This window comes from Mustelus asterias, chromosome 1 (genome assembly GCF_964213995.1).
Source record: "Mustelus asterias chromosome 1, sMusAst1.hap1.1, whole genome shotgun sequence".
Taxonomy (NCBI): Eukaryota; Metazoa; Chordata; class Chondrichthyes; order Carcharhiniformes; family Triakidae; genus Mustelus; species Mustelus asterias.
In genome coordinates, this window is record NC_135801.1 from 92,186,969 (window position 1) to 92,244,473 (window position 57,505).

The 57,505-nt window shown below is 43.9% G+C and overlaps 1 protein-coding gene across 1 annotated transcript; it reads left to right on the plus strand.

The window, feature by feature from the left end:
- The first annotated feature begins 12,085 nt into the window (after nt 1-12,085).
- LOC144496992 (histone H2B 1.2-like) lies at nt 12,086-46,870 on the plus strand. Its single transcript, XM_078217708.1, has 2 exons — nt 12,086-12,101; nt 46,520-46,870. Exon 2 carries the CDS (start codon nt 46,532-46,534, stop codon nt 46,868-46,870), a length of 339 nt encoding a protein of 112 aa, XP_078073834.1. The 5' UTR covers nt 12,086-12,101; nt 46,520-46,531.
- Nucleotides 46,871-57,505: the final 10,635 nt, after the last annotated feature.

A 57,505-nucleotide genomic window follows, 5' to 3' on the forward strand; every position in this document is an offset into this window, starting at 1 on the left:
TTTGAACAGTAAAGGAATTAAGGGTTATGGTGAATGGGCAGGTAAGTGGAGCTGAGTCCACGAAAAGATCAGCTCGAGGGGCCAGATGGCCTACTCCTGCTCCTAATTCTTATGTTCTTATGTAAGGGTGAAGTGACACATTTTGGTAAGAAGATAGATGAGGCATAATATAAACTAAATGGTACATTTTTAAAGAGGATACAGAACAAAGAGACCTGGAGGCGTACATACACCAATCTTTGAAGATGACACCACAAATTGAGAAGGCTGTTAAAAGGGGAGGCAGGATACTTGGCATTATACTTCATTTTACACTATTTCGAAAGCCATTTAAATTATGTTAAAGGTTGATAGAGCACCAGTTAGGCCTCAGCTGAAGGACTGTGCCCTGCACAGCACACTATCGGAACGATGTCAAGGCATTGGAGAGGCTGCAGATTTATTTCAATTGTATCAGAGATGAGGGATTTCAATTCTGTGGAGAGACCAGAGAAGCATAAAATAAATTTATCAGTCAAAATAAATCCCCAGGAGATTGACTAAATTAAGGGCAACTGGTCAAACAGCACATTCTTCCCGGAATGGTCAGAACAGCTGCTTCTTACATGCATTAAAGCTAGACTTTTGTCAGAGTTTACTGCATTTCTTACTCACCTAATAATGAACAACAAAAAAAACCAACAGGCTCTTGAGACAACGAGATGGTTAGAATATTTGAATGTCAGAGGAATTAACTCCTTAAGACTTAAGTCATTTTGTAGAGATTTGGTTATATTGATGGGACCACTCTCAGTACTTCAATGAACACTCTTGCTTGCAAAGGCAGATGTAATGAACACATTATATGATAATGATAGTGATTCCTAGCCAGCCTTCCCGGGAAGCACCTGCCCGCAATATTCCTCAGTTAATTCAGCAGTTATATCATTACCGACTGATGCATTTAATAGTTGTAAAATAAACACTTAGCCGGCATGAAAGACACATGAGATAATTTGGGCTCTCGGCCACAAGTGGTCTTTGTAATTTAATACAGCAACACACCGAGAAGGGCCACCACCAGAAAGGTTTATTTCACATCATCACTTGCCTGTAAAAGCAAACGGAGATGTGTTCAAACGGCCCAAGCTGGACGCAGTTTGCTAACCCATAATAGTAAACAAAGCCTCACTCTAGAGAAACAAGATTAACTTTGAAGAGATGGAGAAAAGAAATTACATTAACCAGCTGCTTCCACAAGCGTATCTGGATAGGATGTAGGATTTCAGTCATCAGTACTGATGCATAGTTACTTGATAAATTGGCCATATTAGCTGCAATAGGATCCTGCTGGCAAAACAAGATTGATGGATAGACAAATCAAATACACGACCAAGTACTGGAGCGTTCAATAACTTGCAGGTTATTCAAAAACATATTAATTCTTTTTTACGAGTTGCAATTAGTAAGGAATTATCGGGGGATTTCAAGATTGGAACTTCATCATAGATTAATATTGCACAGAAGGAGGCCATTTGACCCATTGGGAGCGGTTTTCAGCCCACATTGGACATCAGCGGGAACAGCAGCACGGAAGCAAAATATGGTGAGAATTGGGAAATGCGATTCTCGCCGGCGAGAAAGGGGTCTGGCAGCTGGTGCACAGGCATCCCTTCCCATGTCTTCCTGGCTGGTCTTGTGGTGATATTACCACTGAGGGATTGCTCTTCTAGACTGGCAGCTGAATAGTGGGTGGGAGCATTCACAGGGTAAGGAATGGGAGTGACCTTGAGTTAGGGTCCTGCGAGACACCAGGCTGCATGGGCAGAGCGGGGGACTTTGGCAAGGATGGTACGCAGCCTCATGAAAGCTAAATATCATCACGCAGGGAGGAGGATGATGCAGTCAGAGTGAACCCCCACACTTAGGCAACACTGTGAAGCCTGAGGTTATGAGCTGTCTGGAAGTTCAAGGCCACTGGTTATGGAGGCCTAGCTGTCAGGCATTGTGTATGGATGGCTGGCTGTTCCAGTTGGAGGCTAATTTAATCTGCAGCCAATGAGAGCTGGAGGAAGGAGGGTGCCCTTTAAAGATGAAGTCATCTGAAAATTGTAGTCTTCACTGGGGAGGAGTGGTACAGGGTGGGGGATGGGGAGCAGAATAAGGGGTCCAGAAAAACAGAAGCTCCAAGTCCCATGATTTCTCTCTCTGGTCCTGAACAGACTATAGGAACTTGGATGTCATATTTGTCTTTGAGATGAACATCTGACCCTCTATCTATGCCATCACAAAGACTAGCAATTTGTACCTCCATAATGTTGTCCAATTCTGCTATTGCCTCAGTTAATCTCCTCTTGACTTTCATCTGTGCCTTTGTTACCTCTAGACTTAAATATTCTGAAGTCCTCCTGGTCGACCTTCACATTTTACCCAATGTAAATTTGCGATTTGCTGCCAAAACACTTTTATCTGTATCCTACTCGCACCAAGCCATATTCATCTATCACCCCTGTGATTGTCTTTCTGCATTGACTCCCAGTTAAACAATGTCTTGATTTTAAAATTCTTAACCTTGCTTTTAAATCCCTCCGTGGCTTTTTCTCTCTCCGTGCCTGTAATCATCTCCAGCCACAACTCTCCGAGATGTTTTGTGCTCCTCTATTTCTAGCGTCTTAAACATTCTAATTTTAATTGTTCCACTATTAATGACCATGGATGGAATTTTACATCTCTCCACCAACAGATTGGAAGGCAGAGGGTGCTAGTAAAATGCAGTGTGTAAACTGCATATTGCTTATCTACTCTCCCAATGGGTGGAATTCTTTGGCCGTGCTCGCCCCAAAACCGGAGAATCCTGCCCAAGTTAAATGGACCTTTGCGTGGTCTGTCCCTGTCTGATGTGATTCCTGTGGCGGCGGGATGGGAGAATTCCCCCCAGCATGCCTCTCATTTTACATTGGTGATGGAGGCATCTGGGTGGCTTGCCAACTGTTCAACCTATAAAGCGCCTTAAGTGCCTCACCCTCGAACCCCATCCCTCCATTGGCAATTTACCCATTGCCCTGCCACCTGAAAAATCCAGCCCAATGTCTTTAACTGAGGCACAAAGTTCCATATATCCATCCCTAAAACTTTTCATTTCTCTACTTCAATATCTTCTTTTAAGACACTTCTTCAAATCTAACTCTTTGACCAAGCTTTTTGCCCACATATGGCTCTGTGTCAAATTTTGTGTCATAACATACCTGAAAAGCAACTTAGGACAATTCATTCATTAAAGATACAATTACAAATGGTAGTTGCTGCTGATGCTTTGACTTCTCCGATGTCTTTTTCTCCTTTATTTACTCATTATTTTGCTCTTTGATTTTACATTACCTCACAAATGATCTTTTATACCAGCTATCCCATTATATATCACAGTTTTCAGATTATTCAATTCATCAGCTCCTTCCTTGTGTTTTCCTTCTCTTCTTTTCCCTCTTTTTTTCTAACCTTGCAAAAAATGAACAGTTTTCATTTAGTTTTCAGTTCTGGTAAAGTGTATATCCCCAAAGCTTGTCTTCCTGTCTTTATAGATGCCGACTGACCTGTTGTATATTCACAATATTTCCCATTATTGTATTAGAAAAATCTGTCATTATGTTGAACATGTAGGTTCCACAGGCTCTATCCAATGTGTTCTTCATTATGGACTGTGCCCAATAGATTAATCTCCCAAGGAAAGCTTCGGCAGCCCCTATCCCATAAGTGAAACTCCAGAATGTCTATCTAACCTTACATCCTGTGTATCCTTCTAGGAATAACAGAATACAGGACAGGAAAAGATTCTGCGGTCTGAGTCAGTTGGCTTCCTTACATTTTCTTGACATTTCCTTAATGCCACTCACTCAGCAACTATTGTCTTCCATGTAGCATTTGATAATTGATTAGCTCTGTGCTCAACTGTTCTTATACTTCAAACATGTTTCTAATTATGTAAGCATCCAGTTACTTTTAAAGTGTGAATCCACACAGCATTAATTCAATGAGGACCCATTCAGCATATTCACAACCCTGTGGGAAAATATTTGTTTAAAAATCTCAAGCCCTCAATTAGACTTGTGAATTTTGGAGTTATTCTGATTTTACAATGTAAAGGTAAATCATCTGCAATTGTCCATTTCATTCTATTCCTTTCAGCATTTAAAAAACACTTCAATTATGGGCCCGATTTTACCAAAACTCCGCGCCTGTTTTCGGGCGCGAAATCACGGTAAAGTTGGGCTTTGGGACTATACCGCGATCTGCACCCGATTCCGAGCAGATCGCAACTTTACCATGCATTACTTTAGCATGCATTTAAATCGACTTAATGAACCGCACGCCCAACTCCACCGCCAAATCCCACTTTACCGTCTTCTGGTCCGTTCCACATCCGCGCTGTAAGCGACCTGCAAAATCAAAGTCTGAAGTCGTCGCTGCAGCTTCCGAAGAGCGGGATCAGAGCCTGCAACGGCTCTCTGACCCACGTCATCCTCTGGTCGGGAGGGGGGGGGGGGGGGGGGGGGGATGGTGGGAGGAGGGGGGGTGGGACCCAGATCATCCTCTGGTTGGGGGGGGGGTCCGCTGCCAGTCTGCAGCCGATCGGCAGGGAGGGAGGGGGCAGGGGGGTCCGCTGCCACTCTGCGGGCGATCCCTCCTCCCCACCGGAGGAATGAATCCCTCCTGCCAGAGTGGACGTGCGGCCATGCCATCCCACAAAACCTTCAGAATGAAGCGATTCCTCGCTAAGAAGGTGAAGCAGAACCGACCGATTCCACAGTGGATCCGCATGAAAAATGGCTACAAGATCAGTACAACTCCAAGAGGAGACACTGGAGAAGGACCAAGCTGGCCTGTAAAGGGATACACCATCACTGGTACACCACCAGCCACAGCCATCTCTCCCGCTCTCTTGCCCCTGCAGGGAAGAGTAATTTGTGGCTGGTAGTGTACCAGTGATGGTGTATCCCTTTCCAGGCCCAGCTTGGTCCTTCTCCAGTGTCTACTCTTGGAGCTGTACTGCTCTTGTAGCCGGTTTTCATGCGGATCCACTGTGGAGTTGGCCGGTTCTGCTTCATCTTCTTAGCGAGGAATCGCTTCATCCTGAAGTTTTGTGGGATGGCATGGCCGCACGTCCACTCTGGCAGGAGGGATTTGTTCCTCCGGTGGGGAGGAGGGATCGCCCGCAGAATGGCAGCGGACCCCCCTGTCCCCTCCCTCCCCACCAATCGGCTGCAAACTGGCAGCGGACCCCCCTCCCCCCCGACCAGAGGATGATCGTCAGAGAGCCGCTCTCTCTGCTTTCTGCTTTTTTTTTCTTTCGCGCCCCAGCGCGCTCTGTCAGATTTTTTTCAAACTGCACATGCGCAGTTCAGAGCTCCGATCGGTCCGCCAGTGCTAAGCCCCGCACACAGCGCGAATCGGACCGGAGCCGGCAAAACGCATATGGGCGCGCTGGAAAGAGGATTCCATGCGCGGATCTATTTGACGCCCGGATTCGGCACTTAGACTCAAAATGGTAAAATCAGGCCCTATGTCTCCTTTCAATCTGCTAAATAAAAAAGAATCATTTCTTTGTATCTTGCTTCACAAGTAAATCTTCGAATCAGCCTCACTTCTCTTTCTTGATCTCCTTCTAACTGATCAAAAATATTCAAAGTTTAAAAAGTGCGATATTGTGCTTAATTAAGGTGAGCTGGGCTGTATTTAGTGATGGACATTTTCAATAAAATATCTTTGTCCATTGTTTCACCGAGACACTCAATCTATTGAAAATAAGTGGGAGAATTCTTAATTTAAACAAGAGCCAAATAATTTAATATAAAATGCTAATTGCTAATAACGGGATTTTCAATCAAATATTCCAAATGTGGCCAAACCACTGACCCATACGAAGTTATTGTAAGCTGTTTCGATGTGCTCCTGTCATACATTCTAAAAGTTGCTGATTTTAAGTTGGCAGATGTTTACTTGAAGGCTGCTGGTAGATTTATCAGAAGTGTGGAAAATTGGGTAATCCTGGGACTTGATGGGCAGGGGCAGAGGAAAAGTGTCTCTGGGTTAATGGTAGTATTCTTGTCCCTGAGACAGAAGGTGAAGGGTTTAAATCCCCGTTCAGCCCTGTAAGTGGAAACTGAAATGCAGGATCTGAAGCCTGAATTTTCACAATGCTGGGGAGGGTCTCCAGCTTAGCCAAAATGGCACCGGAGCTCCTGTTCTACATGTCCTGTCCCTGAACCCTGCACCCTGCGCACCAGGAGGGGTTTTGTAAGGGAATAGGGGCAGGTTGTTGTTAGCACATCCATGATTCAGGGAAGCAGCTGCCTTCAAACAGGTCCAATTTTCATTAGTGGGATGTCCAAAACATGTATCATCTTAAACATAATGCGCAGATTTATTGTTGCTATTTTTATTGAAATTGTAAAGATGCACCAATAGGAAATTTACGGTTTGCTATAAAAGAAAAATTATTTCTCGCGTTTTATAATTTTACAGAGCTTTTGCAGAAATTATTTGTAGACAGCAATGCAGATGTGACTAAGGAATAAAACATTGAGAGTCAAACCAAAATGCTATCAGTCTCTGCATAGATAATTATTGAGCACAATCTTGCAACACTAAGTGATGCGAACAACACTTACCTTTACAATAGGCTAAATTGAACAGGAACTTCAGACATCCACATGCACACAGCAAAACATGGAGATCAGAAAGGTGTCAGATATACCTCCTCATGCATAAGGTGAAATTTTACAGCCTCCCTAATAGACTCAGTATTGAAATGGATGCAATGGTGTGAACTTTCTTACTTTCCTACTAGTTTTGCACTAAAACTCTGATAAAGTTAGTGCTGGTACATTCAGTAATAGTGATTTTTGGATGCCCTCTTACAGCAACCCATCCACCAACTTAAACATTCATTCACTTCACCATCAATACACAGTGGCAGCAATGTCTACTGTATACATGATGCACTGCAGCAACTCACCAAGCCTCCTTTGATAGCACCTTCAAATCGTGTGATCCGTACCACCAAGAAGACCAAAGGACAGTAAGTGCAAGGAATACCATCACCAGTAAACTCCCCTTCAAGTCATATATCATCCTGACTTGGAACTATATTGCTATTCCTTCACTGTTGATGCGTCAAAATCCTGGAACTCCCTCTCTAAAAGCATTGTGGGTGTACCTACACCACATGGACTGCTCTGGTTCAGGAAAGTGGCTCACCACCACCTTCTGAAGGGCAATTAGGTATGGACAACAAATGCTGGCCTGGACAGTGACACACACATCCCATGAACAAATAAAAAAGCTTGACTCATGGATTCAGTCCCCTGTGCCTCTTTTTAAACTGACTATTTTCCAAGGAGCCTGTTGAATTGAAGGCACAGAATATTATTATAATATTAATATGACCAAGCTGTGAGCTGAGTTGGTCATCTGGCTCACCTTCCACCTCTGGCAATACTGAAAGTGGATCAGTTTGAGGTAGTGCTGGTCCCATTTCCAGATCTTTTGTATTTTAACCCCTGACATAACTCCAACCCTCCCACTTTAGGAAGTTAAGGTTCAACCATGCATGTGTCTGGCAAGGATTGCGTTGATGAGCTTTGCTGTTTCTTGCCCTCTAATGGATGTGGCAGATATCCTTCACTGGATCAGACGGCAGGTTAGAGAAATCCAGCATACATGAAAACTTAAGATAAAAGCAAAATACAGTGGACGCTGGAATCTGAAACAAAAACAGAAAATGCTGGAAAATCTCAGCAGATTTGACAGCATCTGTGGGGAGAGAATAGAGCCAACGTTTCGAGTCTAGATGACCCGATGTCAGAGCTCTGACGAAGGATCATCTAGACTCGAAACGTTGGCTCTATTCTCTCTCCACAGATGCTGTCAGACCCGCTGCGATTTTCCAGCATTTTCTGTTTTTGTGTGATACATGAAAACTTTGTGTGTATCTGTCAGTGAGGTAAGTGGAGAGCGCTGTTCCTTTGCAGCTGATTGCAAAATCCAATTTCAAGCATAAATCTGTGGTCAAAGTTATATTGTCAAGAGGAAATGTAACATAAATGGAAGATGGGGACATAACTGCCAGGTGGAGTTTCTGGGGGCACAAAATAACAAAAAGTATTGTCCGTTAAAAATAACTAAATGACTAAATTTCTTGGTTGTCAGGCTTTGATTATACATGCATAACTTGTGGCTCAGTAGAAATTCCTCACTGCCTTCTCATGCAAATAAAACTCTGATCGAACCCACTGCAAAGCAAATTCAGATTGAAGAAAAAAAGGGTTGAATTGGTGCAATACATTAGACATTGGCCTTTTATTTCAGAATCTGAGTTTAAATCAGTCAACGCAGATGGAATGAGGTTTTCTTTGGGGGGATCTTAGGCAAAATGAATTTGGTTTATCATAGCCCAATTTGCAAAGTGTCATGAGCCCACGGCAAAGAACTGTGCCTAACTTGGCACTAAATCGTTAATTTCATGAAGAGAAGGGATGTGGAAAAAATGGGTGCAGTCAGAGAATGGGACTGTGAGCACAGATTTATACAGATTCCTAATTGTGACTGAGTGGACCAAGATTTTTAACAAAGAGTTAAATTCATGTCCCTTATGTCTGGCGAGGAATGAGTTACCTTGTATTAATATCCCTCTCAGATGCGCAGAAATAGTAATAAACAAATAGAAACTCTACAGTGCAGAAGGAGGCCATTCGGCCCATCGAGTCTGCACTGACAACAATCCCACCCAGGCCCTATCCTCGCTTTGTTACACTGCTAATCCCTCTAGCCTATCACGTCCCGGGACACTCAGGGTTAATTTAGCATGTCCAATCAACCTAACTTGTACATCTTTAGATTGTGGGAGGAAACCGGAGCACCCGGAGGAAACCCATGCAGACACGGGGAGAATGTGCAAACTCCACACAGACAGTGACCCAAGTTGGAAATCGAAGCCAGGTCCCTGGCACTGTGAGGCAGCAGTGCTGACCATCGTGCCTCCCCAGCTTCCAGCCTCACAATACAAACTGCACGATATATGGTAAATCAATCATTCCCAATTTTACTCCACTCTTGGCAGATATCCATAATATTATTGAGGTGCAGCCTGAAGACTATATTCTAAAAGACTCTTGAGAATGAATGTTACATCAAACTTTTAAATAGAGATTACCTTTTATTTATTATTCAATCAAGACAGTATTTCTTATCCCACAGAATGTGGAGCACAGGGCGATGGGGGACTGAGTGTTTTGCAAACAGAATGCTTAAGTCAGAAATTTTGTGAAAACGGGTTTTCTCTGGTAAATATTTCTTCAAGCTGAAATTTAGTTTAACATTTAGAATTTACATAGAACTTTAGAACTGTAAAAACCTGCAGACTAGCTGAGATACCTAGATAACAAAGATTGCCTGTCAGTGGCAGTTAACTGTCAATCAGATGAAAGTGGCTGCCTGAATAGGTGTTAATTATTGTAGCAGGAAGCTGACAGAGAAATTATAATTTGGGCGTGAGTCATAAATTCTCTAATTAAGTAGACAGAGTGATTGTAAAAAAAAAAGCTAAATTTGGTGCAAATAAGAATTCAGTGCAGAAGAGGCAGGAGGTGCTCCTTTTTATTCTTTGTGTTTTACTGTCAGCAACTGTGTAGAGTTTTTCCTTTGTCTCTAAGCTAAGAAACTGAAATGTTCTATTAGTTTACTTTGCTAAATTGTTGGCTTATTAACTAAATAAATAAGATTATACTGAAAAATAACTGAAGGAGGAGGCGTCGCAAATATCTCCATCTTCAATGATAGGGGAAACCCACAAGACAAAGACAAAGCTGAAGCATTTGCAGCCATTTTCAGCTCAGAAGTGCCAAGTGGATGATCCATCTCGTCTTCCTCCTGAGGTCCCCAGCACCACAGATGCCAGACTTCAACCTATCTGACTGACTCCACATGATATCAAGCACACTTGCCATAGCATGATGACCACGTTAGATACCCATCTGGTAAGAAATCTCACAACACCAGGTTAAAGTCCAACAGGTTTATTTGGAATCACGAGCTTTCAGAGCACCACTCATCTGATGAAGGAGCAGCACTCCGAAAGCTCGTGATTCCAAATAAACCTATTGGACTTTAACCTGGTGTTGTGAGACTTCCTACTGTGCCCACCCCAGTCCAACGCCGACATCTCCACTTCATCTGTCTATGCGCACTTATGCAGAAAACAATTGCCCCAAGACTTTGTTCCTGGTACACCATCTCTTTGGATGATTGTGTGAATTGTAAAATTTATTCTGGCAGGTCAGGGTATCCAATTTTACTTTTCCATTTAAAGTAAGTGCCAGGAGCAGTCCTGTTGTTTTGGAGCAATACTGTCATTCCTCTTGTAGATTTTCAGGCAGGTTTTCCTTAAGAATTCTTTTCTCCCCACCACCTAAATATTCTTATTCAATTTTTTCCCCTTTTTTCCTCTTCTCCTTAAAATTCTGACACCAATAGACATTTTATAAATAAAATATAGACAGTTGGTTTTAGTTCTCATTGGCATTGCTGAGAATTCGAATTAAGCTTAAAAATGAGAAGTTAAATGGAAAGGATGAGTATCCGGCTGAGGGGGAATGAGTACAGTTCTGATCTCCAACACTTGAAAAAACGTCTTGGATTAAAATGGTACAACTCTGCATCCACCACATTGGCAGTAAATGCAACCAACCAAGAAAAGGCTTAATTCTCCAAAGGCTATGGGCCCTCACAACATACCAATAATAGAAGACCTGAAGACCTGTGCTCCAAAGCTAACTGCTGCCCTAGCCAAGTTGTTCCAACACACTTTAGCAAGAGTTGGAAGGGGTCCTTGCCAATGCTATCAAGTGACACTTACTCAGCAATAAGCGGATCACAGTATGTGTTCCACCAGGGCTAATCAGCGCCTGATATCATTATAGCCTTGGTCCAAAAATAGACAGAAGAGCTGAACTCAAAGCAGCCTTTGACTATGTGTAGTATCAAGGAGTCCTAGCAAAACAAAGGTCAATGGGGATGAGAGGGAAACTCTCCACTGGCTGGAGTCATGCATAGTGCAAAGGAACATGATTGCAGTTGTTGACGGCCAATTATTTCAGTCCCAGGACATCATTGCAGGAGTTCCTCAGGGATAGTGACCTAGACCCAACCATCTTCAGCTACTGCATAAGGTCAGAAGTGGGGATGTTTGCAGATGATGTCACAAATTTTCAACACCATTCGTAACTCCTCAGATACTGAAGCAGTTTGTGTCCATATTCAACAAGACCTGAACAACATTCAGGCTTTGGCTGATAAGTGACAAGTAACATTCACACCACACAAGTGCCAGGCAATGGCCATCTCCAAGAACAGGGAATCCAACTATTTGCCCTCGTGAATCCCCTGCCATAAACAACTGGTGGTTACCATTGACCAAGAACTGAACTGGATTAGTCATATAAATACTATGGCTACAAGAGCAGGTCAAAGTTTGGGAATTCTGCAGTGAGAAACTCATCTTCTGACTCTCCAAAGCTTGCCCAATATTTATAAAGCATGAGTCGGGGGTGTGATGGAATACTCTCCTTTTGCCTGGATGAGCGCAGCTCTAACAACACTCAAGATTATTGACACCAGTTGGAGAAAAGCAATCTGTTTTATCAGCATCCCATCGACCACTTTAAACATTCAGTCCCTCCACCACTGACACCAGTGTGTACCATCTACAAGATGCACTACAGCAACCAAGGCTCCTTCAATAGCACTTTCCAAACCTATGGCCTCTACTACTTAGAAAGACAAGGCCAGCAGATGCACCACCAACTTCAAGTTCCCCTCCAAGCCACTCACCATCCTGACTTGGAAATATATCATAATTTCTCCAGTGTGGTTGGGTCGAACTCCTGGAACTCTCTCCCTAACAGCACTGTGAATGTACCTATATCACATGGATTGCAGCATTTTAAGAAAGTGGTGCACCCCGACTATCTCAAAGCAATTAGGGATGGGCAATAAATGTTGGCCTCATCAGTGACGTCCACATCCCGTGAATAGATAAATATATAACATGACAGGGCAGGTCATGTCTGGTAAGTGCAATATGTGGGAGATTGTGTAATGCAATATGATCACTGACCACTATATCTGTGGCAGTTTGTTACAGCTTGAGCAACTTTGGCTCAGGCCTTTTGAGCTGGATGTTCTGGGATTCATTGGCTATGGACTCAACGCATGGTACTTGGTTAATAGACAGGCTGTAGTCATAATCTGATGTCTGATGAACACCTGTTTATTTCTACTACTTCTGAACAGGTTACAGAGTAGACATGTTGCTCCTAGAATGGTGTTCCCACCTCTCTCTCTCAGAGAGAGAAAGAAAGAGTCGTAACACATGACCGAATGATGTCAGTGATGCATATGATGCTATGAGACATGCATTGGCCATGATGGACTGGGAAACATTACTAAAAGGAAAGACAGTGGATAATGGCAGAGATTTAAAGTATAAATAAGTGAACTCCAGAAGTAGTTTATTCCTGTTTGGCGCAAGAGTGGCAATGGAATTGTGGCCAAACCAAGGCTTGCAGGGGAAATTAGAGATAATATCAGATTCAAGGATGAAGCACACAAATTGGCAAGAAAAAGCACTGGTCCACGTTTCTGGAGACCAGCTGTGATTCTCACCGGTGAGAACATCTCCCAGCAAGGCCACAAAGGCAAGTGAGCCTGGATGATAGTGTCCTGGGCTCACTAATTACATGCAAAATAGATTTAAATTTCATTTAAGTAATTTATTCAGCCTCGCACTGGAAATGGGCATGAGGCCAACCTCGCTGTATATCTGGTGCCGGTAAGATGGCGAGAGGCGAGAAATCAAGCATGAACCTGATTTCTTGGTTCTCACATGATCTTACCGGCTCATCCCGCCCATCAGCCGGTGGGGTGTAATGGTAGGATCGCCCCTGTTATCTCTATTCTCTCTCCACAGATCCTGTCAGACCTGCTGAGATTTTCCAGCATCTGCTGTTTATGTTTCAGATTCCAGCGTCCGCAATATTTTGCTTTAATTTAAGTTATTTGCACAGTTTGGCCTAGAAAGCAAACACTTTACATTAAGCAGACCCGTTGTAATTGTTCAATTGTCAGTGACAGGAGAGTGTGACTGTGAGTCCAGCAGGTATAGTGGAGTTTCAGACCCTCACTTTAAACTATAGGTGTGAGGTACTGGCTGCTTGTGTGAATGAGAAGGAGGGCTGCAGGATTGATTGGCAAACTGACCATGGCACCAAGGTGCAGGATGCCATTCAGGTGTGAGGATGTGGAACAGAATGCGATGGTGATAGGGATATCAATATAGTATGAGTGGTAGATACAGTTCTCTGCAGTTGCAATCAGGAGCTCCAAAGGTTGTGTTGCCTGTATGGTTCCAATGTTGAAGATGGGCTGGATCCAGTTGTTATGGTCCATGTCGGAAGCAATGACATAGGTAGAAGTAAGAATGCTATTCTGCAAAGATAGTCATCATAGATTGTTGCATCAGACAGGCAACAACTGACATGAAATCAAGCAGGTTAGTGAAATAAATGTGTGGCTCAAAGGATGGTGTGAGATTCAGGAGGCAGCTGTTTCGTTGGGAAAAGCACCACATAAAATGGGAAATCATATCAGGAGTGCTGTGGCTTTAAACTAAAAGAGGGGGGAATGGAGTGTAATAAATCCTTGAAGGCAGAAGTCCCTTCACCAAAATCTATCACCTAACCAGCATGTCTTTCGGATTGTGGGAGGAAACTGCAGCACCCGGAGGAAACCCCCACGCAGACACGGGGAGAACATGAAGACTTCACACAGACAGTGACCCAAGCCGGGAATCAAACCCTGGTCCCTGGCGCTGTGGGGCAGCAGTGCTAACCACTGTGCCACCGTGCCGCTCTGTAAAGTACACACCTTGGTAAATAAAGAGCATTGTCAAACTAGTCATAAATAAACATTAGTTGGGGGGGGTGGTGGAAAATAATCTTTCAGGTCCATAAAAAGCAACAGGCTGACAGTGTGAATCTTAATCTGAGAGCTCAAAATCAATCTGAGATTCATGCTCAGACCTCATGAACCTTTTTAAATCTACAGCAGTTGTATATTGTATATTACCACTAATAGTGATTTTAAGGTAACTCCCAAGCTGAGGGTTGGAATGGGTTTATGGGTGGAGCAGTTTAGGAAGACTAAGGAGCCTAAGGAGCCTAAGGAGTTAAAAAAGTACTCCAGCTGCTTTGGCATCCAGTACCGAGGCTCTATTCACTTCACACCAACTTGTACATATGCATTAGGCCACCCACATGTGTAAGGACCTGACGCTGTTGTGGTTGACCATCCGGGATCACCTGCAAAGCTGCCTTTACTGCTGAAGTAGTGGCTGTAATGCAGATACAGATCAGACATGGGGCATTGGGCCCCAAGCTAGGTTCCTTCTGTTCATGTTTATCACCTGGAAAATAAATGCAACAACAATCAATTTCTCTCCAAGTTTTCTACATATTTATTAGTTTATGGAATCAATTTACTAAAGAATAATCTAAATATTCCAAGCTGAGAATTGTCTTTGTTTTGCCAAGAAAAGAAAAAAACAGTAAAAATGTTCCTCTAGCTCGTGCCAAGTTTATTGATTTCAGGTTGGTTAATGGAAGGACCACCATAATTGGTTTCAGCACTACTTGCCTGGGATAAAGATAATCCAAGTTTGCAGCTTCTAATTGCTGCCCAGTGACTCCTGTTGGAAAATGGACATTTATCATAAAAGAATTATATAATCCCTACAGTGCAGAAGATGTGGAGATGCTGGTGTTGGATTGGGGTGGACAAGGTGAGAGGTCACACGACACCACGTTTATTTGATTTCAAATAACCTCACATTCCTATCTGAATGGCCAGCACGCACACACACTCTCACCCTTGTGCCATCTCATGTGCCTCACAGTCACGCTCCACCTTCCCTGTTCTCCATACAAGCCATTTATAACATTCATAACTCTCTGCTTTCAAACCTTGCAAGAGAAGAGAGAACACAACCTCAGGAACGGGTGGCACGGTAGCACAGTGGTTAGCACTGCTGCTTCACAGCTCCAGGGACCTGGGTTCGATTCCCGGCTTGGGTCACTGTCTGTGTGGAGTTTGCACATTCTCCTCGTGTCTGCGTGGGTTTCCTCCGGGTGCTCCGGTTTCCTCCCACAGTCCAAAGATGTGCGGGTTAGGTTGATTGGCCATGCTAAAAAAAATTGCCCTTAGTGTCCTGAGATGTGTAGGTTAGAGGGATTAGTGGGTAAATATGTAGGGATATGGGGGTAGGGCCTGGGTGGTTTTGTGGTCGGTGCAGACTCGATGGGCCGAATGGCCTCTTTCTGTACTGTAGGGTTTCTATTTCTAGGAAGAGACCCAGACCTGTGGTGTTTTTGGGACAGGCACCTATAGAGTCACTGACAATGTGTGCCCACCTGGTCTGCTGGCAAGGAGCTCTGGTTCCAGGAGGCTGCATATATTAGTGATAACCTTCTGTGAAAACCTGAGCTGCCTGCATTTTACCTGTCAAGAAAGTGGATTCTCTTCCTATAGACTCTGATGAACGGTCATCTAGCCTCAAAAATTTGGCTCTATTCTCTCTCTAAAGATGCTGTCAGACCTGCTGAGATTTTCCAGCATTTTCTGTTTTTGTTTCAGATTCCAGCATCTGCAATATTTTGCTTTAATCTTTGTGAAAAGGTTATTTAAATATAATAGATTTCAATTCCGAAAGTTGTGCAATAAAAGTGTCTACCACACTGGAAATGGTGCTTGGGGTGGCGTACTACTTTCAGGAGGTAGGGACACCAAGGCCTAAATTAAACAGAAAAAAGACTCATTCACCTCAGAAAATGTAGGGGCATCTTGCTAAAGGTAATCCAACTCTCTCAGTGAGGCAGTTCAGGGGAAGCTGATGGGATTCCTGATTGATACGAAAAAAACCCAGGTTTGCTCCCAAAGTTACTCAATGAGATGGGGCAGGCACCTATGACCGCTTTCCCCACAACCCTCCTTCCACCCCCCACCCCCGCCACTTCGGAGTCCAAGCTGGAAGAGAATGAGCCAGCGCAGAAACCTGGCAGATCCAGTTTCCACTGTCATCACGCTACACAGAAATTCTTTACTCTTGCCTTCATTGCTTTTTCATTTGCTTTCAACAACTCACATCTTTTTAATATTCAAAGGAAAAGCTGGGCAAAATTCCATGTTCTTTAAAAAATAGTCTTTGTACCTTTTAATCAACTTCATCAATGTATGGCCCTTCAAAATGTCTGCAGGAAATTTGAAATATAAACCAGATTATTTTAACATCATCATGTTTTCTCCTGTCACAGTTATGATTATTGTCTAAGGGGGGAAGAACAAAGTTTGGAAATTACTCTTGCCAATTTTATCATTTAAACCTGATGCACTTATTGCAAATTTCTCTCTCTTGTTTCTAACAGTTTTTAACCAATTTAAAATACATTGGCTAGGCATTTTTCTTAAAACAGCAGAGAAAGAATTGACATAAGTGCACAGTGTTTGTACAATAACATCACTGACAGTGATTGCCAGCCTTAAAACCCCAAATTTGACACCAATATTGTTATTCTAATTATAGTTTTTCAACTATGAAAAATGCACCTGCTGAATGTGCAGAACATTGCATGTGTGACTTTTAATGCGGCTTTTATTTAAGCCTTGCTGTTGAGTGAGTGGAAGAAAAACCTTCTTAACAAATTGTACGCTTTTTAAATTATCTACAACACTAAGCTGTTGCCTGGCAGTGAATACTGACCAAGATCACTCGCTTAGAGCGTGAAATGCCAAGCCATTTGTTAAAAAAAATGGTGGATAACCAAATGGCATTTGTTAAACACTCAGGGAATTTGAAAGGAACTTCTTACATAGTTTAATTGTTTCCAGAATGTTAGTTCAAAAATTCGTAAGGTTGTACATCACACGCAAAGTGGGTGACTGCCAAACCTCCACTGCAAGAATTGGCACCAGTGCTAACAATGTCTATTTCACCACTGGTTGGACCAAATTAGTCCACAAGCAAGTACAGTCTGTCTTAAGCACTAACGTACTGTGATATGACAAATCCAAAGAAATAGATGAAACACAGGGAGAATAGACATTTTAGATTTCTAGTCATCAGGACATGCTTGGTTAGTTTACCTGTTTGTAAGTCAATTGCAAAACTAATTCCAGCTGTTCAGTCCAAACATATTTTTATTGAATTAAAAGAAAGCTCAGCACTTACAATTCTAAATGTTCACTGAAAGCTCTCAGCTGCCTGAGCAGATTTATTTTCCCTTGGACTATTTTGCTTCAAACAAGTTTCAAATAAATCAGAGAGAAAATGTTCTGTTAATGTTCTAACTTCAACTTTATTGACCCCCTTACAGTATATCCTTGTAAGCGGACTAGATGATGGAACAGATATTGTCCCCACCTCTCTGAAGTTTTGTGGAGCTAAAGTTGGTGAAGGTGCATCATGTGTTTTGAGGATTGAAAATAATGTTGTAGAATTTTCAGCAAGTTTGCTGGAAGTACAAGGTCAATTCCATCATGCTAAAAACCCTCCTTCAAATTGGCAGCCTGAATGTTTTCAAAATTTAAATAACTCACGTAGCATAAAGTATTCTTCAATACTGCAGCCTAAATTTCACTAAAATCACCATTACTAAAAGCTTCCCAGTCAAGATTAGAAACCATTGAAATATTTTGAGAATATATTTCAAATAATTTTGCACAATAATAATTCTACTGGATGAATTTAACTTTAAATTGGGCGGCATGGTGGCACAGTGGTGAGCACTGCTGCCTCACAGCGCCAGGGACCTGGGTTCGATTGCTGGCTTGGTTCACTGTCCATGTGGAATTTGCGCGTTCGCCCCGTGTCTGCGTGGGTTTCCTCCGGGTGCTTCGGTTTCCTCCCACAGTCCAAAGACATGCGAGTTAGGTGAATTGGCCGTGCTAAATTACCCCTTGGTGTCAGGGGGACGAGCTAGGGTAAATGCTTGGGGTTATGGGGATAGGGCCTGGGTGGGATTGTGTTGGTACAGACTTGAAGGGCTGAATAGCCTTCTTCTGCACTGTCGGGATTCTATGATTCTACTCTAAATATTGGTGCGGTTTTGTAATCTGAGTTGATGTCCTAAAGAAACCAACTTGAAACTTCAAAACACATTAGATACAGGTAGAAAAAGTTACATTTTGCATATATGAGTAGATACAGCAGCCTTTTGGGTGGCACAGGATCTCACAAATAACAGTGAGATGAAAGTTAATCTGCCTTTAATGGAGGAATATTGGCTAAAATACTGGAAGAACTTCGTGCTCATTTTAAGTAACATTATGAGCAACTTATCCACCAGAACATGCAGACAGGTTTAGAGCTCAACTCCCCATTCACAGGATGGAATGGAAATCTTGATAACTATCTAGCCTGTGATTTAACTTTGCTTCAAGAGATTGGAATCCAATATTCTAACCCAACATGGCAGTCAGTCCACCACAGAAGGTACCTTCTGATCATCATGCAACAGAACATCACTCTGTCTTATGTGATAAATAACCTGAGATGCATACATAATAGAAGAAGCTTTTGAATGATTCAGTGATCTAACAAACAGAAATGTTCAGGAATGGCAGCATATGTCACAGCTGCTAATTAAAATCCAACTTGTGAAAATACTGCCAAAACTTAATTAAGATTCTGTATTTATTTGCTGACAACATAAGCAGTTGTTTTAACGAAATGCAGGAGGAAAGGCTTGTTTATATTACTGAACAGCCTTTCCAGTGATTTATTTGGACAATAATGTCTGGATGCACACACATAAGAATTGACTCAGGGATAGCAGTATTGCATTGTTCACGTATTCTCAGCAAACCGTTCACAGGCTTTGTTTAAAAATTACGGTACTTTCAGCAACACTTTATGCTGATTTTAAAATAGTTGCAAGTTGGTGGTTTCTTGGTGGACTTCAGATTCAGATTCATATATAGTCAGACCTGTTCCATATTCAACTTAATGCTATGATAATTGAAGTATTTTACAGAAGTCTCGATTATGACAAGATTGACAAAACTTCTAAATGTAAAGTTAGATTGAATGTGTTCGATTGCTGACTTGATTTGATTTGATTTATTATTGTCACATGTATTAGCATACAGTGAAAAGTATTGTTTCTTGCACGCTATACAGGCAAAGCATATTGTTCAAAGAGAAGGAAAGAAAAGGATGCAGAATGTAGTGTTACAGTCATAGCCAGGGTGTAGAAAACGATGAACTTATTACGAGGTAGGTCCATTCAAAAGTCTGATGGCAGCAGGGAAGAAGCTGTTCTTGAGTCAGTTGGTACGTGACCTCAGACTTCTGTATCTTTTTCCCGATGGAAGAAGATGGGAGAGAGAATGTCCGCGGTGCATGGGGTACTTGATTATACTGGCTGCTTTTCCGAGGCAGTGGGAAGTGTAGACAGAGTCAATGGATGGGAGGCTGGTTTGCGTGATGGACAGGGCTTCGCTCATGACCCTTTGTAGTTTCTCGCGGTCTTGGGCAGAGCAGGAGCCACACCAAGCTGTGATACAATCAGAAAGAATGCTTTCTATGGTGCACCTGTAAAGGTTGGTGAGAGTCAAAGCGGACTTGCCAAATTTCCTTAGCCTCTCGAGAAAGTAGAGGCATTGGTGGGCTTTCTTGACTATAGCATCGGCATGGATGGACCAGGACAGGTTGTTGGTGATCTGGACACCTAAAAACTTGAAGTTCTCGACCATTTCCACTTTGCCCCCATTGATGTAGACAAGGGCATGTCCTCCACTGCGCTTCCTGAAGTCGATGACTATCTCCTTCGTTTTTCTGACATTTATGGAGAGATCATTTTCGTCACACCAGTTCAACAGATTCGGTATCTCTTTTCTGTACTCCATCTCATCATTGGAGATCTGACCCGTACTGTGGTGTCATCAACAAACTTGAAAGTCAAATTGGAGGGGAATTTGGCCACAAAGTCATTAGTGTATAAGGAGTAGTAAGGAGTGAGGATGCAGTCTTGTGGGGCACCGGTGTTGAGGATGATCGTGGAGGAGGTGTTGTTGCCTATCCTTACTGATCATGGTCTGTGGATCAGGAAGTCTAGGATCCAGTCGCAGAGAAAGGAGCCGAGCCCCAGACCACGGAGTTTGGAGATGAGTTTTGTAGGAATAATGGTGTTGAAGGCTGAGCTATAATCAATAAATAGGAGTCTGCCATAAGTGTCTTTGTTATCTAGGTGTTCCAGGGTTGAGTGCAGGGCCAGGGAGGTGGCGTCCGCGGTGGACCTGTTGCAGCGATAGGCGAACTGTAGTGGATCCAGGCAATCTGGGAGGCCAGAAATGATTCATGCCATGACTAACCTTTCGAAGCGCTTCATAATGATGGATGTCAGAATCATCGGACGATAGTCATTAAGGCACGCTGCCTGGCTTTTTTTTGGTATTGGGATGATGATTGTCTGCTTGAAGCAGATAAGGGCTTCAGATTGGAGTAAAGAGAGGTTAAAGACGTCTGCGCATACCCCTGCCAACTGGTCCACGCAGGATCTGAGTGCTCGTCCGGGTACCCCATCCGGGCCAGTCGCTTTCCGTGGATTGACCTTCGAGAAGGCTGATCTGACGTCTGCAATGGCGACCTCGGATACCGGTTCAGCCGAGGCTTCCAGAGTGGAGGGCATGCTCTATCTGACCTCTTGCTCAAAACGGGCATAGAATGCGTTGAGCTCATCGAGGAGGGGTGCATTGGTGCCAGTGATTCTACATGCTTTCATCTTGTAGCCTGTTATGTCTTGAAGACCTTGCAATAGTCAGCGGGAGTCTGTGTGGCTAGCCTGGGACTCTAGCTTGGTCCGGCACTGTCTTTTTGCATCCTTGATGGATCTCCGTAGATGTGCTGATGTGAGAGGATGTGGTGAAGAATGATGAGGCTATCCATGAAAGGCTTACTCAGCAAGGATTATGTTAATTTTGAGAACTACTATCACTTTATATTGTATAATTGCATTCTGAAGTGTTATACAAAGTTCCTAGTCCTGTGGAAAATGTTGTTTCTTGTTTGGCGAAGTTTTTTTCCCCAGATGGCTCTACAATATACTTCTAAGCCCCCTTGCAAATATATCAGCTGTGACTCAGGTGGTAATACGCATGCTTCTGTGTCAGAAGATGGTTGTTTCACCTTTAGGCACATAATGTTGGCTGACACTTCAATACAGTGCGGCACTGCTGCAGGTGCTGTTTTTCAGGTGAGACACTAAACCAAGGTCCGGTTTGCCATTTGAGGTAAAGTTTATTTATTAGTCACGAGTAGGCTTACATTAACACTGCAGTGAAGTTTCTGTGAAAATTCTCCAGTTGCCACACTCCGGCGCCAGTTCGGGTACACTGAGGAAGAATTTAGCATGGCCAATGCACCTAACCAGTATGTCTTTTAGACTGTGGGAGGAAACCAGAGCACTGGAGGAAACCCACATAGATACACGGAGAACATGCAGACTCCACATAGACAGTGACCTAAGCCAGGAATTGAACCTGGGTCCATGGTAATGTGAGGTAGCAGTGCTAACCATTGTGCCACTGTGCCGCCTTTACAGTGGATCTACAAAGATCCCATGGCACTTCCTGAAGTGCCGTGGCCAATATTTATCCCCCGACAAACCCCTAATACAAATGAACTTTGCTGCATGTGGTTGTATGCAAATTGGCTGCTGTGTTCCTGACAATACCAGAGTGAATACATTTCAAGATTCTACAAAATGTTCAAAATCACTTCCTTGGTGCAAAGTGTTTCATGGTGTCTAAGTTGTGAAAGGCTCTGCACAAATCCATGATTTTCTTGATGGCCTTTTTGTGACAAACTGGCTGCAATACATTTTGTGGTATTTTGTATGAGCCACGGGTACAAATCCATTTTTCAAACTTGTGTGTGAGCACTCCAGCTGCTTAGCGCAGCCCTGGTGAAATTATACAGCTCATTCTTTTGTGCTTTAGTCAAAATTGCGATCATAAGAAGTGAATCAGGAGTCGGCCATTAGGCCCTTGAGCCTGCTCCGCCATTCAATAAGGTCATGGCTGATCTGATTGTGGCCTTAACTCTGGCTTCCTGCCTGTCTCCCATAACCTTTGACCCCAATTTTGATCAAAAATCAGTCTAACTCAGCCTTAAATATTCATGATCTCAGCCTCCATTGCTTTCTGGGGAAGAGAATTTCAAAGACTAACAGCCCTCTGAGAGAAGAAATTCCTCCTTCTCTCTGTCTAAAATGGGATAGCCCTTTTTTTAAATGGTACCCACTACTTCTAGATTTCTGTACAAGGAGAAACATCCCCTCAGCATCCACTCTGTTAAACCCCTAAGAATCTTACATGTTTCAATGAAATCACCTTTCATTCTTCTAAACTCCAATGAGTATAGGCCCAACCTACTCAACCTTTTATAAATTATTAGACATTTACAGCACAGAAGGAGGCAATTCAGCTCATCATGCCATGTCAGTCAACAAAGATCTCACTACACTAATCCCATTTTCTAGCCCATAGCCCTGGAGGGTATTGCAACTCAAGTAAATATCTAATTACTTCTTAAACGTTCTGAGAGTTTCTGACTCAACCTCCCTTTCAGGCAGTGAGTTCCAGACTCCTCCACCCTCTGAGTGAAAAGGTTTCTCCTCAACTCTCCTCTTAGCTTTCAACCTCTTACCTTAAATCGATGCCCCCTGGATATTGACTCCTCTACTAATGGAAAAAGTGCCTTCCTACCCACCCTATCTATGCCCCTCGTAATCTGCCCACCTGACCAATCCATGGATATCATAGAATCATAGAATCCCTACAGTGCAGAAGGAGGCCATTCGGCGCATCAAGTCTGCACCGACAACAATCCCACCCAGGCCCTATCCCTGTAACCCCACACATTTACCCTGATAATCCCTCTGACATTAAGGGCCAATTTAGCATGGCCAATCCACCTAACCCGCACATCTTTGGACTATGGGTGGAAACCAGAGCACACGGAGAGAATGTGCAAACTCCACACAGACAGTGACCCGAGGCTGGAATTGAACCCGGGTTCCTGGTGCTGTGAGGCTGCAAGGCTAACCACTGTGCCGCCGTGCCATCTTCCTGCAATCTTTGGCTATCCTCTTCACTATTTACCACCCTACCAATTTTCATGTTATCCCCAAACTTTTTGTTCATGCCCCCTACATTTAAGTCCAAAACATTAATGCACATCACAAATAGCAAGGGCCTCAGCACCAAGCTCTGCAGAACCCCACTGGAAACAGACTTCCAGTCACAGAAACATCCCTCTACCATCAGTGTCCTGGGATACGTAGATCAGTGTCCTGGGATACGTAGATTATTCGGGGCTAGATGGCCTACTCCTGCTCCTATTTCTTATGTTCTTATGTTCTTATCACCTTCTGTTTCCTGCTTCTCAGCCAAGTTTGGATCCAATGTGCCACATTGCCTTGGATCCCATGGGCCCTTACTTTCTTGAGACGTGGATTGATCAGGGATAGTCAGTATGGGTTTGTTAAAGGATCTTCCCTCAACAAACCCATACTGACTATCCCTGATTAATCCATGTGTATGCACGTGCAGCTATATTCTGTTCCCTCAAAATTCTTGCTAGTAACTTCACATCGAGGTTTGACTGACTTTTTATAATTTCTTGGTCTATCCCTACTTCCCTTCTTTAGTAGTGGGACAATGTTGGCAGTCGCCTAGTCCTCTGGCACCTCACCTGTGGCAAAAGAGGATTTGAAATCATAGAAACCCTACAGTACAGAAAGAGGCCATTTGGCCCATCGAGTCTGCACCGACCACAATCCCACCCAGGCTCTACCCCCATATCCTGACATATTTTACCCGCTAATCCCTCTAATCTACGTATCCCAGGACACTAAGGGGCAATTTTAGCATAGCCAATCAACCTAACCCGCACATCTTTGGACTGTGGGAGGAAACCAGAGCACCCGGCAGAAACCCACGCAGACACGAGGAGAATGTGCAAACTCCACACAGGCAGTGACCCAAGCCGGGAATCGAACCCAGGTCCCTGGAGCTGTGAAGCAGCAGTGCTAACCACTGTGCTACCGTGCTACCGTGCCAATAAATTGAAAATTTATTTCTTCATAAGGCAATCCCTTCATCCCAAGATTTAGCCTAGTGATCCTTCTCTGAACTGCTTCTAATGCAAATACATCCCTCCTTAAGTAAGGAGACAAAGGACCCATTTTGATTCTAAGTGCTGGGTGGACTTGAAACTGTGAGTGTTTCAGATCTGACTTTTAGACCCGTTCTTCCGCTCTCTCATACACACCCTGGCTAAAAAAATATCAGCAATTCCGAATCGCGCTGCAGAAACCTGTGGGCGGGGCTTAACACGCCCAAACTCCTGCAGCTCCGATCGGCGCCTCCAACTGCACATGTGTGGAAAAAAAAAGATAGAATGCGGTTCCCCTGCCACATCCCTCCCGGGCCAGATAATGCCTCCCCCTAGCACCCACAAACATTGCCCTACCCCCACATCATTACTGATCCCCTTATCCCCCCACCCCCTCCACCAGCCAGACCGATCGTGGGCTCCTCCCTCCCTTCTCCCTCACTGATCTCAGGCAAAGTGGCAACGGACCCCCTCTTCGCCCTCCACTGACCACAGGCAGAGTGGCAGCGGACCCCCCTGCCCCCTCACTGATCACAGGCAGAGTGGCAGCGGACCCCATCTATCCGCCCTCCCCCCCCCACCCCCCCAACCGATCTCAAGCAGTGCACCATCGGATGCTCGGCACTTACCTCCTCACTAACTGGCGTGCCCAAATCGGACTTTTGTGGAGCATGTCTGTTTCGTGCCAATTCTGGATGGGTAAACACAGTGGTAAAGAGGTAAGTGCCGGTAAGGTTGGGCGTGCAGTCTATTAAATCAATTTAAATGCATGCAAATGCATTTAAATGGCCGTTGCGCCCATTTCGGACGCGGTCCCAATCGTGGCCATTTTCATGCCTTAGTAAAGAGGGAACTGGTGTGGAAGCGGGCGCGGATCACGCTACCCGCTTCATGCCTGACTTTACCTAGTCCATTGTACCTAGAAAATTACAGGATAATGAGACCGAAGTTCCTGTCCTGGAAACTCCCCCATTTACAACAGGGTTGTATCTGATTTCAGCTAAATCTGTGGAAAGGAACAGGACAGTACCTGCACCACTTGTCAAAGCAGGAGGTGGTTACATTCAGAGTCTTGGACAGTCTTCCACAGTCTTTGTCTGAAATACTCGCTTAAGAGTAAAGCAATTTAAAAAATCTTTTCTCAGCTGTATTACTAAGAAAGGATTCTGCTAGCTGTCTTTCAAACACGAGGGTCGGTTATTCCCACACGACTTTCACAGAAGAATAGACAGTGTTTGCTATTGCACAGAATGCATCATGATCTAAGTGTCCAGAGGAATTCAGTGCTAAGGGGAAAGGAGGTGTTGATTTCTAGCATAGTTTTACCCCCAGTCGCTGGAGAGTGTTCTTTGTCTCCAGTTGAAGAGGCGATAGCTTGCTGTTACATTAGCTAACTAGTTACAATTTAGCAAAGTATTCAGATAAATAAATAAGGCTAGGCAGACATGGCAGGGTAGGTGCTGTGCATATAAGTGTAACTTGTGGATGTTTGTGCTCTTCCAAACAGCCACCCTCTGTGGGGCAAAGACAATGCAATCCTCACTGGACCTAACAAATTGGCAATGGGGTGGTCTGGGAGGTGAGCTTGTAGACAGTTTGCGTAACAATTTCCTGCAACAATATGTTGCGAAAGCTACAGGAGATAAAGCTATCTCAGATCGAGTGTTGTGCAATGAGGCAGTAATCTCAAAGTGAAAGATTCGCTGCGATAAAAATGACGGTAATACAATTAAATTCCTCATGAAGTTTAAAAGTGACATACCCCAGTCCCAAACAAGAACGTTAAACAAAGCTAATTCCACAGATGTGAGGGGAGAGCTGACTAACGTTGATTGTGTACAGGCTTGATGGGGCATAAGGTCTATTCCTGGTCCTGATCTTTATCTTCTTACATTCTTAACAAGAGTAGGCCATTCAGACTCCCGGGTCTATTTCAGCATTTAATGAGATCATGGCTGTTTGGTATAGTCTTGGCTCCATAGTTATGGAGCCCTTACCATGGGGGTCACTGTGGCCATTTCCATGTATGTTATTACAATGGAGGCAGAGCAGAAGCAAGACAAGAAAAAAAAATTTTGATCCCAAAGGATGTGGGCTTCACTGTCAGTTGAAAAACATCTCCCCAAAAAGGTCCTGTGTCTCAACTCTCCAATGGCCAGTGTTCCAGGGAGGACAAAGAGATGGCTGCAAAAGCACTCTGAAGCTTTCCTTGCAGCAGCATTGATTTGATTTTGATTATGATTTGATTGGATTTATTATTTTCACCTGTATTGGGATACAGTGAAATGTATTGTTTCTTGCTCGCAATACAGACAAAGCATATCATTCATAGAGTACATAGGGGGGAAGGAAAGAGGAGGGTGCAGAATATAGGGCCTGAATTTACCAAAACCTCGCGCCCATGGTAAGTTGGGCGTCGGCCTTTAACACGATCTGCATCCGAATCCGAGCAGATCGTGCCTTTACCGACACCTGGTTCGGGCACGGGTCCGGCGCACGCGCGAATCGGGCGGCCCGACGATTTAAATGCATTTGCATGCATTTAAATTGACTTAATGAACCGCGCACCCAATTCTACGGCCAAATCCCACTTTACCGTCTTCTGGCCTGACCCGCATCCGCGCTGTTACCGACCTGCCAAATAAAAGTCTGAAGTTGCCGCTGCAGCCTCCGAAGAGCGGGGTCAGAGACTGCAACGGCTCTGTGACCCAGGTCATCCTCTGGTCGGGGCGGGAGGAGGAGAGGGGGTGTGACGTCTCATCCCCTGGGGGGGTGGGAGGAGGAGAGGGGGTGTAATGTCTCATCCTCTGGGGGGGGGGGGGGGGTGGGAGGGGACGGGGTGTGACCAATCATCCCCGGGGGAGGGGGAGGAGAGGGGGTGTGACGTCTCATCCTCTGGTCGGGGGGGGTTCTGCTGCCTGTCTGTGGCCGATCCCTCCTGGCACCATCACTGGTACACTACCAGCCACAGCCATCTCTCCCGCTCTCTCCCACCTGCAGGGAAGAGTAATCTGTGGCTGGTAGTGTACCAGTGATGGTGCCAGGAGGGATCGGTCGCAGACAGGCAGCGGAACCCCCCCGACCAGAGGATGATACGTCACCCCCCCTCTCCCCCCCCCCCCCCCAGGGGATGATCGCTCACACCCCCTCCCCTCCCACCCACCCACCTCCTCCGCCACCCCCCCCCACCCCCGACCAGAGGATGAACGTCAGAAAGCCGCTCTCTCCGCTTTCTGCTTTTTCTTTCGCGCCCAGGCGCGCTGTCAGATTTTTTTCGAACTGCGCATGTGCAGTTCAGAGCTCCGATCGGTCCGCCAGCGCTAAGCCCCGCCCACAGCGCGGATCAGGCCGGAGCCGGCAAAACGCATATGGGCGCGCTGGAAAGAGGATTCCAGGTGCGGATCTATTTGACGCCCAGATTCAGCACTCAGACTGAAAAATGGTAAAATTCCCCCCATAGTGTTACAGCCATCGCTAGGGTGTGGAGAAAGATCAGCTTAGCATATGGGAGATGACTAGGAGGTGCTTGCTACCAATTCTTCAGAATGGTGATAAAAAATGTCCGTCAAACTGCATCACCCCCTGAGTCCATACGTCCTAACGATGAGGTGGAGCAGTGACAGAGAAGGAAAGAAAAGGAAACAAATATGCGCTCTGGATCCTTGTTGGATACTCCACGTGTCCAAAGATCCATGGGTTGAGAATCTGCCTTTACAGTTATGTGAAGATCCATGCAGAAACCCGCAACCCTGAGTAGACCTCATCATGAGGGGACATTGCAGAGGCTAAGAGGGAATGGGATATTGCAGGGTGGACATCATGAGAGAATGGGATGAAGGGATTAGAAAAATTGAGATTCCATTGGTTAGTTGATCAGCACTTAATACTACTCTGCAGCTACTATCTAGAGATGTTCATCCTTACTGGTATGGCACCATGTTCATTTCCGAAGTCTGATGAATGAATGGATAAGTATTAATTTATGAAATAATGGATTGGGATATTTAGGGCAGAAGCCTAATCGGCATGATATTGGTCTGGCAGTGTTGATGAATTCAAATCACAACATGCAATGTTTAGATTTAAATTGAATGAAGTTGGTTTGCACTTGAAAAATAATTGTGGCTGCTACAGTAAGTAAGGATGGAAATTGTGGAGGTACTGACCATAATATTCCATCCTCCTTAGATATGGAGGTGGTGCTAGAGAGTTGGAGAATCAAAAATGCTGTACCCTTGTTCAAAAAAGGGTATAAGGACAAACTCAGTAACTATAGGCCAGTCAGTTTAACATCAGTGGTGGGAAAGCTTTTAGAACTAATATTCAATATTGTATGTGTGCTCTGCCCAAAGGCAGGTCCTTGCCTCATTGTCTACTGATGTTTCATCCTAAGCTGTTTCTTTGGTGGTTTCACAGTAAGAAGTCTAACAACACCAGGTTAAAGTCCAACAGGTTTATTTGGTAGCAAAGACTACCAAATAAATGTTGCTACCAAATAAACCTGTTGGACTTTAACCTGGTGTTGTTAGACTTCTTACTGTGTTTACCCCAGTCCAACACCGGCATCTCCACATCTTTGGTGGTTTGCCATTGCCATTCACTCTCATGGACAGGGCAAGGAAGTAGGTCCCAAGTCCGCCTCAGCCACCATCGGAATCAAACCTGTACTGTTGTCAAGAAACGATAATCCGGACAAAATTAATAGTCACTTAGACAAGGAAACCCAGCATGGATTTATTAAAGACAGATTGTTTTTAACTAATACAATGGATATTTTGATGAGGTAACACAGAGGGTTGATACATAGAAACGTAGAAGATAGGAGCAGGAGGAGGCCATTCAGCCCTTCAAGCCTGCCCCGCAATTCATCACAATCATGGCTGATCGTCCAATTCAATAGCCTGATCTTGTTTTCTCCCCATTACCTTGGATCCCATTTGCCCCAAGTGTTATATCCAGCCGCCTCTTGAATACATTCAATGTTTTGTCATTCCTATGGTAATGAATTCCACAAGCTCACCACTCTTTGGGTGAAGAAATGTCTCTCATCTCAGTCCTAAATGGTCCACCATGTATCCTCAGACTGTGACCCCTGGTTCTGGACACCCCCACCATCGAGAACATCCTTCCTGCATATACCCTGTCTAGTCCTGACAGTAATGTGGTTGATGTGGTGTGCAAGGATTTCCAAAAGGCATTTGATAAAATGCCACATAATAGGATTGTCAGCGAAGCTGAAGCCCATGGAATGAAAGAGACAGTAGCAGCATGGAAACAAAACCGGCTGAGTGGCAGGAAACTGTAGTGCTGAACAGTTGATTTTCAGACAGGAAGACTGAGTGGGATTCCCCAGGGTCGGTATTAGATTCATTGCTTTTCTTGATCGACATTAATGTCAAGGCTTGAATGTACAGCACACAATTTCAAAAATTGCAGATGACACAAAACTTAAAGTATTGTGAACTGTGAAGAGGGGAGTGATGGATTGCAAAGGGACGTAGACAGGCTGGTGGAATTGGCAGACACATGACAGGTGACATTTGACGCAGAGAAATGTGAAGTGGTAGATTTTGATATGAAGAATGAAGGGATGCAACATAAAATAAAAGGGGTCAAATTATGAAGTGGGCGCAGGCGCAGGGAGACCTGATAACAAATGTGTACAAATTTTTGAAGGTGACAGGGGAGGTTGAGAAAGTGGTTAAAATGATTTACTGTTTATAAAGTAGCAGTATAGAATGCAAAAGCAAGAAAGATCTGATGAAGCTTTTTAAAACTCTGGTTTGGCTTCAACTGGAGTATTGTGCACAATTCTGGGTAACACACTTTAGAAAGAATATGAAGGTTTTAGATAAGGTACAGAAAAGATTTATGAGAATGGTTCCAGAAATGGCTCCAAAGATGTGCAGGTTAGTGGATTAGCCATGATAAATCTGTGGGGTTATAGAGATAGGGTGTGGATAGAGGGCTGGGTAAGATGCTCTTTTGGAGAGTTGGTGCAGACTCGATGGGTCGAATGGCCTCCTTCTGCACTGTCGGGATTCTATGGTTCTATGGATGAGAGACTTCAGTTACATGGATAGATTGCAGGAGGTGAAGTTGTGAAGAGGTGAAAAATGATTGAGAGAAGATCTGATCAGTGTGTTCAAAACAGGTTAGAGAGGGAGAAACGGTTCCCACTGGAGGAAGGATCAAAACCAGAGGACACTGGTTTAAGGTAGTTGGCAAAAGGAGAAACAAAAACATACAAAGGAATTTTTCTTACACAATGAGTGGTGAGGATATGGAATGTACTGCCGGAGACTGTGATGGATGCAGATTCCGTTATGGCCTTCAAAAGGGAATTGAGCAAGCACCTAAGAGGAAAAAAAAACAGGGCTATGGGAAAGGACAGGGTAGTCAAATCAGCAAAGTTGCTCTTGCAGAGGCCCAACATTTACGCTACAGACCATATCATCTCCTTCCGCGCCGTAACCACTCCATGATTTTGCTTTTGTCACAAAAAGAAAACTAGTTCGCGAATGCTATTCAAGGAATGAACTTGCCACCCCACAAGTCTGGCCTACTTACAATGCTATGCGGTTGGTTCTTAGATGCCCTCAGGGCAAATAGGAACGAGTAATAAATACTGCCAGTCCCACCCAAATCTCAAGAATAAATACAAAAATGTTCATCATTTATCTTCATGTAAAACAACCTGAATAAAGGGTGATTGTCTCACATAATGTCACAGAGGTTATTATTGGATTGGCGTCAAACAACATTTCAGCACTGTCATTAATCCTTCCAGAATCTTGCGGATGAGAATATTTCTTTACAAAATAGGTACATTTAAGTAGGAGCAGTGAGCAAGGTGCAATCCAGCTATTTGTAGGCCATGGTCTGAATTGTTTAGTCAGTGTGCGTCCGCTCCTGCCTGCAATCATAAGCCAAACCCAATTTAATGCTGGCTGGCCAATGAATGACCGGGCTGGAAACATGCCCTGAAAGCGGTTCAGCGATGCCTGCGGGGGGCTTTTCGAAACCAATGAGGCTCCGGGGGGGGTGGTTAAAAATTGCATAGGGAGCTCCTTGAGGTCTGCCATGAGTTGCTGAGATGTCTCAGGGAGCTCTGTGACTTTAAGGAATAATGATTGGCAGCAGTTACAGCCTCAGGATCCCAGGTGAGAGGGCACTGCCTGTGGGAACTCTTGACCCTTGCTTCTCTGACGAGTCTCTGAGTGCTGTGTGGAGGCAATGAGTGTCCTGCGGGAGATCTTAAACCCAAAGTATGGCAAGAGGAGGGCACCTCACCCAAACCAAGAAGGCGTGGATGGACATGGCTGCCCAGGTGAGCGGGCATGATGTTGTGCGCCACACATGGGTCCAGTGCCAGAAAATGCTCTATGACCTTCTGAAGGTAAGTACCAAATTGGCATGGGGCTATATAGATTTCTTGGAGAGTGGCCAGACTTTGTGATGCTAAAGGTTGTAAGATGCAGATTGCCAGATGGCATATATCCCTGTGCCATCCAAGGCTGAGAAATGTGCCCACTTGGCCTTGGTGTGTGCAAGGGTGAGGTGTGACAATCTTATGGGTACTTCAACATGGGACTCCGTTGGCAATGGTGGGGGACAAGGGGAGGGTTGCGAGGCTGGTAAGTATGGCAGGTGGAGGTGGACTGATGAAAACACTTGTGTGCATGCAGGAGAAGAGAAGCCATGATGCGCAGGAGCGCGCACAGACGGGGGTAGGCTGCCCAATCTCCTGAACCTCCCCAAATTTAAGGTGAAGCCCTTTGGCATGAAATGTGAGCACGGAGCAAGGTTCACCAGGTCATGGAGAAAGATAAGAATCCAGAGGCCTGGGAAGAGATGGGGAAATAAATAAGAGATGTAGCCTAATGGCATTATGAATGAGGTATTCAAACCAAAAGCCCCCATTTCTCATCCAATCACAATGCCTCACTGAGACAGTTGTGCATTATCCTACCTACTCAGCTTGCCAAGATCCTGGTCATCTTTTATCCCACTCTGAATCAAATTGGAAATGAAAACATGATGGCCACTTGGCCAAGTGGCCTGTGCGTCTTGCATAAATCACGTACATCCCCAACAAATTGTCTTTTTAATGAGTCAAATTGCCCCTTTTAATTGTCAGCAGACACACTTCTGATACCTGTGTGCGCCTGCCGACCATAATATTGCGATGGTGAGATGACATTGGGACTCCCTGGCATCTTCCTGAGTGATTTTACACAAGATGAGGACTGCCACGCTCTCTCTCTGACACCACAAAATCAGGCCTGTGATTTTTTTTTTAAGGTTGTGCATACAGCTGAGATTCTCAGAGGAATTTTTTAAAGTTTGGGCACCATATAATTGCTGTTTTCCTTTATTTCAAATGTGCATTCCATCTCTGTGAGCTTAGGTGATTCTAGTCTTTTTCTAAACCTGAACGGTGAGAGCCTTTAGCTGAAAATAATGGAACCTTTAGTTTATTGTTAGTCACAAATCAATTTGCAAGTAACTGGATAAGCAGAATATCACTTCTACAAACATGCCTGCTCTATGCCTTGTAGCTGCTTGATTCCAAGTTGGTCACCTGATAACATTACAAAAATTCGAATGACAAGGTTACCTCACATTTTGAGTGGGCCTGTGATGTTGAGTGCAATGGTATTTCAGCTTATCTTCAGCTAGGTTCAGATGATCAAACTACCAGAATGACATCAAATGTGAAAGGCTTTCTATTATTTTTTTGATAGTGGTATTGGAACAGGTTCAACTGGATGAGAATCTCAAGTGTTAAGCAAATATTTTCCTGAATACGTGTCATTTTGTACACTAACACAATTTCTTATGACCTATATAATGATTAAACAATATATATTTGAATTTAGAGCAGCTACAGTGATTAAAAACTACATAAAACTGACCATGTCTAAAAATAGGCCAAGGAACACAAGTGCAAATTTTGTAAAAAGTCTGGCTTTGACTTTTTTAAAGTCTTGAATATGAAAGTCCGGGAACTGTTTTCTCCCAAGTTGAAAATGCAGGTTTACATTATTTGAGGAATAAACATTTGGGGCAGGATTTTCACCGAGGTCTGTGGATCTTTAAAAATGGCAGATGGGACCCTGATCAGGAGGTTCCTCTCCAGCTTCTGACAGATTCAATTTTTGCCGGAAGGGAAAATGATGGGGTATGACTCACACTAGCAGGAAACCCAAACTCAGGAGAGCCATTTGAACTCAATGCTGAGTTCAAATGGATCCCATTTTCACTCATGCAAAGGCCTTAGCCCACTGTGTGGTGGTCACAAAATTATGGAAAAACAAATGCTCATGAAGCACAGATAAGATATGTAGAACTGTCAAGCTGTGAAGTTAATTAAATTCCCAACCATTGAAAAAAAATTTAAAAACTGCCTGCCTTAATCAGTGAAAGTTGAAAAATACTCAGGACCATAAGACACCATAAGACATAGGAGGACAATTAGGCCGCTCGGCCCATCGAGTCTGCTCCACCTACTCAAGCAGTAAAGTTATTTAAATCCTCAGCCCATTAAAAACGTAAAAAAAATAGTTTGCCTGTATCAGTGAAAGTTGAAAAAAAAAGTTTTATCAATTACAATAGCTGTTTATTGACATTATCCCAAGGGTTATCATCATGTCATTACTAATGGTTGCTTTCCACAACCTACAGTTATCACAGTAAGGGGTTGTAGGTTCACAGTTTTACTGATAGCTCAAAGAAGTTTTGATAAATCAGCTGTTTTATGAAGATGCATGCAAACATACAAAATAAGAGCAAAAGTAGACCCCTTGAGCCTGCCTTACCATTCAATAAGATCATGGCTGTTTGTACTTCAATAATCTGATAACCTTGGTTTCCCTTGTCCAGCAAGAATCTTATCTACCTCTGCCTTAAAAATATTCAATGACCCCCACCCACCTCCATTGCCTTCTGAGGCAGACAATTCCAAAGTCGGACAGCCCTCTGCGAGAAAATAATTTTCCTCATCATTGCCCTAAAACGGTGACCCCAAATTTTAAAACAGTGCCCCCTAGCTCTGGACTCACCCACAAGAGAAAACATATTTTCCACATCCAACTTGTCAATACCATTCAGAATCTTATGTACTTCAATCAAGTCATTCCTCACTCTTCTTAGCTCCAGTGGAAACAAGTCCAGTCTGTCCAACCTTTCCTCAAACGACAACCCACTCAATCCAGCTAAAAATCTAGTAAACCTCTTTTGAACTATCTCCAATGCATTTGTAGCCTTCCTTAAATAAGGAGGACCAAAGATGCTCACAATATTCAAGATGTGGTCTCACCAATCCCCTGTATAATTGATGCGTAATATCTTTACTTTTATGTTCATTTCCTCGCTTAATGAAGGATTACATTCCATTCACCTTCTTAACTACTTGCTGTAGCTGCATACTAACTTTTTGTCACTCTTGCACTAAAACACCTAGATCCCTCTGCACCTTGGAATTCTGCCATGTTTCTCCTTTTAAGTAATACTCTGTTTTTTATTCTTCTTGCCAAAGTGAACGGCTTCACATTTGTCCACATTATACACCATCTGATACATTGTTACCCACTCACTCAACCTATCTATATCCATTTGCAACCTCCTTATGATATCTGCATGTTATCAACATACCTAACTTTTGTCAAATGTAAATTTATCTACTATGCCTTTGTTCCCCTCATTTACGTCATTGATATAAATTGTAAAAGGTTGAGGCCCCAGCTCAGATCTCTGCGGGACTCCATTCTTCACATTGGGCAGACAGAGACCCATTTATGCAAACTCTCTGTTTATTGTCAGCCAGCCAATTTTCTATACATGCTAATATGTTATAGCCTAAACCATGAGCTTTTATTTTCCATAATACTATTCGTTGTGGCACCTTATCAAATGCATTCTGGAAATTCAAGTACAATGCATCTGTGGGCTCTCCTTTATCTACAGAGCATGCCACTTGTTGATGCGGGCTTATGAATACAAGTCTATTTTGTGGCATGGTGGCATAGTGGCTAGCACTGCTACCTCATTGCACCAGGGACCCAGATTCAATTTCTGGCTTGGGTCACTGTCTGTGCAGAGTCTGCATGTTCTCCCTGCATCTGCGTGGGTTTCCTCCCACAGTTCAAAAGACATGCTGTTTAGGTGCATTGGCCATGCTAAATTCTCCATCAGTGTACCCAAACAGGCACCGGAGTGTGGCTACCAGGGAATTTTCGCAGTAACTTAATTGCAGTGTTAATGTAAGCCTACTTGTGTTGAATAAATAAACATAAAAACTTCTAAAAACTTTTGATAAAGGATTAAATACTTATGGGGCAGCTAAAGGTTTGATTGGGCTTTCATAAGTTAGAATGAATTTTCATTATAGTGAAAGCTATTATCTCGACTAGGCTCCTGAGGTCTGCCCATGGTGGATATTGGGTGAGCTGACATGAAGGGTGTAAGGACAAAACCTGGTGAGTTGGGCATGGGTTTTATTAAGCTGACATGTTGGCATGGAGACTATAAGGGGCCATAGGGACTGGCTGGGAGTTATGAATTGGCAAGGATAGGGCTTGGGGAATGGATGGGGTCGTGAGTGGATGTAAGTGCTAGAGGGCCCACAAGTTACCAAGACAACCGAGACCAAGTCACAGAGAACCAAGACTTTTAAAGACTTGCTTCAGCACTGGGAAGCCCCAGTGGCCACCTTAAATTTGCTTCTGGGGAAGAAACAGACCTCCGTCCATCCCACACCTGCCCTGTCAGAGTAAAATTCATGAACCCGAGATATCGTAACAAATAATTGTGCTCACCATTTTTCCAGTTAGCCCAGGAGTTCCCTAACTGGGGTCCACGGAACCCAGGGGGATCATGGCAAGACAGGCACATTTGAAAATTAGAAAAATGCAACAGAACTGCTTGTTCAATCAAAGACTGGCTTCTCCAGAATTGGATGATTGGATGAGCATGGACAGCAGAGTGATGGGAAGAGAGGGTCTCAGAGCAGATGCTGGAGCATGGGTGGGTGTCCAGGTCGAGCATCAGAGTGGAGGGCCGACTAGCAAAAGCCTCAGAGTGGGGGGCGGAGGTACCTAGCATTGCCCTCGGATGGAGGGTAGTCCAGCGCGGGCCTCGGAGCGGGTGGGGCCTGTAGACCTCGGAGCAAAAGCAAGAGGGAGTGAGTATGTGTGAGAGAGGGAGATGTGTGTGTGCGATATGAGTATCAACTTTCCAGCATCACTCCTCCCATTAAAAAAGTCAAAAGGCAAGGTTTAATTATTTTTTAAGAAGAGAACATTTTTAGATTACCGACTCCTAATGTGAGTACTACTTTCAGGTGTTCATGTTAAGGACTATGGGAAGGTAACTTAGCGAGGGCTTAATGTGAGGGGATCATGTAGCTGGCGATTGTATTTGTGACTGCATACCTCTTCCTATTTCCTAATAAATGAATAGATAGTGTTGGAAAATACTTAGAACCATAGAATCTGACAGTGCAGAAAGGGTTTTATTCAGCCCATCGAGTCTGCACCAACTCCCTGAAAGAGCATTCCACACAGGACCTCCCCTCTGCCCTACCCCAGATCCTCACACATTTACCGTGGCCAATCCATCTAAGCTGCACATCTTTGGACTGTGGGAGGCAATCTGAGCACCCAGAGGAAGCCCATGTAGACACAGGGAGAACGTGCAAACTCCACACAGTCACACAAGGTTGGAATTGTACCAGGGCCCCTGGTACTGTGAGGCAGCAGTGCTAACCACTGTGCCACTGTGACTTATTTACCTTTGATTTCTGTGTTTGTACCTATATCATGGCAAAAAAGGAGTGTCAACATTCTGAGAATGCTTGGGTTTTCCTGATGCATTTGGGAGGTCACGAAGGGGTTCTGTGGCTGGAAAAGTTTGGGAAACCCTGAGTTAACAAATTCCAACATCTCAACCAACCTTCTTATGCCACCTCTCTCATGCCATCCCTATCTTGCTTTTGTCATCCCCTCCTTCCCATCAATCCCATGTCATCCTTCACCGTAACAATCTTTCCAGCCAGGATAACTTTGTTTTTGGGTTCCTCATACCTTCCAATATTCCTTTTCTCCACCAAACCCCTCACCCACTGCCACCAACCATTGGCAGCTGCATGAGTCACGGCTTCCAGTTCTCCCTGTGCCCCACATACCTCCGAGTGTGCCAGGCACCATCCACCAAATAATCCCACCAGCAGACACACCTCTTAAAGTGACCAATCAAAACAGTTCGGACAGACAAAAACTGAGTATTGTTATCTATTACCAATAAAAATATTCAGTTAAGTTCCTAATTCACATCTCCTCGATGTACTTGTATTGTGAAGTCATTTTCCTGCACAAGTTCAGTGGAGAGGGTGAAGTTACACTTTGAATTCTCCAAAAAATTAAAAAGGCCAGTTGAATTTTTTCCTTGGGGAGAGGGGCATCCAACATTTCCTTTCGAAGCTTAAAGTTTAATATCTATAAATGTCCAGTTACCTCCTCATATTGAAAATAAGTGTATGTTCAGAAAGTCCTACCATGATTAGAGGATTGTAAAAGGAGACGAATCATTCATTTACTGTAGGATTGAGCTGAAGCTGGATGCAGCGTGGCAGGCTCAAATGTTCAGGAAACTCAATTTCCCAATGTTTTCCTGTAGTTTTCAGCACCATACCTCATCATCTGGATTCAATGAAAAGCCAGCTTTAAGCATAGTGACAGACTTTCCCGAGTTAACAAACACAGCACGACAGCACAGTTAACATTTCACTGGTACATTTATCACAATTTTGAGACAGACAATGTGATAAGCCATTCCATTCATGTTTTGTGTTAATGAAAATTCCTGAGCCTTTCCTATACATCACATAGCTTTGAAACAATTCTTTGAAGCTCTCATCCAGCATAACTAAAATCATTTAGTATTTGAAAGTTTATTGTTACCTGGCAACTATTGCCAGCTCGTCATATGTAACAAGATCCTCCCACAAATATAAAAATTAGGATTTTCTCCCATGTAAAAATTCAAGACTGCCAATTAAAGTAGATTACTGCTTGTTTGTGTTTTCAGGATGTAATTGTTGTTAATTTATAAAATTGGCGCAGATGCGGAGAATTGTCGTTCGTCATATAGGCTTAAATCTGTATTACACAAGTCTGGCTTTACTGGTGTATTTGCACATTTACTCCCCAATAAACTGGGATATCTTTAATGGGATATTGTTATAAACCTTTCGAAGCAAACATTTTGCTCGCTGTCTATGCACACTTACTGCAATGATGCTGAATGTGTCAGAAAACATTCTGGTGCCAAAACATTGTGAGACTAATTCTTCCATTCCTGGACTTGTTTCCAGTAACACAATTAATGAAGTAAATAATTAAAAGTTGTGCCTAGTCCAAAATCAACCCAAGGTTCTACTGGATAATGATGCCTTTGGCCTGCTTTCAGGATAGAAATGGGTACCACGTGCAGAACACAATACCCAAATTACTTTCCCAAAATTGATCTTCAGGATTTGTTAATAATATTTAAACAAGTGGCCTTCACCTATCAGCAGTGGCCTGATTATAAAATGGGAGAAGAGAAGGTAAGGGAACAACCGCCCGAACCAGCCCCAGCCTTTGGCAGCATGATGGGCCGAGGAGCAGCCTCCTGGCTCCACATCAAATGCTAAAAACTAACTTGGACTTTTCATGCCCCTATTGTCTGGAAATCTGAACTCAGTCCCTATTCTGCGCCACTCAGGTCAGCCCAATTTCCCTGAGATGCTCTCAAAAGTTTGCTTGCTTTTTAGCATATGCAAGGGGCCTGACGCTGAATTTAGTTCACCACTCCAGATGCCTGAATAATGGTGACATCTTTCATAGACATGTTCAAGATTGTGCCTGAGCACTTTTTACAAGCTGCTCCCAGCATAGCCTCTAATTCTATCTTTTACTCTCATTCTATGCTTTTAAAACTCTACTCCAACTCTTTTAAACTACACTATATTTTGGAGTTTCCTTCCCCCCTATATACTCTATGAATGGTAATGTTATGTCTGTATAGCGTGCAAGATACGTTTCACTGTATCCCAATACATTTGAATGGCAGTTACATGGGTAAGATTGGTAGAGAGGGATATAGGCCAAACATGGACAATTGGGACTAGCTTAATGATAAAAACTGGGTGGCATGGACAAGTTGGGCTGAAGGACCTGTTTCCATGCTGTAAACCTCCATGACTCTATGACATGTGACAATAATAAATCAAATCAAATCAGCTGTCATTGAGGCCCCTAAAATAGAAGCAACGAGATGCAATTTGTAGCCCTTTATCTCCTTTCATTAGTCAAGTTAACAGCAAAATAAAAATGGACTATGGAGGAATGTAATTGGTACCAACTAAGTTCTTAGCACCTCTTAATCACTGTGACGAAAGCAGTTATAGCCTTTGAGAGGAGGCAATGGCCTAGTGCCATTATCGCTAGAGTATTAATCCAGAAACTCAGCTAATGTTCTGGGGACCCGGGTTCGAAACCTGCCACGGCAAATGGTGGAATTTAAATCCAGTAAAAAATATCTGGAATTAAGAATCTACTGATGACCATAAAACCATTGTCAATTGTCAGAAAAAAACATCTGGTTCACTAATGTTCTTTAGGGAAGGAAATCTGCTGTCCTTACTTGGTCTGGCCTACATGTGACTCCAGACCACACCAATGTGGTTGACTCTCAACAAGGGCAACAGGGAATGGGCGATAAATGCTGGCCAGCCAGAGATGCCCTTGTCCCACAAACAAATAAAAAAAAGACAGCAGTGGAGAGAAGAGGATTTGGTTGTTACTAATGGAAAGAAAATGCAATGTCCTGACTGCATTGTCTTAGCACTTGTGGGTGAACTGCTGGTTCACCAGTGATAAATATTTAGGTCTAAAACCTGCCAGCTTTGTTCATGGGCAAAGGAGCAGCACCAGAAGGAACAGGATCTATAGAAGGAAGTTCAGTGACATCAAAGGCAGGCATTCATTTTACAAACACGGGATTATAATTTCAAATTTGGGGGAGATTGAGGAAACTCAGGCAACAATGTTCCCATAAAATTGTGTTCAATCTGTGGAACGTGTGGTGTATGTACATACATTTAGGGGCAAATTTTCCTGTTCTGCCCACCACGAGAATTGTAGCGGGCGAGAGGCGGACCATGGAAAGGTCCATTGACCTCGGGCAGGATTTTCCGGTTTCAGGGCGAACGAGCGCAGCCGGAAGATCCCACTCAGATATTGTATGTTGGGATTTAGGGTGAAGACTACCCGTTTAAGAGTGCGGGTCAGGTGACGCCTGGGCTGTTAGCTGCACATAATGTGGACCATGTTGGGCAGTCTTAGACCTGACTGTGAATGTGCACACCTTCAACAAACAGCTCCTAGATTGAAGTATTCAAGCCGACCTCCTGATTCTTTATGCCGCTTAGTCCACAGAGGCATACATCATCGAATAGGCTATCGGCAAAGATGGCGGAACTAAAAAACTATGACCATCTTCAAAATGGAACAAAACAGTTCCTGACAGCAAATAGAAAGCAGGGTTATTCCATTTTGAAATGCATCAAAGAAATCTTGTGGTGAATTTGGTGGGCAGGTTCACTGATCTACTGAGAGCGGAAAAAAGAAGTTACTGTGGCGGGAGGGCAGGGGGGGGCGGGGTTGAAGGATTACAATGGAAACTGTACCCCAGACTAAACAGCACCAGGTTTTGTTCAGCCAATAGGGCTAGAAGAGTTTTACTTGCTACAGTCACAGATAATAAACTGAATAATCTTTAAAAAAGGCAATAAAAGCAACAAATTCAGCATTTAAGATTAAATCAGCTGATGAGTTCTGGGGTCAGCACTTGGTGTACACATGAGAAGATAAACTCATAATAAAATTGGTGAAAGAGTATTTTTTTTCTCATTGCAGGTGGCAAAAAGGGATGCTGCAAGCAGCTGCAGGGTAGTTAGGGAAGTGACACATATATTACTAAATATGCACAATGCATAATCTGTGCGCAATAATATGTATGATAGTGACCTTACTGTCATTCTACTTCTTGCAGGTCAACATTGTGGAATTGTGAGAAGAAACATGTGGGGACTGATTAATTCTGAAACCTTTACACCCTGGGAAGCGTGTATGGGTGATTTATTTGGATTCAGTGTCGTTGGTTCCCCTGAGGTGGGGAAATCTGCAACTACAAAGTGGCATGTTTGTGTGGCAGTAATGCCTGACAAGGGGTTAGTGGATCTACTCAGCCTTTAGAATCAATAGCCCTTCTAAATCAATGGTCTTGCTGTGCCTGCAGATATTTAGTGTCATGAATGTCAGAGCTAATGTGTGCTTTCTCGATAGATGAAGGCAGCATCCAGTGGCACAGGAGTGATCAGATGGGCATGACCACGCACTTGCCATCACTTCCCAGAGCCAGAGGAGCTCAAACACTCCCTTCACTCAGCAAGGGCTCCTGGTGATGGAAGCAAAGCACAAGGTGACTAAGCCTCAGGGAATCTATAGAGTAACAGGTTGTGTGCAAAGGTTCATGTCATTTACTGCCACTTGGATATTGCCTGTGGGTCAAATCTTCTGTGCAGATCCCATAGCTCAGGGAATTCTTCCAGATATTGTGGTTGGCACAAAAATAGAATTCAATCTGTGCGAGCTCCCAATCATGCTGATTTCGTTTCTCAGTAAAATGGGAATGGGCGCGAAAACGAGCGGCATTCCCACTAGTTGCATCATGCCTGATTTTACGACATTTTCCCGCTGCAAAACTGGTGCAATGAAGTCATAAAATTCCGCCCTCCGTGACTTTATTTCAGATTTGCAACACCTGCAGCATTTTTCTGTTGTATTGCAGAGTACAGAAAATCGAGCCACCACAAAGCTTCCTGCTGAAATACATCCAAGTCCTGATCCTCCAGTTTGCAGAGCATTGTTCACATGCAGGATGTTACACTTGGTACTCCTGTGATGTGACTTCTCCACACACACAGAGTCCGAGCAACTGTTTGGTTTTCACAACAACAAGAGGCACCACAGCATGAAATAAATTCTCATGAAAGGCCAAATAAAGCTGTTGAGTATCTTTATTATTTGCACACAGAAACACAAAGCAATTTACATATGACACCATTAAGCTGCAAAAAATAACTGTAGAAACAGCCTTGAGCTGGGCAGTGCTTATAGACAGTTATTCACCTGGAAAGACAGCCATAAGAAATAATAGCTAACAGAGCAGGGCGGCACGGTGGCACAGTGGTTAGCACTACTGCCTCACAGCTCCAGGGACCTGGGTTCGATTCCCAGCTTGGGTCACTATCTGTGTGGAGTTTGCACATTCTCCCTGTGTCTGCGTGGGTTTCCTCCAGTTTCCTCCCACACTCCAAAGAGGTTGATTGGCCATGGTAAATTGCCCCTTAATGTCGCAGGATGTGTAGGTTAGAGGGATTAGTGGGGTAAATATGTGGGGTTACAGGGATAGGGCCTGGATGGGATTGTTGTTGGTGCAGGTTTGATGGGCTGAATGCCCTCCTTCTGCACTGTAAGGATTCTATGAAAGCAGGTGAAAACCTTCTGTAAATCCTTCACATTTCGGGTATTCTACCTAATAGCTTATATTTAAAGCGCACCTTTAACAGTGTAACATGTCCCAAGGTGCTTCACATCAGTCTTGTCGAAAGAAAATTGGCTCCAAACCATATAAGGGGATATTAGATGTCCAAAAGCTTGATCAAAGTGAAAAGGAAAGGAAGGGCAAATATGAGAATTTGAAAGATACAGTGACCAATCTCTCTGATCTGCTCCTGATTTCATTTTGAGGTTGAGAATGAACTGCATTCTCTTGTTTGATTGGAATGTCTTCCACCTGGGTAGTTGTAGAGATCTGACTTGTTTCTGGTTCCTTGTCTCCATCTGGATCTAAATAATGTCCAAGGCTTCTTTGGTTTCCATCCCAATGATATCAAGGCTCTTTGGATCCTTCTGCTATTTCCCTGGTTCCATCTCAATTCTATCTTGGTTCTGGAGCTCTTTCGATTATAATGCCTTCTTTCAGTTGATCTCATATCCACACTCTCTCAAGTTTTAGCGCTTTTAAGTCTAGTGCTCTATATCTGAAGTTGAAATTATGAGCTTGATTGTCTCTTTGTTACTCCTCATGCTTCCTAATTTTCTCACCATCATCTGAGGTGATGTTCAGTTGTAGTGTTTGTTTTATCGCCGCCATCTTCCCATCGATAGTTCTAATGGTGACAACACATTTCTTTAGCGGTGAGCTTATTGACAAGCTGAGGTCTGTTGTCTGACATCACAGTGTCTGGGATGCCATGTGTTATAAAGATTCTTCTGTGTGATGTAATGACTGCCTCTGCCATGGTGCTGTGCAAACCATCTGCAGTAGTAATCAATGATGATGATGATGATGAAAACTTTGCCTTTAAACTCAAATGATTCCATTATCAGGTGCTGCCACGGCCTCGAAAGGAAAGTGGAGAGTAGCAGTGATTCAATCTGCTGTTAATATTTCACTTGCGCTACACACATAAGACAACTTGTGATTATCTGTTCAATGGAGTGGCTGATGCCTGTCCACTGGACTGACTGCCAGATTCTTGCTCAGCATCTCGATATTTAGAACATAGACATAGAAAAAATACAGCACAAACAGGCCCTTTGGCCCACAAGTTGCGCCGGTCATGTCCCTACCTACCTAGGCTTATATATAGGCTTACCTATAACCCTCAATCCTATTAAGTCCCATGTACTCATCCAGAAGTCTCTTAAAAGACCTATCGAGTTTGCCTCCCCCACCACTGATGGCAGCCGAGTCCACTCAGCCACCACCCTCTGAGTGAAAAACTTACCCCTGACATCTCCTCTGTACCTACTCCCCAGCACCTTAAACCTTTGTTCTCTCGTAGCAGCCATTCCAGCCCTGGGAAAAAGCCTCCGAGAATCCACCCGCTCTATACCTCTCAACATCTTGTACACCTCTATCAGGTCACCTCTCATCCTTCGTCTCCCCAAGGAGAAAAGACTGAGCTCCCTCAACCTATCCTCATAAGGCATGCCAACCAATCCAGGCAACATCCTTGTAAATCTTCTCTTCACCCTTTCAATCATTTCCATACCCCTCCTGTAATGAGGCGACCAGAACAGGGCACAGTACTCCAAGTGGGGTCTGACGAGGGTCCTATAAAGCTGCATCATTATCTCCCGACTCCTAAACTCAATCCCTCGATTGATGAAGGCCAGCACACCATACACCATCTTAACCACCTCCTCTAACTGCGAGGCCGATTTAAGAGTCTTATGGACCCGGACCCCAAGGTCCTTCTGATCCTCTATACTGCTAAGAGTCTTACCCTTGATACTATACTCCTTCATCCCATATGACCTGCCAAAATGGACCACTACACATTTATCCGGGTTAAAGTCCATTTGCCACTTCTCCGCCCAGTCTTGCATCCTATCTATGTCATGCTGCAGCTTCTGACATCCCTCCAACCTATCCACAACACCACCAACCTTCGTATTGTCAGCAAACTTACCAACCCATCCCTCCACTTCCTCATCTCGGTCATTTATGAAAATTTCCAAATGTTAATGTCACCGTTGATGTTAAATGCTCGGATATTCCAAATCCCAGAAATGAAACTTGGAATGCCTGCCCTCAACTGTATTTTGCAATTTGGATATTTTGCAAAATAACATGAAGAAAGATGTGAAGACCAGTGAACAATGTCCCAGAATTATTTGTGACAATTTTAAACAAAATAAATGTTTATTAAACAGTAAAACACACAAGAAAGTCAACTGACATATTTACTACATTAACTACATTATTGAGCAAAAACATATGATTGCAGCTGAGCCTCTTATACAAAGGTGATGAAGTAGCTGATGAGCAGTCCAGTGACATATTCAGCAATAAATTCCCATCCTTATTTTAAGACTCAGGAAAGCTGAAAACAGAATATCACCTTACCCTACATCAATAACTACATTAATGGCTATACACAGTATCTTTAAATTTATCCAGTTCCAAATCCCTCTATTTTCCTAATCTCAAAGCTGAACAACATCCCATAGGTTTTAAATCTATAAACAAAATCCAACAATATTTACCACACCAGCTACCTATAACCAAAAGAGAAAATGCTGAAAAATCTTAGCAGGTCTGGCAGCATCTGTCAGGAGAGAAAAGAGCTGACGTTTCAAATCCAAATGACCCTTTGCCAAGGCTTTGTCAGCTTTGACAAAGCGTCATCTCGACTCGAAACATAGGCTATTTTCCCTTCTTACAGATACTGCCAGATCTGCTGAGAATTTCCAGCATTTACTCTTTTGGTTTCAGATTCCAGCATCCGTAGTAATTTGCTTTTATATAGGTACCTATAACCTTTGGGGTTGTTTCTGATTTAGGATTGAGACAACTGGCTTCTCAAACAAGCTTTCTCCAGACACAGCTTGTTGGGAATGGACACAGCCTGCTGCTGTGCTCCCTTGCATAGGGCGAACTTGCCTCTGATATACTGTTTTTTATTTTTATCTTCCTTTACCTGGACTAAACATCTCAGAAGTCACTGTTAATTGTGTGAGGTCCCCTTTTAGAATATAAATGTGAAATTCACCCGTCTTTCTTTTGACCTTTTACCATCTTTACTTTAACTTATGGCACTCTGCTCTCCACTGTTACCAACTTGCCTTAGGTAGACAGGTTGCTAGCCTAATCAGTATATCAAAACCCTACTTCCAATAACTCAGTCAACCTATCTTTACTACCATTCCCATTTTAAAATAGTTTGTTTTCCTTTAAATATATAACCATCAGAACATATTCCTAATTATTGGATTTCTTGTTGTTTTTACTTTATCATGATTTCCGAATGCCAAGTGACTTTGATATATTTTCTGCAGAATGTCAAGTAAAAGTGTTGAGGGGATGACTAGTCTGTCATTAACAATCTCGCTCTTGACTGCTTTAAGATTGGTGAGGGACGTTTCTCAGTCTAAAGAGACATATAAGCTTAGTATCTGCCCTCAGGGTTCGGTGATATTCTGTTTTCAGCTTTCCTGAATCTTAAAATAAGGATGGGAATTTATTGCTGAATATGTCACTGCACTGCTCATCAGCTACTTCATCACCTTTGTATAAGAGGCTCAGCTGCAATCATATGTTTTTGCTCAATAATGATGACTTCTGGTTATTCTCTGTCCGCAGCCTGCATGCACCATGCCTGAAGAAAAAAAAGTACAAGCTTCCAAGAAGGGCACCAAGAAAGCCCAGAAGAAACCGCCAACAAAGAGTGGCAAGAAGAGGAGGAGGTCCAGGAAGAAGAGTTACTCCATCTGCATCTACAAAGTGATGAAGCAGATTCATCCCGACACCGGCATCTCCTCCAAAGCCATGAATACCATGATCTTGTTCATCACCTTTGAATGCATCACAGGTGAGGCTTCCTGCCTGGCCCATTACAACAAGCACAGCACCATCAGCTCCCAGGAGATCCAGACCGCCATGCGCCTGCTGCTGCCAGGGAACTGGCCAAGCACACCTTGTCAGAGTGAATAAAGGCAGTGACCAAATGCACCAGTAAAACTGTGCAATGCGCTCAAAAATACAGTGGGAGTAGAACTGAACAACAAGGGACAGATGACCGTGTGAGGGGTGGTGGGGCAAGCTAAGGGAACCAAAAAACCAAAAAGGGGGATTAAGGCTAAAGTTGTTGAACTTAACGTTTAGTCCAGAAGGCTGTAACTTGTCTAATCGGAAGATGAAGTTTTGTTCTTCCTGTTTGCGTCGGGTATCATTGGAGCATTGCAGTGGTGGAGGATGGACATGTGGGCATGAGAGTAAGATGCTGAGTTGTAATGGCAAGTGGCAGGAAGTTTGGAGTCATGCTTGTGGACGGAGCAAAGATGTTCCACAAAGCAGACACCCAGTCTGCATCTAGTCTCCCCCAAAGAAGAGGAGATTACATTGGGAGCAATGAATATAGGAAGCTAATTGAAGTAGATGGAAGTAAAATGGTGCTTCACCTGAAAGAAATGTTTGGGCCTTTGGACAGTGAGGAGGGAGGTGGTAAAGGGGCAGGTATTGCACCTTCTGTGATTGCATGGGAAAGTGCCTTGGGAAGGGGATGAGTAGTTGGAGCTGATGGAAGAGTGGGCCAGGGTGTCATAGAGGGAATGGTCCCTGTGGAATGCTGACAGGGGGTGGTGAAGGGAAGATGTGTTCAGTGGTGCCATCATGCTGGAGTTGGCGGAAATGGTGGAGGATGATCCTTTGAATGCGGAAGTTGATGGTGTGAAAAGTGAGGACAAGTGGGATCTTGTCATGATTTTGGGAGGGAGCTTTCAGTTTCCCTAGCTTGCACCAACACAACCCTCCCTGACATGGCCACTTGTCCCTTGCTGTTCAGTTTTGTCCCACTGACATTTGTTTTCCTATGAACACATTCTGCTATCTTACCCTTGTAACATAATTAGCACACCTTCAGTCCTTAATGAGGGATCGTGTAAGGGAGCTGGAGCTGCGGCTCGATGACCTCAGTTTAGTCAGGGAAAATGAGAACATAATAGATAGAAGTTATAAGCAGGTAGTCACACCGGGGGCTCAGAAGGAAAACAAGTGGGTCACAGTTAGGAAGGGTAAAAGTCATAAGGGTGATGTACCAGAAAGTACCCCAGTGGCAGTCTCCCATAATAGTAAGGCCTGGGCAACAGATGGGAGAGGGGAAGTGAGTAAGCAGTCAGTGGAGGGATCCCCTGTGGTTGCCCTCCAAAATAGGTATATTGTTTTGGATTCTGTGGAGGGGGATGACCCTCCCTGCACAGAGACAGGCTCAGAGGCCCAGAAGGGAAAGAAGGGGATTAGGAGAGAAATTGTGGTGGGGGATGCAATGTTAGAGGCACGGACAGGCGGTTCTGCGGGCGTGAACGAGACTCCAGGATAGTAGTCTGCCTCCCTGGTGCCGAGAGGGTAGGAAGCATATTAAAAAGGGAAGGTAATCAAACAGATGTAATTGTACACATTGGTGAAAATGACGTAGGTAGAAAGAGCAGGGGGATCATACAAGAGCAATTCAGGGAGATGGGTGCTAGGCTAAAAAAAAAAAAGGCCTCTAGGGTAGCAATCTCTGGACTGCTCCCGGTGCCTAGTGCAAGTGAGGCCAGGAACAGGGAGATTCTACAATTGAACACATGGCTAAAGGACTGGTGCAAGAGGGAGGGTTTCAAATTCATAGATCATTGGGAAGTCTTCAAGAGAGGATGGCACCTGTACGAAAAGGATGGGTTATACCTTAACTGGAAGGGCACAAATATCCTGGCTGGGAGTTTTGCTAGAGTGTTTCGGCAGGGTTTAAACTAGTGTGGCAGGGGGGGTGGGGATCAAAACAGTAGGTCAGTAAGTACTGAGGCTGGGGTCGAGCTGGGGGCCAGGGCAAGGCTAGCTAAGAAGAAGAGCATTCTGGAGCAGGGTGACCTGAGTGGGCCTGGAGGTCTGGAGTGCATCTGCTTCAATGCGAGGAGCGTAACGGGTAAGACAGACGAACGTAGGGCCTTAATGCTTATGCGGAATTTGGATGTGGTCGCGGTGACGGAGACATGGTTAAAAGAAGGACAGGACTGGCAGCTGAATATTCCAGGGTATAAGTGTTTTAGGCGAGTCAGAGGAGGGGCTAAAAAAGGTGGGGGAGTAGCGGTATTAGTTAGGGAGCTTATTACAGTGGTGCAGAGGGTGGACAATTTAGAGGGGTCATGTAATGAGTTGCTGTGGGTGGAGCTCAGAAACAGAAAAAGTGCAATCACTATGCTGGGGGTATACTACAGGCCACCCAACAGCCCACAGGAAGTGGAGGAATGGATATGTCAGGAGATTCTGGATATGTGCAGAAAAAATAGGGTTGTTGTAGTGGGAGACTTCAATTTCCCTGGTATAGACTGGAAAGTGCTTCGGGCTGGGGGTCTGGACGGGGAGGAATTTGTAAAATGCGTATTGGAAGGTTTTTTGGAACAGTATGTAGATAGCCCAACTAGAGAGGGGGCTATACCAGATCTAGTTCTGGGAAATGAGCCCGGTCAGGTCATCAAAGTTTCGGTAGGGAAACATGTGGCAAATAGTGACCACAACTCTGTTAACTTTAGGATAGTAATGGACAAGGACGAGTGTTGTCCTAAGGGTAGGGTGCTAAATTGGGGAAAGGCTAACTATAGCCGGATTAGGCAGGAATTGGTGGCCGTTGATTGGGAGAGGCTGTTCGGGGGTAAGTCCACATCTGGCATGTGGGAGTCTTTTAAGGAACAGTTGATAAGGCTGCAGGACAGGCATGTTCCTGTAAAAAGGAAGGATAGGAAAGGTAGGATTCGAGAGCCGTGGATAACCAGGGAAATTGAGGATCTGATCAAAAAGAAAAGAGAGGTGTACGTTAGGTCCAGGCAACTGAAAACAGATGGAGCTCTGGAGGAATACAGAGAGAGTAGGAAAGAACTCAAACGGGGAGTTAGAAGGGCAAAAAGAAGTCACAAAATGTTCTTGGCAGATAGGATTAAGGAGAATCCTAAGGCATTCTATTCATATGTTAGGAACAAAAGAGTTGTCAGGGGAAAAGTTGGACCTCTCAGGGACAAAGGAGGGGAATTATGCTTAGAACCCAAGGGAATAGGGGAGATCCTAAATGAATACTTTGCATCGGTGTTCACAAAGGAGAGGGACTTGTTGACTGTGAGTGTCTCAGAGGGAGGTGTTGACCCATTAGAGAGAATCTCCATTACAAGGGAGGAAGTGTTAGGTTTTTTAGGTAACATTAAAACTGACAAATCCCCAGGGCCTGATGGCATCTATCCTAGACTGATCAGGGTGACAAGAGATGTAATTGCTGAGCCTCTGACGGAAATCTTTGTCTCTTCATTGGACACAGGTGAGGTCCCTGAGGATTGGAGGATAGCGAATGTGGTACCGTTATTTAAGAAGGGTAGCAGAGATAACCCAGGTAATTATAGGCCAGTGAGCTTGACGTCCGTGGTAGGGAAGTTGTTGGAGAGGATTCTTAGAGACAGGATGTATGTGCATTTAGAACGGAACAATCTCATTAGTGACAGACAGCATGGTTTTGTAAGAGGGAGGTCGTGCCTTACAAATTTTGTGGAGTTTTTTGAGGAAGTGACAAAAACGGTTGACGAAGGAAGGGCCATGGATGTCGTCTATATGGATTTCAGTAAGGCATTTGACAAAGTCCCTCATGGCAGGTTGGTTAAGGAGGTTAAGGCTCATGGGATACAAGGAGAGGTGGCTAGATGGGTAGAAAACTGGCTTGGCCACAGGAGAGAGAGGGTAACAGTCGAAGGGTCTTTTTCTGGCTGGAGGTCTGTGACTAGTGGTGTTCCGCAGGGCTCTGTACTGGGACCCCTGCTATTTGTGATATATATAAATGATTTGGAAGAAGGTGTAACTGGTGTTATCAGCAAGTTTGCGGATGACACGAAGATGGCTGGACTTGTGGATAGCAATGAACATTGTCGGACAATACAGCAGGATATAGATAGGCTGGAAAATTGGGCGGAGAAATGGCAGATGGAATTTAATCCAGATAAATGCGAAGTGATGCATTTTGGAAGAACTAATGTAGGGGGGAGTTATACAATAAATGGCAGAGCCACCAAGAGTATAGAAACACAGAGGGACCTAGGTGCGCAAGTCCACAAATCCTTGAAGGTGGCAGCACAGGTGGAGAAGGTGGTGAAGAAGGCATATGGTATGCTTGCCTTTACAGGACGGGGTATAGAATATAAAAGCTGGAGTCTGATGTTGCAGCTGTATAGAACGCTGGTTAGGCCACATTTGGAGTACTGCGTCCATTTCTGGTCACCACACTACCAGAAGGATGTGGAGGCTTTAGAGAGAGTGCAGAGAAGGTTTACCAGGATGTTGCCTGGTATGGAGGGTCTTAGCTATGAGGAGAGATTGGGTAAACTGGTCTTGTTCTCCCTGGAAAGACAGAGAATGAGGGGAGACCTAATAGAGGTATACAAAATTATGAAGGGTATAGATAGGGTGAACAGTGGGAAGCTTTTTCCCAGGTCGGAGATGACGATCACGAGGGGTCACGGGCTCAAGGTGAGAGGGGCAAGGTATAACTCAGATATCAGAGGAACGTTTTTTACACAGAGAGTGGTGGGGGCCTGGAATGCGCTGCCAAGTAGGGTGGTGGAGGCAGACACGCTGGCATCGTTTAAGACTTACCTGGATAGTCACATGAGCAGTGTGGGAATGGAGGGATACAAACAAATGGTCTAGTTGGACCAATGAGCGGCACAGGCTTGGAGGGCCGAAGGGCCTGTTTCCTGTGCTGTACTGTTCTTTGTACTGTTCTTTTGCACCTTTAACATCTTTTTGGACCCAAGTCCATGACATCTTTGTCAATCTCTCCTTAACTCCAACCTATCCCAGACCTTCCATTTTGCCCCCCCCCCCCCCCAACATATAATTCATTACATTTCTATCGCTCTTCATTTCTTTAGAAGAGTCATATAGACGCAAAACATTAAATCTGTTTCTCTCTCCACTGATGCTAATGCTGTCAGATCTGCTGAGTTTATTCAGCATTTTCTGTTTTTTTGTCTATCCACCTCATCTAAATGATTTTAGTGCTAGTTTTAATGTGGGGACTTTCAGGGAAGTCTCAGAGCAGTTTTCTAGGGTATGACCCACCCGAAATCGAAGCTTTTGGGTCAATGTATTCATTAGACACCAAGAACTTTAATTTATTTAATCTCAGCATGACTTGAGGTCTGCTCCTGGTGGGTGCTGGATGAGTTGGCATGATAGATGTAAGGGCAAAGGATGGTGGGTGGGGGACATGGGTTGGTACTAAGTTGGCATTAATTTGACATTGACATTAGAAAGGGGCATGGTAGGTGGGCAGAGAAACATAGTTTGACATGAAGGGTATACCAGGTGGAGGGACAGAGTTTGGCATGGAGCATATGGGCAGTGGTATAGGTTTGCAAGGAGGGTATGAGGGATCATGTGGCTGGGTAGAGTGGCACAGGGTTGCATGGAGGATATGAGGGGGCATGGCGGTTAAGGTCAAGGGCATGAGGTGGCATGGATGGAGCACAGGGAGCGTGTGGGATTCTGAGAGGGTGTGGGGTGAGGGCTGGAGGGGTAATTTTTATCTTGAAAAGCTTTTTAAAAAATCTTTGACAAAATGCTGGGCACTGAGGAAGGCCTTTCACCCAACCGGCCTAACACCCAGCAGCCTCCACACTCAACCCGGGGTCACCTGGCCTGACTCCCAGAGAATCCCGTCAACCCAGAACAAAAATCTTAACTTCAGATGCAGTTCCTCATGGGGGGTGGTCTCGGAGCCGGACAATGTCCTGACTTTGCCCTCCTGAGCAGGAAGTGGTAACCCAGGCCTTTGTGTTTCTCTTTCAGGTTTAGTACCTATGGCACTGGGTAGTAGGTTTGAAACACAGAAGAGAAAAGAATTGAATTGCTGCAGCTTTTACCCTGATGCCTTTTGTAACTTTGGTGCTGCGAGGTGGATTTAGAAACAGCATAAATGGCTGACAGAAGGAGCACAATTAGGACAACCATCGCCCTGGAAATTCAAAGCCAATAATTCTGGTGAACCTGATGCCTGGCTGTTTTACATTCCTTCTCTCCAGCAGAGCTTTCAGCAATCTTATTAAATGAATCTGGAAATTAAGCTGTGCACCGTTACTGCACAAATACTTAATGGATTCTTATCAAATTCCCTAGTGTATTATTTAAACACAGGTGTTAACCTGATTTCTTTCCAAGAAAGTTAATGCCTCTATTAAAATAATGGACACAGGAATTTGATACTAACTTGTTAATCATTCATACACTGATATTGCACAGTGTAATTTTAAAGCTCTACTTTCCTCTCAGGTAACATTTCATTAATGCAGTGTGTCCTCGGGCACCGTGTCACTGAAATAAATTTGATTCAGTCACTGGTGAATGAATATTTAACGGTTAATTTAAATAGATTTCTGCTGGCCTTTCATTGTCACAACCTTGACAGGAGAGGGATAGCTGTGAGTGTCATCAAGTGTTAAAACAATCATTCATTCCATCCCCACACATCCGTCTCACAATAAAATGTTATTAGGAATTGCAATGTTGGAGGTAGTACGTCCATATTTTTGCCCCTCTTCTGTTATTGTTGTGCCACTAATGTGCTGGTGAAATTAATGTACAGAAAACACTGTGAGGTCGGCTGACCGCTCCTCTCCCACCCCTCCCCCACCCAGATTGCTTTCCCGACACATTAAGGGCACAAACTCATAAAATCTGCCCTTATTTGTGATGCTTCGCATGTCACATTAATGAGTATTTGCCCATTTCGGCCTCTTCCATCAGAGTGGACGGCAGGAGTCCTGCAGCAACAGAATTCACAGTGTTACATTGACAAATCATCAAATAATGTTAATGGTTTAGAGTAACAATATTCAGTGGCAGTGCTCGGTGATAAGTGTCATCCTTATCCTGACCATTTAAAGGTTTGCAGCATAGCTATCTGTATTATTGTAGTTCAGGTGCTCTGCTTGTTTGACAACCCCCGTTACTCCCTGAAAAATAAACCCAGGACTGCAATGTGCTCTGACAGCTGCGGGTCACTCAGCGGGTGGGGCATCTTATTGCTCTGCAATTTCTTACTGCGAGGCAAAGGAAAAGGCGATGTAGGCTATTTCTCCTGGCAGTAAGCTCTCTCCCTGCTGATCTCAGGGAAGTGTTGTATGGATCACCAGCCAGCTATTCATGACTGTAGGAGGCTGCATGCAGAGAAAAGACCATAAAAAGGAAAAAAAAAAATCTGGACACTCAGTGAAATACAGAAAAAGAAACATTAACTGGATTGCAAAAAATCTCATATTACTTCATCAGCCATCTGAGTTACGGAACTATCCATTTCTTATGAACACTGCACATATTAGGATACATGATCAATACCACATGCATCTCTGTGAGTTGTTTTTGGAGCTGATGTATTGGTTGCAAAGACACATAATCTAATAAATGAATGAGAACAGAGGTGGTTGCTCTGCGTAGTCATTGGATCAACAAGATAATACTAGGAATATATCTGGGGATAACAAAGTCTGAGTATAAACCAATGAACCTGAATGAGTTCCATTGATAGGCTCTTTCATACATTTCATTCATTTTTGTTCTTGCTTCTTCCACTGACTTTTACCTCTTTTAGCTTGGCCAATGCGCCGAACCAGCACGCCTTTCGGACTGTGGGAGGAAATTAGAGCACTCAGAGGAAACCCACGCTGACACAGAGAGAATGTGCAAACTCTACACCCAAGCCGGGAATCAAACCCAGGTCCCTGGCACTGGGAGACAGCAGTGCTAACCACTGTGCCACCACTTCTTTGGTTTTATCCTTCTTCCTCAACTGTTTTTTTCTTCCCCAGATTGCCCCTTTATACAAAGTACCATGGGATATGTTTTACACCGAACATTCTGACGAAAAGTCCGTAGCTGGTGCTGTGGAATTCTGCTGTAACTTTCAGCGGACTGACTGTAATGATTAAGGCAGGTCCTATCCTTACCCCAATGATGATCATCAATGGAACTCAGTGAATGATTGATGAAAGCACGCCTGGTGAGGCCAAGTTTCATTCGCCGACAATGGCAGAATTTGCACCACCAGAAGTCCAGGCAGGATCTGAGCCAGCATCTCAAAAAGATCTCTGATTTTTAATCTGGGAAATAGTTGCCCTGCCAAAAGGGATACAGGGGACACCATGAAATTGTTTCCAGGGTGATGGATATAATGGGATGTGCCCAATCTTACATAGGTCACTATATCAAATATCATTGCTGTTATTATTGAGTGTTGAATTTTTTGCTGATATAGGTTTCCACAGGTGCTGTTACTCTATTGTACCTAAATCACCTGGCATGAGCTTAGATAAAGATTGTCAGTAAGCTGTTGAACAACAGAGGGCATCACAGATAAACCAGATCTTTTCCTCATTTGACATCTGTAAATGCACATTGGTAGTGGTAACTGTACAACAGTTAGAAAAAGGAGCCTGGGCTAAATTTGCCCTCCTTGGCCCAATTGTTCAACACAGTGTGTAGATTCAACCAGGAATCTTCCATAAAAATAAATAACAGGCAGGGAAATGGGAAGCTGCCCTGTCCTAGTGTGTAACTCACACATGCCAACACCTCAATATCCAGAAGCCATGTTGAAAAATATCCAATCTATTTCAGGGTGATCAAACAGTGCATCTCTGATTATCCTGTATAGCATAATGACAATAAAATGAATCATTTTATCATTTTAACTTGTTGCATTTTTCAGATATCGGTACCACATGAGTTTCATTCCAGTCCACTTGAGGTGTGAAAATCACAATGAAGAGTATTTACAAACTCCATGTAGTGAATTTCCAGTGGGCTTTTTTTTTTATTCATTCGTGGGACACGGGCGTCACTGGCTGGCCAGCATTTATTGTCCATCTCTTCTTGCTTCTGGAGGGCAGTTGAGAGTCAATCACATTGCTGTGGCTCTGGAGTCACATGTAGGTCAGACCAGGTAAGGATGACAGATTTCATCCCTAAAAGACATTAGTGAGCCAGATGGGTTTTTTCCAACAATCGGCAATGATTTTATGGTCATCAGTAGATTCTTAATTCCAGATACTTTTTATTGAATTCAAATTCCACCCGCCCACCTGCTGTGGTGGGATTCAAACCCAGGTCCCCAGAACATTAGCTGAGTTTCCGGATTAATAGTCTAGCGATAATACCACTAGGCCATCACCTCCCCCTTCCAGCTGGGCTACAGCACTATAATGCAACATAAATAGACTCTGTTCAAAACCGTGTGATGTCATCTAGCAATCGCCTGTTGTATGAAAATAACGTGACATGCAAATTCTGAGATCAATCAATTTGCAGAAACTATTGTTGTGCCAAACCATTGAAAGAGCTCAGTAACTAAGTTAGAATCATAGAATCCCTACAGTGCAGAAGGAGGCCATTCAGTCCATCGAGTCTGCACCAACCATAATCCCACCCAGGCCCTGTTCCCGTAACCCCACATATTTACCCTTCTAATCCCCCTGACACAAGGGGCAATTTAGCACGGCCAATCAACCTAACCTACACATCTTTGGAGTATGGGAGGAAACCAGAGCACCCGGAGGAAGCCCATGCAGATACGGGGAGAATGTGCAAACTCCACACAGACAGTGACCAGAGGCCAGAATTGAACCTGGATCCCTGGCGCTGTGAGGCAGCAGTGCTAACCACTGTGCCATCGGGCCGCCAGTAGAAGAGCAACTAAAGAGTTGTGTCTTTAGTTGGTGATCTTATTGTCACATGAGGAATAAAATATCTGCAATAAATAAGCACTGGATTTCAGAAGGATTGTGAACATCTAAAGCACAACCGTCTCTCAAAACGGAAAGCCCTATCTTTCCACAGGCATTAGAATAACAAGATAAGCAGGTTAAACAACAGTCTGAGAAGGTTACACTGCATTCAAGTTGTAGGGTTACTTAATGCAGCTGGGAAAGGTGTATCATGCTTATGAAAAAATTATGAACTGTTTATCATTATATTAAATTGTATCATCATTTCTATTATACATGGCATCATTCAGATGAAAATGGTGCTCACTGCTACAGTTCCCTCCTTAAAACTAAAAGGGATTTGACAGGTAACTGGAATAAAGACAGCAATGCAGTGGACTCCTGAACTGATAAAAACAGGAAGCAATCAAACCACCAGCAAAGTCACAATAAGAAGCATAGTTTGTGGATGCAATCAGGTATACTGCAAACCAATGAAGAATACCTTGACCAATTGATATTCAGCAGTGATATTGTTGCTGTATATGCAAGCTTTCTCTTCATTTCAATTTCAGTTATAAGATAAGTTAGCAGGGCCAGCCTTCAATAAAATGCATATCTTCTGCAGAATCACAGAATTGCTACAGTGCAGAAGGAGGTCATTTGCCTCATTATGTCTGCACCAACTCTCCAAATGAGCATCATGACTTTGTGCCATTCCCCTGCCTTTTTCCCATACCACTGTACATTGTTTCTACTCAAATACATTAACAATGACTACACAGAAGCTGGGTCAGAGATTATTCTTATCTTCTAGCTGTGGGAGGAAGTTGGCACTGGTTGGCAGTGTAGCATTTGG

Coding starts and splice junctions, on each gene's coding strand:
- LOC144496992 (XM_078217708.1), top strand. CDS start 46,532: ATGCCTGAAGAAAAAAAAGTACAAGCTTCCAAGAAGGGCACCAAGAAA.